Below are 60,948 nucleotides of genomic sequence, written 5' to 3' on the forward strand. Positions count from 1 at the left end.
TTAGGTGTCTCAGGTAATAGCTCTCTTCCTGGTACAGGCCCCCTTTCCAATGTAAATTTAAGCAGTTAAGGGAGAGGTAAAGAGCTTTCCTGTTAGATTTGATTACCTTTACCTTGAAATAACCCTCAGGCCGAAGAGGCATATTTTGAGGTGAGAAATTCTGTTCCCCTTCAATACAAAATAATTTACATGGCCCCTCAAAAGACACTGAAAAGGGCTAAATCCTTGATCTCACTTAGTAACTTTTCACAGAAAAGACCCTGGAAAAGACCTGATGCTGGGAAAGGTAGAAAGCAAGAAGAGAAGGGGACAACAGAGGACAAGACCGTTAGATGGCATCATCAACTCAATGGACATGAGTTTGAGCAAGCTCTGGGAGATTGTGAAGGACAAGGAAGCCTGGCGTGCAGCAGCCCATGGGGTTGCAAAGAGTTGGACATGACTGAGCAACTGAACAACAACAACTCTTTTCGCAATTCCCTTTCTCCCATTCCACTCACAACCGACAGAATACTGCTTTGCACCCATAGTTCCCAGGTCTGCTTAGGGACCCTGACTCTTTGTAATGCAAATTTAGTAAACTCTGCCGTTAAAGCCTTATCCTTGCCTCTCCCTGACATTCCAGCTCAACCCCGTCACAAAAGTTCAAAACCAGTCTGACTGGGATTTGCTCTCCACAAATGGGAGGTGGGGCTGAGGGTGGGGTCAAGTGTCAAACACTGGAGGAAATCAAGTTACATCTTGTTGGAAAGCTAGATGACTGGTTTTGTTGTTTAGTCTCTAAGTCCTGTCCCACTCTTTTGCAACTCCTTGGAGGTTACTGGTGGAGTGAGTAACAGTCATGCGCTTGCACTCAGCCCCCACCTGTATCTTTTCTGGGAGCCCCATAGAGATGCTGGATGCCCCAGTGTGTGGCCCACTGCCCCTGCAGCCCCTTCCTACAGCCAGTGCACAGGTCCTGTCCTCATTTGAAAACACCTGGGGGCCAGATTTCTCTATTCCCTCAAAGTCAGGAACTTACCTAGGATCCACACGACCTGCTCAATAGTTTCCTCCAAGATGACTGTCATTGGCACCCCAAGAATAACAAAACAAAGGGATAGGCAGCCACTAGATGGCCCCCTCTGCCTTATCCACAGCAATGCAGGGCTCAACTACCTCCCAAAGTTTGACATTCATTTGTCTCCACCTGGGGATTAGGTGACTGGCTTCCTCTTTGGAAGCAAGTGTTAACTACAAATCGGCACCTGCCATCTCCCTCTACAAGGATTAAATCATGTGCTGCTGCAGCTGCTGACTTTCAGTGGCCACTGAAAGGAGTTTAAGGCAGAGAGCAGAAATGAGCCCTTTTTGCTGGGGGGAGGGGGGGAGTGGGGGAACTGGCAGGAGAGGTCTTCATATATCTAGATATTTTTAGGATCTGGTTTTATGTGCCCAATTCTTGTATCTCCTCATATCTAGAAAATCACTAAAGTTCTTTATGGTGATGACTGTTCCTCATGACTAGCAAACGCTTCAGGAGACCAGCAGAAACCTTCTGGAGAAGGTGTGCTTGATTGCATGTATTCCCCCTTCACCAAAATTACATATATAATGACCTTCCCCCCTGCTTCTTTGAACCAGTTTCTCAGAGCTATCTGAAGTGAAGTGCTGACTCCTGGGCTGCAGTCCTCGTTTTGCCCCAAATAAAACTTAACTCACAGTGCTCAAGTTGTGCATTTTTTTAAGCTGACACAAGTTAAGGGACAAGTTGTGAGCCCTCGACTGGCTCCACAAGAGGTGGCCCTGGAGGAGTCTGAAGAATTCCCTGAATCCACCCTCAGGGACTCCACATGCAGATACTTATCTTTGGGGGATCAACTTAGGCCTGCATCACTCCCAGGTCCCCGTAGCAGGGAGTGGGCATCAAACTAAAAGACTTTGTGTTGTCTGCATCTTTCCAGGTTATCAGATCCTAGTGAAGGGAACAGAATCCCAGGGGGCTCTTCTGAGTACATATCCTTTCTGTGTCTCCCATTTCATGTTTGTAGGAACCAGGCTTCATTCAGCCTCCTAGACCTTCCCTGAGTCCCAAAGGGCTGATTCAAATGGTTGGTAATCAGGAAAGAGAGAGAATACAGAAACAAAAAAGGAATGTTACCAAAACTCGACTTCTCTATACTCCAGTGCTGAATCATATCCTGAGACAGAAGTAGAAATGAACAGCTTTCTTGCTTTGCCAGGCAAAGGGAGACACACCAGGCTTCTGCCTTGAAAACCTATGTGTCTCAACTCCAGAGAACTTGAGTGTTTGTACACCAGGCAGGGTCAAAGGTAGGCTCCGTCAAGATTAGGGTGGGTGCAGGGTTTGCCCTCCTTTAATCCTTTAGTCTCAGGTGGTCAGGTGGTGACCTTCTCTGGTTCCTTTTGTTGTAGGAAGGGCGGGGTTGGGGGGGGGGACCCTTACAGGGCCCCAAGAGCGGGCTCTTGTCTAACACTCAGAAAAGAATTGTCTGAGGAGACACGTGCTGACCAAGCAAGAGATTTTATTGGAAGGGCACCCGGGTGGAGAGCAGTAGGGTAAGGGAATCCAGGAGAACTGTTCTGGCTCACAATGTCGGGTTTTATGGTGATGGGATTAGTTTCCGGGTGGTCTTTGGCCAATCATTCTAACTCAGAGTCTTTCCTGATGGCACACGCATCGCTCGGCCAAGATGGATGCTAGCGAGAGGGATTCCGGGAAGTGAACGGACACACGGTGTCTCCTTTCGACCTTTCCCGAACTCTTCCAGTTGGTGGTGGCTTATTAGTTCCATATTCCTTATCAGGATCTCCTGTCATAAAACAACTCATGCAAATGGTTACTATGGTGCCTGGGCAGGGTGGGCGGTCTCAATCAGTGTGCTTCCCCTAACACTTTCATCTTTGCCTCAAGTGGTTTCTTTGCTGATCCTCCCTTGATTAGAAACCATTCCAAGCCACCATTTGGAACTCAGGGAAGGTCACAGAGGCTGGAGTCTTGCCTACAAGAAATGGGGGATAGAAAGTCTCCATCCTTGGGAGCCCCATAGGACTGGGTTTCAGGAACAGTCAAGGAATAATCATGTAGCCCTGGGGCAAAGTTCCAGGTCCTCCTCAGGGGACAAGCAGAGCAATGTCTTTAAGTTCTTCTGCAGAAAGTAAGGGCCCCACTCAAGTAGAGGATGGTAATCTCATTGCTGAAGCACAAGATTCCTGGAGTACCACCTTGTTACCCCACCACCAACCAATCAGAAGAAAGCCACACACCCTGCAGCTCTCACCCCAAATTTTGCCTATAAAAACTTTTCCCTGGAAATCCTAAAGGAGTTTGGGGTTTTTGAGCACGAGCCACCATTCTCCTTGCATGGCCCCACAATGAACCTTCCTCTGCTGCTAACTCCAACCTTTTGGTTTGTTTGATCTCACTGTGCATCAGACACATGAACTTGTGTTCAGTAATGGTACCCTCTGTACACTTTTTAAGGTACAGAGGGTACCTTAAAGGAATTTTAAGCTGGAGGTAATTAATATGTTCAGTCGTGTCTGACTCTTTGACACTGTTATAGTTCATGGAATTCTCTAGGCCAGAATACTGGAATGAGTAGTCTTTCCTTTCTCCAGGGGATCTTCCCAAGCCAGGGATCAAACCCAGGTCTCCCACATTGCAGGTGGATTCTTTACCAGCTGAACCACCAGGGAAGCCCAATTAATATGGTGATTTCCTTGATTCTGGCAGAATGGTGATTTCCTTGATTCTTGCCCTCTCAAGGGAAAGAATTTAGTCGAGCATCATAGAGAAGTTTTAAGTAGCAAGAGTTTTACCAAACACAGCAAAAATACACTCCCAAGAAAGGATGAGAGTGGGCTATAAGGAAGCCAGTAGCAGCCCTGCAAGGAGGTAGTGTTAGGTTTTTTAGAGTTGTTGCTGTTCCCTGTGTCCTGCATCATTTTGAAACCATTCACCCAGATTGAGACTTGAACCCATGTGCCAGGACTCAGCCAAAACCCAGGTTGGGATTCAAACTAACATGGCTGGGACTCAAACCAACATGTCCAGGACTCAAACCTGGCCAAAATTGGGCTTGGACTCAAACCCACACGGCCAGGACTCGATCCCAGCCGAAACCCACTCTCTTCCAAATGAGACCACAAACCTGGTTTCAGGACCTAAAGAAGCTCTTGTTCTTGATGTCTCATTGCAGGAAGAATTCAGTGAGAGACAAAGTGATAGGTAAGAAGTTAATTTACTTAGAAACATGCTCCACAGACAAGAATGTGGGCTGTCCCAGAGAGTGAGTGTGGCCTCAAAATGTGGAGTGGTTAAATTTATGGGCTGGGTAATTTCATAGGCTAATGAGTGGAATGATTATTTCAGCCATTTTGGAAAAGGGGTGGAGATTTTTAGGAACTGGGCCACCACCCACTGTCTGGTCTTTGATGGTGGACCTTGGAACTGTCATGGTGCCTCTGGATGTGTCATTTAGCTTGTTGATGTGTTACAATGAACATACACTGAGGATCAAGGTCTAGTTGAAGTTGACTTCTCTGCCATCTTGGACCCATTTGATTCTAACCAGTTTATGTTGTATCCTCAGGCTATGTCATTCTTTCTAAGATTGTGTCCCGCCCCCTTCTCTCCTGTTTCAGCATCATGTGGCCAAAGTGTCGGAGCTTTAGCTTCAGCAAGAGTCCTTTCAATGAATGAAATTACCCAGCCTATAAAAGCTAACCACACATTTTGAGGCTGCATTCACCTTCTGTGATGGCTCACACACTTGTCTATGGAGTGTGTATCTCCCAAGGCTGCCCTTGCCTTCTGAGATGGCCCACACTCTGTAGAGTGTGTTTCTCTCTTAAAAAAAAAAAAAAGATAGAAACAAAACACTTCTTACCTATCACTTTGTTTCTCACTCAATTCTTTCTGCAATGAGACATCAAGAACCTGAGTCACACTAGGTCCTAAAACCAGGTGTGTGATCTCAGTTGGAAGATTATGGATTTGAGCCAGGTTTGAGGCCCAACCACATAGGTTCAAGTCCCAAGCAGGTTTTTGCCTGGGTTCAAGTCCTGACACATGGATTCAAGTCTCAATCTGAGGTGAATGGTTTCAATGTGAAGAGCCAGCTCATTGGAAAAGACCTTAATGTTGGGAAAGATTGACGGCAAAAGGAAAAGGGGAAGGCAGAGAATGAGATGGTTAGATAGCAACACCATCTCACTGGACATGAATCTGGGCAAACTCTGGGGGATGGTGGAGAACAGAGGAACCTGTGTGCTACAGTCCATGGGGTAACAAGGAGTCAGACACAGCTTAGTGACTGAACAGCAACAAAAATCCCACAGGCTAATGAGTGGGAGGATTATTTCAACTATTTTGGGGACACGGTGCAATCTCCAGGAATTGGGTCACCACCCACTCTTTGGTCTGTGATAGTTGACCTTGGAACTATCATGGTTCCTCTGGGTGTGTCATTTAGCTTGCTGACATGTTATAATGAAGGCTTCCCAGGTGGTTCAATAGTAAAGAATGTGTCTCCCAATGCAGGAGATGTAGGAGACAGGGGTTTGATCCCTGGGTCGGGAAGATTTATCCATTTATGTTGTGTCTTCAGGTGAAGCCATTCTTTCAAATGTAGTACCTGTGTCCCTCCCTCCTTGCATCATTTCTTGCTCAGATTTTTGTCCCATATTCTTATGGGAAGGAAAAAGGCAGTGGTCCATCTTCTGTAACTGCTTCGAGGCTGAGTAGGGGCATTGACCCTGCCTGTCAGGTAGTAAATATCTCTGGATGCCTGATCTCACAGCCTCAGGGACAAGACAGCTTGTTGTTTTAAGTCAGTATGAGCTGGAACACTCCCCATAACCATCATCTTGATAGGGAACTGTTGTAAATGCTTCACAGCTTTCTTTATGAATCTCCTTGATAATGAAGCACTTTTTCTAAGCACCAGAGTATAAGAATAACTATAAATGACAAAAGACTTAAAACACAGAGTTAAACATCTGATTACAGTATAATTGATAAACAATCCTCATTGCTGTTGTTGTTAGGGGAAGCACACTGATTGAAACCGCCCACCCTGGCCAGGCACCATAGTAACCATTTGCCTGAGTTGTTTTATAACAGGAGATCCTGATAAGGATCTCATTTCTGAGTGTTAGACAAGAGCCCAGTTTCGGGCCCTGAAAGGGGTCCCCCTCCCTGCAACATTGTGACACACAATATTTTAAGATAACTAGAACTATCACGTTATACCAGGACATATTCCAATTTTAGAATCTTTATATAATCTTTAGAATGTCTATATTAATCAAACCAACAAGCTTAAGCCACCTTCAATACCAGATATCAGTTTTCTTCTGAATATTTTCCAGCTAACATGAACCTGAAATTCATTCTGGCCAGATTATTTTGTATTTCTGAGTATCATGTAAGTGCTTAATTTCCTTTAAGTCAGTTAAATATGGCTTTTTTATGAAGTAATTTTTGGCAATACCATCATCTATAACACTTATAGACACACATGAACACACATTTGGACACACAGAAGCCTGTCCAAAATTTCAGCCATCATCTTAGACCCAAACCATTTTCCCAAAATACTTTCCAAACCTAGGAGAGGGTCATTTAGAGCTTCTATCTGTTTGTGCATGTGACTCAGTAATTGAGATACACCAACAGAATTATCTGGAATAAAAACATAATATTCTGTCTTAATGATAGCACAGATTACCTGCCCCACTCCCCCACCCCGCCATGAAGCTGTGATAATGTCCAAGGCCATTCTATTTTGTAGGATAGCTTTCCCCATTAGAGGTCCAAATTCTTAAATAGATGTGCAACAGGCTGGTATGTAGGTCCTAAACATTGAGTTAACACACCAAGGGCCATACCTCCTCCTTCAGTACCAAAGAGAAAAAATGTTTTTTCTAAATTAGGTGACCTCAGAGCAAGGGGGTCTAATAATTTTCTTTTTAGAATTTGGGAGACCTGTTCTGTATCCCCCCAATTTAATGGTCCAGTTTCTGCATTTTGTTTTAGGAGCTCATATAATGGTTTTGCATCTAGCCCATAACCAGGAATCCAACCCAGCAATATTCAATTACTCCCAAGAAGGTCCTAAACTGTTTTACTGTTTTTGGAGACTTTAATCTTTGAATTAACACTATTCTATCAGCAGATATAGACCTCTTCCCTGGGGTAAGCATGCATCCTAGATAACAAAACTTGTTTAGAAATTTGCACCTTAACTTTGGACACCCTATTACCGTTTTTTCATAAATGAGTTAGGATCTTAACAGTATTCTCATCTGATGCCTTCTTAGGGAAAACTTCCTATTAAAATATCATCTACATATTGCAGAATAACTCCATTTCTTCCCTTTAATCCTCAGTCATGGGTCAAGAATTCCCAGTTCTTATGCCAAGGCAGTCCCCCAAATATGTGGGCTATCCCTAAATCCTTGGGAAAGTCAAGTCTAACTATATTGTCCAGTTTCTTTTGTATCTGAATCTGTCCACTTGAGGGCATAAGAAACTGAGATTCTTTGGCCCATGGAATGTAGAAAAAGGTATCCTTTGAGTCTGATACAGTAAGCCAGTTGGCTTCCTCTGGGATCTGAGTCAGAATAGTATAAGGCTTAGGCACAATAGGCTAGATGGTTTCCCTGCTTCATTAATAGCCTTTAGATCTTATGTAAATCGATATCCTCCAGTGGGTGTAAGAATGGGTAATATCAGCATATTGTGCAGAGACTGAGGTACCAATAAACCATGCAAAAGGTATTTTTTCACTGAGGGAGAGATTCCTCTCTGTGCCTCTGATTTTAGAGGGTTCTGCTTTTTGCAGAGAAATTCCCACCCAGGTCTTTACTTAATAACCACTGTTTGGATATCTTTGGCCAAGCCTGGACCCTCTATATTCTACACACCAGAGTCTATAAAGGCTTCTATCTCAGCTTCAATCTGTTCCTTCCTACTTTCTGTTAGAACCATTTGGCAATAAGCGTGGTTCCTTTGTCCCTCAAGAAACAGAGAAACCCCTAACTTTAGTTAATAAATCACTCCCTGTTAAAGGGATAAGACAACCAGGCACAAACAGAAAGGAGTGTAAAAACAGCTGACCATTGATGTTGCACGAAAGGGTCTCCAAGAAACTGTGCCCCTGTTTCTTCCCTGACAACCCCATTACATATCCCTCATGATTGCTAAGGTCTCCAATTCTTTGGGTTTCGACGGAGAAGTTTGCATCAGTGTCTATAAGAAATTCTATCAAGTGGCCCACTGCATCAAATGACCACCCAAGGCTCAGCATTAGTTATATAGATGGTATCTCTGGGTAGTCACTTTCAGTCTCAGGCTTCATAGGTCTTCTGATTGCAAAACCATCAGTGGCTGAGGGACCTCCATTGCTCTCTGGCATCTGGAGCATTCCTTATGCCAATGCCCTGGCTATTTGCAAAGGCCACATCAACTGTAATCCTTCCCCCAGTGCCCTTTGTCCACACAAGGTACACTGAGGTTGTATGGATACCCACGGACCTTGTGGTCTGCCAGAGTCAGATTGCCCCAGAAAAACCAGACTCTCAGTTAGCGGTCTCTAAGCAGACAAAGCCATTGCAATCATTTGGGCCTTTTGCATATTTCTCAGGGTACATTCAGCCTTTTTGGCCATATCCCTATTATTGAAAACCAAATAAGTCAGTTGGAGCAAATTGCTCATTGGAATCTGAGGACCAGCAGTTGCTTTCTGAATTTTGTGCCTGATATCTGGGGCAGACTGAGCTGTCCCTCAGGGCAGAAGGGATCTCTGTTTGTATATTTCCTAAAAGCCTCCACTAATCTCTTTTAGAACACTATAGGATTTTCATCCTGTTTCTGTTCAACCTCTTTCACCTTATCATAATTAACAGATTTTACTGTAAGTTTCTTCATACCCTCTATTAAACAGTTAATCATAAGGTCTCATCTGTCTCCATCAATTGAATTAAGCTGGTAATTCCACTGCAGGTTTGCCTCAAGGACATCATTCCCCACTCAGAGCACGGCATAGTCCTGTTGGGCTTGGGCTGCCAGTTAGTCCACATGGGCTCTGGCCGCCAGTATTATACACTGCTTTTCTTCAGGGGTGCAGCAGTGGGATAGTAATCAATAAGATCTATAAGTCCCCTCAGATGAGATTAAAAGATCTCACTAGTTGGGTAAATCCCTTTGTAAAAAAGCAGGATCCTCAGAAAAACTTCCCAACTTGTCCTCTGCCATACTTAGATCAGGCATTGAAAAAGGTACATGGACTGTTATTGTCCTTTGATTTTCATCCAGGCAAAACTGTAAGGGCAGTTTGTTGGTAACTTACACCAACTGCGAGGGCTAGATGGGCTAAGGATGGGCCCCTTGGGTAACCCAGGGTACAAAGAGGTTCCTGAATATGGGTGGGCCTTTTTCTTCATCCCTAGCTGTGTTTCCCCTCAGGCAATAGCCAGAGAAGGAGCTCCTGCCTGTGGGTATCCCTCTGAGCTACATACACCTTAAATCCCTTTGGGGTCTCATTTAAATTTAAATACAAGGCCATGAAAATTTGAAGTGCGGAAGCTCACTCCATTCAAATTTCTCTCTACAATATAAATTTAACTGCAATATAGTATCATAACTAAGGGAAACATATGTGGCCACTTTTTTTGGGGGGGGAAGGGGCTTCCTCCTTTAGTAGCCACTTTCCTTGGCTTCCCAATTTGTATCATGGCCAAACATGATTACATAACCTAATAATTTTTTTTTTCTTTTTAATCCCTGTAGTCTTAATCTTTCCCAATCCCTGAGGATATGGCCCAGAAGGGTATTGGTTGAGACTGATGCAACTTGACCCATTTCAGACCCAAACCTGAGATGATGTCTCTAACTCCCATTCTATCCAATTAAATCAATATCCACTGTGCAATTTGGTCAAGATTTGCACTTATGATATTAGATGCTATCTTTTCCGAAATAGTCTCCCAACCAGGTTTTCAGTTCAGTTCAGTCGCTCAGTCGTGTCCAACTCTTTGCGACCCCATGAATCGCAGCACGCCAGGCCTCCCTGTCCATCACCAACTCCCGGAGTTCACTCAGACTCATGTCCATCAAGTCAGTGATGCCATCCAGCCATCTCATCCTCTGTCGTCCCCTTCTCCTCCTGCCCCCAATCCCTCCCAACATCAGAGTCTTTCCCAATGAGTCAACTCTTCGCATGAGGTGGCCAAAGCACTGAAGTTTCAGCTTTAGCATCATTCCTTCCAAAGAAATCCCAGGGCTGATCTCCTTCAGAATGGACTGGTTGGATCTCCTTGCAGTCCAAGGGACTCTCAAGAGTCTTCTCCAACACCACAGTTCAAAAGCATCAATTCTTTGGCGCTCAGCTTTCTTCACAGTCCAACTCTCACATCCATACATGACCACTGTGTAAGTGCCCAAAAAGTTGTTGCGGAGAAGTAACACAGCAGACATCCCAGTGGTATTGATGAGCTGGAGTTGGTCTAGCTATAAATTGGGAATAAAGGATCAGCACTTGTAAGAGTCAGAGAGAGGTATAGTAAAAGCAATAAAAAGTACAATTTGGTGGTCACATAAGTCTTCTAGGGTTATCAGAAGAAAGAAAGAAAGAAAGAGGGAATGAACAAGAATGCAAGAATATAGGAGAAAAACCTCAAAGACTATAGAGATTAACGATTCTGTCCTGGACCCACTGTTGGATGCACATAAGCGTACAGACTTGAACCCACCAATGACATCAGCAGAGCTTCGTCCCTCTGTGGGGTTGTGGAATCCTACATGCCTCTTAAGGACCAAGACTTAATTTTAAACCTTTCTGCCTTATCACTGTCCCTTTGTAGTCACTAACTGAAACCATTCACCTCAGACTGGGACTTGAACCCATGTGCTGGACTCAGCCAATACCCAGATCGGTATTTGAACACAGCCAAAACCCATGGTCTTTCAACTGAGGTCACACACCTAGTTTCAGGACCTAACGAGGCTCAGGTTCTTGATGTCTCACCGCAGAAAGAATTTACTGAGAGACAAAGTGATAGGTAAGAAGTGGATTTATTTAGGGAGAAGCACACTCCACAGACAAGAGTATGGGCTGTTCTAGAGGGTGAGTGCAGCCTCAAAATGTGGTGTGGTTACCTTTTATGGCTTGGCTCAGCTGGTAAAGAGTCCACCTGCAATGTGGGAGACCTGGGTTCGATCCCTGGGTTGGGAAGATTCCCTGGAGAAGGCAAAGGCTACCCACTCCAGTATTCTGGCCTGGAGAATTCCATGGACTGTATAGTGCATGGGGTCACAAAGAGTCGGACGCAACTGAGCGACTTTCACTCTTAGCTTTTATGAACTCAGTAATTGTATAGGCTAATGAATGGGAGGGTTTTTTCAACTATTTTGGGAAAGGGGTGGAGATTTCCAGGAACTGGGCCACCACCCACTTTTTGATCTTTGACGGTGGGTCTTGGAACTGTCATGGTGCCTCTGAGTGTGTCATTTAGCGTGCTGATGTGTTATAATGAGTGTATACTGAGCATCAAGGTCAAGCTGACATGTCTGCCATCTTGGACCCGTTGATTCTAATCAGTTTGTGTTGTGTCCTCAGGTTATGCCATTCTTGCAAAGGTTGTGCCCTGTCCCCCTTCCTCCTGTTTCAATTTGCCTGACAAGCTGATTGACAGCCTTAGGTTATATAACTTTTGTCCTAGTGCACAGGCACTTACCCATGAGCCCCTGAGTGAAACCCATGGAAAGGGGGAACCAAAATCCTAATTTATTGCAAATATGGCATAATGAACCCAAGGTCACTGTGAGTCACCTTTTAGGTCTTGGTGCCCCTATGCCAACCTGTGCTGGAGTTTTATCTTGTTTGAAACTTAGAGCAAGGATCTCTGAGTGTGCTCTGATTACCAGGGTCCACATAGGGGAGAGAAATATGACCCTTCTAGAATGAGGTGGGACCCACTCATGTCTGACTAGCTACCTAACAAGTAGAAGTGTAAATTCTGTAATTTATGTGAATTTTATAATTTTCCTTCCTCTCCCAAAAAATCAACTTTGTCTCCACTTGCAGTTTATTTCAGCATTTGTGTTTTTTCTATTCTCGTTTGAATTGGTTATAATATTTGCCTAATTCTACCATACGAGTAAAATAAATCTTTTACCTAACAGCATTATTATATCTGTATGAGATTCATGGTTTTACCTCCTTGCAAAAATTATCTTTTAACAACGGTTAGAGGTATATTCACTGTAATGTTAAAGAAATAAAGAAATCTGAGCTTCAGGTCTTCTTCCAATGTATTATTTTCTTAAAGAGACCTCCAGATTGCATAAACTTCAGTCCCACCAAACTTATATCCACTACCATAAACTGCCAGCTCCCATTAAGCGGTTGAAATTTTATTAAGGTAAAGTCATAGCTCCCATAGGAAATTCAAAATGAACACATGTTAACAATTAATTAGCTCATTAATTAATTCTGTGAAGCAAAAAATGCAATTTCTGGAATCATCTGCTTACTTTCTAGAGTGGAAATCAGTCCCTACCAAACAAAATCCATTTGCATTTCTCTGAACAGGGATTATTTGCATCACCATCAGGCTTCCATGAATTAACTTTTCCCGGTGTGCTTAGTCACTCAGTTGTGTCTGACTCTTTGTGACCGCATGGACTGTAGCCTGTCAGGCTCCTCTGCATGGGGATTCTCCAGGCAAGAATACTGGAGTGGGTTGCCATGCCCTCCTCCAGGAGATCTTCCCAACCCAGGGATCAAACCCAGGTCTCCCACATTGCAGGTGGATATTCTTTACCATCTCAGTCACCAGGGAAGCCCAACTTTTCCCTCCATAGTTGCAAAATAGTCAAAGATGATAAAGGGTGCAAACCCCTATAGAACCAGAAAATCCCAAGGAGGGTCCTCTGGTTTAGACAAATCTTGGTACTCCACTGAAGGGAGGCTCTGTGTTTGTCCATTTCAAAGTCTTTCACAATTTCTCCTTAATTAGCAGCAGGGATTCAGGCAGCATTAAGGTGTTGTTTGTAACAAACGTGCTGTTTGTTTCCTCGTAAGAGTGTTGTTTCCTTGAGCCTCCCCCTAAGCCTGTCACCCTGCATCAAGGTGACTGACAATTTGTGGAAATTTCCCCCAAGGTATCTAGAACAGTGTTTGATTTTGGCTGATTGCTGATGCAAGTTATGAATTGGGACCATGAGTCACTATCACTGTCCACCCACCACATACTTGTTCTAGAAGATTGAGACAGCACTGCCCGGAAGTGCCAGGTAACAAAGACTCTCTCCTTGGCCAGAGCCTAGTGTGAAGCACTGTACTCCCCCTATCCATGAATCAGTTTCCCTTGAATAAAGCACTGCAAATTTATTATGATATTGTACTGTTTTTTCGGTTGATATTCCTTACTTTCTAGTTCTCTGTGTTCAGATATTACCAAATTGAGACCCCTTGCCAAAACCTATTGTCTCAGCCAGAGAGGTCCTTGCTCCTGCTTGGATTCTCTAAGCCAATAAGGGAACAAAAACCCATGCTGAGACCGGAACTGCACAGTCTGTATTCAATGGCCAAAGAATGGAAAAGCAGGAACTTAGCTCATAAATCAACTTCTCAACCCTGTTAGAGCAGAGATCTCATATTTAAGAGAGGGTCTAGCTAAAAGGGAGGCAATTGGAAAAAGTGAGAGAAATATTCACGACTCATCCAAGAACAGGAGTGTGGTTTGGAACGGGAATTGATGCAGCTCTCCTTTTTGTTCTTGTCTGGTCTTGCTCAGTTGTTGTCATTGCAAACTGTCAACTATCATGGCACTGGTGGGTGTGTCTTTTAGCAAAGACTAATGTATTACAGTGAGCATATGATGAAGCTCAAGATCTATGAAGTCAAATCTTCTGCCATTTTGGGCCTAGTTGGCTCGAAACAGTCTTTGCTTTTTACTCTTTGAAGCTTCCTCCTGAAACTTAGACAAGAGTAATTGGTCTCCATTGGCAGGAGAGGCAGGGATATGATTCTGGAGCACAGTCTTGGTAAGGCTTTTTCTTTTAGTCAATCACCTCAGTTCAGTTCAGTCACTCAGTCACGTCCAACTCTTTGCAACCCCATGGACTGCAGCACATCAGGCTTCCCTGTCCATCACCAACCCTCAGACCTTACTCAAACTCATGTCCATCAAGTCAGTGATGCCATCCAACCATCTCATCCTCTGTCGTCCCCTTCTCCTCATGCCTTCAATCTTTCCCAGCATCAGGGTCTTTTCCAATGAGTCAGTTCTTCACATCAGGTGGCCAAAGTATTGGAGTTTCAGCTTCAGCATCAGTCCTTCCAATGAATATTCAGGACTGATTTCCTTTAGGATGGACTGGTTGGATCTCCTTGCAGTCCAAGGGACTCTCAAGAGTCTTCAACACCACAGTTCAAAAGCATCAATTCTTCCGTGCTCAGCTTTCCTTATAGTCCAACTCTCACATCCATACATGACTACTGGAAAGACCATAGCTTTGATTAGATGGACCTTTGTTGGCAAAGTAATGTCTCTGCTTTTTAATACGCTGTCTAAGTTGGTCATAACTTTTCTTCCAAGAAGAGAGTGTCTTTTAATTTCATGGCTGCAGTCATCATCTGTGGTGATTTTGGAGCCCAAAAAATTAAAGTCTCTCACTGTTTCCTTTGTTTCCCCATTTATTTGCCATGAGATGATGGGACCAGATGCCATGATCTCAGTTTTCTGAATGTTGAGTTTTAAGCCAACTTTTTCACTCTCCTCTTTTACTTTCATCAAGAGGCTCTTTAGTTCTTCTTTGCTGTCATAAGGGTGGTGTCATCTGCATATCTGAGATAATTGATATTTCTCCCAGTAATCTTGATTTCAGCTTGTGCTTCATCCAGCCCGGCATTTCTCATGATGTACTCTGCATATAAGTTAAATAAGCAGGGTGACAGTATACAGCCTTGACGTTCTCCTTTCACGATTTGGAACCAGTCTGTTGTTCCTTGCCCAGTTTTAACTGCTGCCTCTTGACCTGCATACAGACTTCTCAGGAGGCAGGTCAGGTGGTCTGGTATTCCCATCTCTTGAAGAATTTTCCACAGTTTGTTGATCCACACAGTCAAAGGCTTTGGCATAGTTGATAAAGCAAAAGTAGATGATTTTCTGGAACTCTCTTGCTTTTTCCATGATCCAGCAGATGTTGGCAATTTGATCTCTGGTTCCTCTGCCTTTTCTAAATCCAGCTTGAACATCTGGAATTTCTCAGTTCACGTACTGTTGAAGCCTGACTTGGAGAATTTTGAGCATTACTTTACTAGCGTGTGAGATGAGTGCAGTTGTGCGGTAGTTTGAACATTCTTTGGCATTGCCCTTCTTTGCGATTGGGATGAAAACTGACCCTTTCCAGTCCTGTGGCCACTGCTGAGTTTTCCAAATTTGCTGGCATACTGAGTGCAGCAGTTTCACAGAATCATCTTTCAGGATTTGAAATAGCTCGACTGGAATTCCACCACATCCACTAGCTTTGTTCATAGTGATGCTTCCTAAGGCCCACCTGAAGAAGCTGAAGTTGAATGGTTCTATGAAGACCTACAAGACCTTCTAGAACTAACACCCAAAAAAGATGTCCTTTTCATTATAGGGGACTGGAATGCAAAAGTAGGAAGTCAAGAAACACCTGGAGTAACAGACAAATTTGGCCTTGGAGTACAAAATGAAACAGGACAAAGGCTAACAGAGTTTTGCCAAGAGAACACACTGGTGGTAGCAAACACCTTCTTCCAACAACACAAGAGAAGACTCTACACATGGACATCAGCAGATGGCCAATACTAAAATCAGACTGATTATATTCTTTGCAACCAAAGATGGAGAAGCTCTTTACAGTCAGCAAAAACAAGGCTGGGAGCTGACTGTGGCTCAGATCATGAGCTTGTTATTGCAAAATTCAGACTTAAATTGAAGAAAGTAGGGAAAACCACTAGACCATTCAGGTGTGACCTAAATCAAATCCCTTATGATTATACAGTAGAAGTGACAAACAGATTCAAGGGATTAGATCTGATAGACAGAGTGCCTGAAGAACTATGGATGGAGGTTCATGACATTGTATAGGAAGCGGTGATCAAGACCATCCCCAAGAAAAAGAAATGCAAAAAGGCAAAATGGTTGACTGAGAAGGCCTTACAAAAGCTGAGAAAAGAAGAGAAGCAAAAGGGAAAGGAGAAAAGGAAAGATATACCCATCTGAATGCAGAGTTCCAAAGAATAGCAAGAAGAGGTAAGAAAGCCTTCCTCAGTGATCAATGCAAAGAAATAGAGGAAAACAATAGAATGGGAAAGACTAGAGATCTCTTCAAGAAAAGTAGAGATACCAAGGGAACATGTCATGCATAGATGGGCTCGATAAAGGACAGAAATGGTATGGACCTAACAGAAGCAGAAGATATTAAGAAGGGGTGGCAAGAATACACAGAACTGTACAAAAAAGACCTTCATGACCCAGATAACCACGATCACTCACCTAGAGCCAGACATCATGGAATCAAGCACCTAGTGGTTTTTAAGTTTGCTTCTCACCCAGCACATTCGACAGGCCATGTAAGCATCTTCTCCAACCCTGACATGCTGTCTTTTCTATGTGTCTGTTTAGCACTTTCAATACTGTCATAGCTCAAGCATAATCAACTCCCAATTCCTTTGTAGTGTTATGGCAGTCTCTTTGGCAAGTTCTCCCATGAAATTCAAGCTTTTTTCTTGTTGACTTTTTTTAAATATGCAAAACATAATTATAATTTCAAAATTCAAAACAATAGAAAGTGGTATGCTCAGAGCCACACTCCATCATCTTTCTCTTTCACCTTTATCTTATCCACCAATTGTTTTAATGATAAACAATTTCATTAACTATTTTTCTTTCTGTGTTTGTTTCTGCAAAAATAAATATAATATGCTGTCTTATTTCTCATCACTTTTTACCAAATAGGAATTTTGCTTTTTCTTCATTTAAAAAACATATCCCGGGGACTTCCCTGGTGGTTCAGGGGTTAAGAATGCACCTTCCAATGCAGGGGCCACTGCTGCTGCTAAGTCGCTTCAGTCGTGTCCGACTCTGTGCGACCCCATAGAGGGCAGCCCAACAGGCTCCCCCGTCCCTGGGATTCTCCAGGCAAGAACACTGGAGTGGGTTGCCATTTCCTTCTCCAATGCATGAAAGTGAAAAGTGAAAGGGAAGTCACTCAGTCGTGTCCAACTCTTAGCGACCCCATGGACTGCAGCCTTCCAGGCTCCTCCGTTCATGGGATTTTCCAGGCAAGAGTACTGGAGTGCGGTGCCATCGCCTTCTCCATCCAATGCAGGGGACATGGATTCAGTCTTTGGGCAGGGAACTAAGAACCCACAAGTCATGGGGCAACTGGGCCTGTGAACCCCAACTGGAGAGCCTACACACCACAGCAAAGTCCTAGTGTGGCCAAAGTAAAAAAATAACAACTTTCAAATTTTTAAAAATTCAGTCTTTGAAGAATTTTATTAAAATGTATAGATATTTTAGATATATCATATATGTTAAATATATAAAACTATGTATTCAAACTGATTTATAGAAATCTTTCTCTTTTTTTAATGATTGTGTAAAGAAAAAAATGTTGCCTGCCATTCCAGTTCCACAAGGATCAAGCCATTAGCCACTGCCGTCTTCCACTGAAAGGATGTTCAGATATTAAGGGTGGAAAAAAAGCAGGAAACGGTCTGCACTTTGGCACTAGATAGCTAGGACCCATATCAAAGGAAAATTTTCAAAGGACTCCAGATTCTTGCATCTTCTCATCAACACAAAAGCACTAAAACCTTTAACTTGAGATGTCTGTTCTTTGCGATTAGCAGTAATATTTTGATGTTTGACTACATGTTCTTCCTAGAAAAAGAAAAAGTTCAAATGTATCCCAGCTCCTCCCTTACCTCTTTAGAGAAGTTCTTCAGCGCTATCTGAGATGTTCTCTTGTGCTATAAAAGGTTCCCAAATAAAACTTAACTCCCAATTTCTTTTTTTAATTACTTATTTATGTATGCATTTATTTTCTGCACCAGGTCTTCATTGCTCCATGCGAGCTTTCTCTTCGTTGCGGTGTGCAGGCTTCTTACTGCAGTGGTTTCTCTAGTTGCAGAGCCCAGACTCTGGGCACACAGGTTTGTGTAGTTGCAGCACTCGGGCTCGAGGGTTCTAGAGCACGTGGGCTCCAGCAACTGTGGCGCAGGGACTTAGCTGCCCCAAAGCATGTGGAACCTTCCTGGAGCAGGGATCCAACCCGTGTCCCCTGCAATCGGCAGGCAGATTCCCAGCTACTGTACCACCAGGAAAGCCCAACTCACAACTTCTACATTGTGTGTTTTTCAGTTGACATTTGCATAGCGTTTCATTGTGTGAATATACCATAGCTTATTGAACCTTTTTTTCCCCAGACTTTTTGGTTGTGATGAGCAGCAAGCATGATCTTACTTCCTCTACCAGGGGTCCAACTGTCACCCCTGTCACCTTCACTTTCTTGTCCCATCTTTGTTCTGTCAGAATTGAGAACTATCAAAGAAAAGGGGAGAGGGATTAAAAATGAGCAGGAACCTGCAAGGACTTCCCTGGTACAAAAGCTGCTCCATGTCCCGTGCTTCTTATTTGGAGAAAAAAGTTTTAGTCTCCTAAGCCTTCTCTGAGTTCCAAAGAGCAGACTCAAGCAGTTACTAATTAGGGAACTGAGGGCATGCACAAAAACAGGAAAAGCAGTCAAGCAAGGAAAGTAATGATGGCTTAACAGTATTTCAGCCATAAAACAGAGTTCTAGTTTCTCCTCGTGGAACACAGGTAATAAATAATCTGATGCATATATTTGAGTTGTTTTGCAGAAACTAAGACCCCTACCCAGGTGGAGAGCTATGACTTCATGCTGACCACAAGTCCATAGACCCCAGACTGGTTGGAACCGGAAGGCTGATGATTAAGATTCCTGAAACGTCAGGAATTTTCTAGCGGTTCAGCGGTTAGGGCTCTGCACTTCCACTGCACAGGGCACAAGTTAGATTCCTTGGTTGGGGAATTAGAATCCTGCAAGCCACTTGATATGGCCCCCCAAAAAAGATTCCTGAAACATCAATAAATGCTGTCCTTTCCTTCTCCACACTGTGTTATCAGTAGACTGGCTTTGCTGCATGGCACGTGAGCAGACAAGTTTTGTTTGGTAACATGTTGGCCAGGTCATATTTTAAATGTATATATAGTTTTATTATGATACTGACAATGTCAACTAAAAAAACATGCACAACATGAGAGTTACAAGTTGATTTTGATTTGGGATAAAATAAGGACTGCAACTCAGGAGACAGCACTTCGGATAGCTGAGAACCGGCTCCAAAGAGATAGTGAAGGAAAGTCAATATATATATGATTTAGGGGAAGGGGGCATTCAAAGCAATCAAGCACTTATCTTACAAAAGGTTTTCTACTAGTCACAAGGAGCTGATGTCATCATGAAGGGATTTAGTGCTTTTCTAGAAATGAGATGCAAGGACTGAGATCATGAAATCATTTCCTGAAAACGTCTATCTAAAGACCTGTTCCACCAGTTTCCCTGGAGCGCAAAGTGCCTCTTATTCTCCACCCTGAACTCCCTCAGGGAGTGTTGAAGGTCAACAGCGGCAGCAGCACAGGATTCTATCTTCACAGAAGCAGATGGCAAATGCCCTCCTTGTGGCTGTTGTTGTTCAGTCGCTGGCAAATGTCCTTGGCAAGTGCCAATTTGTAGTCGACAACAAATTGCCCCCCTTTTATATTCACATCAGCAAAATATGTGTTTGCTTCCCCCAGCCTTGATGACCAAGTGTATTATCAAGTGAAGGGAAACAGAATATGCCACCCCAACATATGCCCTTTTGGTATTGAGGAGGAAGAAATTTTCCTCTCCCCTTTTAGCTTTTTCTGGCTAGTTTAAGAAATAAATTGACATGAACCAGATTAACAAAAGAAAAGCAAAATTTAATTAATAACATGTATCCAGGGGATGGCACCCCACTCCAGTACTCTTGCCTGGAAAATCCCATGGCCCGCGGAGCCTGGTAGGCTGCAGTCCATGGGGTCGCTAAGAGTCGGACACGACTGAGCGACTTCACTTTCACTTTTCACTTTCACGCATTGGAGAAGGAAATGGCAACCCACTCCAGTGTTCTTGCCTGGAGAATCCCAGGGACGGGGAAGCCTAGTGGGCTTCCGTCTATGGGGTCGCACAGAGTCGGACACGACTGAAGCGACTTAGCAGCAGTAGCAGCATCCAGGGGAGAGACCCAGGAAACTGAGTAACTCAACAAAATGGCCAAACTCTTCACCTTAAATATCATCCTCAGCTAAAGACAAAAGAGAATGTTGAGAATGGGGGCAGTGCATTATGCGAAGTCACCAGGAAAAGCACAGTAAAGAAGGGTAATTGTGATGCAGATTTAGGTCATTGCCTTCTCTGCTGATAAGTTTCCAGAGATTTGGTCATCTTCCTCTTACAGGAACAGAGAAAGCACACCATTACAAACGGAGATTTCCCTCACAAATGTAATCATTTCTTACAAAAGGGCAACTCCTACTTGGTTTATAGAGCCCCGGCTGGAGAAGGGATAGGCTACCCACTCCAGTATTCTTGGGCTTTTTTTCCTCTGGTAAAGAATCTGCCTGCAATACCGGAGACTTGGATTTGATCCCTGGGTTGGGACGATTTCCTGGAGAAGGGAAAGGCTACCCACTCGAGTATTCTGGCCTGAAGAATTCCATGGACTGTATAGTCCACGGAGTTACAAAGAGTCGAACCCGACTGAGCAACTTTCACTTTCACTTCACCATGTCTGCTGTTTCTCAGAGAATAACCAGCTTAAAACAATGAATATGCCAATGAGAGGGGCTTCCCTGGTAGCTCAGCTGGTAAAGAGTCAGCCTGCAATGTAGAAGACCCCAGTTCGATTCCTGGGTCTGGAAGATCCCCTGGAGAAGAGACAGGCTACTCACTCCAGCCTTCTTGCCTGGAGAATCCCCATGGACAGAGGAGCCTGGTGGGCTACAGTCCATGGGGTCGCAAAGAGTCGGACACAACTGAGCGACTAAGCACAGCACGGCATGCCAAAGACATATTTTACAGTGGCAAATTCTGCTCCCCTACGTTGACATAGGATTATCTTGAGTTGATTACTTTTTAAAAGGAGCAAACAAAGATAAATAAATAAAAACAACAAACATAGGAAATGCTCTGAAAACTAAGTAGAAGTCAACCTTTCTAAGAGAAACTACAGGGTCGGCGGGGGCGTGGCGGGGGGGTGGGTTGGGGGCGGATAGAGAAAAAGGGGCAGTTCCTCAACCAAGAACTTAGAAGGGTGGACGCAAAATTCTTTTTCCTCCCCTGTACAAGATTTTAAAATTTTGCCAATCTGATAAGGGAAGTTAACTATTTTTAATTCCTCATACTTAACTCTATGTCCAGGAAATCATGCCTTTAACATCGCATCACGTTAGGAAGAATAGCCATGACAGAAGGGTCTAGCTCCACCTGGTGGTAGCATGTCTGGCTGCAGGAAAGCTGCACCTTTTCTTCAGGACTACTTGTGCCTTTGTACATTTCCCTACCTCTGTCAACTACAAATTGGCACTTGCCATGGGTGCTTGCCATCTACCTCTACAAGGCTTAAATCATGTGCTGCTGCAACTGCTGACTTGCAACACCCCCTGAAAGGAGTTCAGGGTGGATAGCAGAGATGAGACTCTGGGAAAAAACTGGCAGGACAGGTGTTCAGATAGCTAGCTATTTCACGAGCTGATTTAATGAGCGCAATTCTTGTATCTCTTCATATCTAGAAAAGAAATAAAATCCTTCAGGGTGATGACTGTTCCTCATGACTAGCAAAAGCTTCACAATACTAGAAGAAATGTTATGGGAAAAAAATATGTGCTTGATTGCAAATATTTCCCCTTCACCAAAATCACATATATCACCTTCCTCTTTGTAACAGTTTCTCAGAGCTATCTGAGTTGCTGTCTCCTGGGCTGCAGTCCTCATTTTGCCCCAAATAAAATTTAACAGATGTGGGACTAGCCAATTAAAAAGATGCACAAAGTAAGAGTTGCAAGTTAAGTATTATTTGGGGCAGCCTGGGAGACAGCACCTCAAATAGCTCTGAAAGACTGCTCCAAAGAAGTAGTGGGGGAAGGTCAATATGTAAGATTTTGGAGAAGGGGGATTTTAATGCAGTCAAGAGCTTTCTTTACAGGATTTTCTGCTAGTCAGGAGGAGCTGATGTTGCCATGAAGGGATTGAGTGCTTTTCTAGATATGAAGAGATGCAAGGATTGGAATCATGAAATCAGTTCCTGAAAATATCTATCTAAAGACCTGCTCCACCATTTTCCCTGGAACACAGAGAGACTCACTGTCCTAAAGACCTGCTCCACCATTTTCCCTGGAACACAGAGAGACTCACTGTCCACCCTGAGTTCCCTTCAGGGAGTGTTGAAGGTCAGCAGCTGTGATAGCATGGCTAGAAGGCAAAAGCCCTTCTTGTTGGTGTTCAATTGCTGGCAAATGCCCTTGGCAAGTGCCAATTTGTAGTTGACAGGCTTAACCCTTTTACCGGCTTTATTTCACAAGTAGACCTGCTGTCTTGTCCTTTCATCCACTGACACCCTTTAAAATATTAGAGGATCCCTTGGTTCATTTAGGCCACTATAACAAAATACTGTTGACTGGGTAGCTTATGAACAATGCTAATTTATTTCTTCAGGTTTAGAGGCTGGAAGTCTGAGATTAGGATGCCAGTATGGTTGGATGAGGGCTCTCTTCCAAATTGCAGACTTCTCCTGGTATCCTCCCTGGTGGAAGGAGCCAGGGAGTGTTGTGGAGCTTCTTTTATAAGGGCACCAATCCCATTAATGAAGGCCCCACCCTCATGACTTAAACTTCTGCTAAAGACTCCACCTCCTAATACCATCACCTTTCATTTCAGCATATGAATTTGGGTGGAACTCATTCAGACAGTAGCAAAGGGCAACCTTTAGACCACCTGGACCTTAGGCTCTGTTCTAACATTGAAGGCTAGAGGTTGTCATCACCTGCTTCCCACACTAGCCAACTTCTTTCCCCTCATTCTATTTTCTTTATATTTCTTCTTTTCTCCTTTCCCTTCTCTCTTCTACATGATCAAGGCCTAGGACTAAAAAAATTTTCAGTGTATAGGGAAATTTGACCTGCATCCATAAGAAATGCTTTCTTGAAATAGACCTCAGATCCAGGCCTGGATTCTGCAGGCACCACAGGGAGCTACAGGTAAGAGCCCCAGGTTGCATCCTCCTGGCATTGCTTACATTGAATTCCACGAGTGGCACCTCTGGCCTGCAATGCCTCCCAACAAGGCATCTCATATTCTTGAATTTTCCAAAAAGCCTCTGGAGTTGTGTACAGAGTGACAGTGCTGGTGTGGTTTAGGGAAGCTTTCCAATAGCTCTTTTTCATACAGATAATTACATTTCTATAACCTTGGTATAGGCAGAACAGTGAGTCTTTAGAATTTGGGTTCTGGAGTCTGTCTGAGTCTGCATTCTGGCTCTACTGCTTACCCCTGTATGACGCTGGGCAAGGGACTTAACTGCTTCCTGCCTCAATTCCTCATCTGCAAGTGTGAATGATAGAGTACCTTCCTTTTAGGTGTGAGGATTAAATGAGGTAGTGCATTTATTGGTTTTAGAACAATGCTTGGCACTAATGAGGATTCCAGGCCAACTATCACTATGTAAAGCACTAGGCAACTACAGCTTCAGGTCCTGCCCTCCAACCAGATTGCTGCTCCCTAGGGAACAACTTCCTGGAGAAGGCAATGGCAACCCACTCCAGTACTATTGCCTGGAAAATCCCATGGACGGGGGAGCCTGGTGGGCTGTAGTCCATGGGATCGCTAAGAGTCCGACACGACTGAGCGACTTCACTTTCATTTTTCACTTCATGCATTGGAGAAGGAAATGGCAACCCACTCCAGTGTTCTTGCCTGGAGAATCCTAGGGATGGCGGAGCCTGGTGGGCTGCCCTCTATGGGGTCCCACAGAGTCGGACACGACTGAAGTGACTCAGCAGCAGCAGTAGCAGCAGGGAACAACTTCAGCCGCATCAGCTCTCCTATGATTCCTAAATGTGTAAAAGCTCCATGAGGGAAAACATAAGACTGTTTTTCACCTAAATCTGCTTATCTCAAACTCTAAAGAATGGTCATCTTTCTCACACCTTTGTAAAAAATCTGTGATGTTTCTGCCAACAGTGACATCCCTTTTCAGCATGGACATCTTTAAAAATTTCAACCTGTGTTTCTTGGAGATGCAGATAACACCACCCTAATGGCAGAAAGTGAAGAGGAAGTGAAGAGCCTCTTGATGAAGGTGAAAGAGGAGAGTAAAAAAGCTGGCTTAAAACTCAACATTCAAAAAAACTAAGATCATGGTATCCAGTTCCATCAGTTCATGGCAAATAGATGGGGAAAAAATGGAAACAGTGACAGACTTTCTTGGGCTTCAAAATCACTCCAGATGGTGACTGCAACCATGAACTTTGCTGACAAAGGTTCATATAATCAAAGCTATGGTTTTTCCAGTAGTCATGTATGGACGTGAGAGTTGGACCATAAAGAAAGCTGAGCCCTGAAGAATTGATGCTTTTGAATTGTGGTATTCTAGAAGACTCTTTAGAATCCCTTGGACAACAGGGAGACCAAACCAGTTAATCCTAAAGAAAATCAACCTTGAATATTCGTTGGAAGGATTGATGCTGAAGCTAACACACCAATACTTTGTCCATCAATGCAGAGTTGATTCATTGGGAAAGACCCTGATGATGGGAAAGATTGAAGGCTGGAGGAGAAAGGGCAGAGGATGAGATGGTTGGATGGCATTATCGCCTTAATGGACATAAGTTTGAGCAAACTCCAGGAGATAGTGAAGGACAGGGAGGCCTGACATGCTGCAATCAATGGCCTTGCAAAGAGTGAGACATGACTGAGCAACTGAACATCAACTCCCCTCCAAAAATAGATATTGATGGGTAGCAGAATATGCCACCCCAAAATATGCCACTTTGGCATACTGATTATTTCAAGCTGAAGAGAATGAGTAGTGGATACAAGAAAAGCCCTCTGCCCTTTCCCTATTTGCCTAAAAGCAGGACATAAATTCATTAAGGTGCCTCTCTACCTTTACCAGAAAGGACAGAAGTTAATCACCAGAGACAACTCTAGCCTTTAGCCCAGAGACGGCCCAAGAAAAAAATCTATACAACAAACCTAACATTCATGTCCCATTAGTTTCTCCCACATACTTGCTGTCACTAAGTCGCTTCAGTCATGTCGGACTCTGTTCAAACCCATAGACGGCAGCCCACCAGGCTCCCCCGTCCCTGGGATTCTCCAGGCAAGAACACTGGAGTGGGTTGCCATTTCCTTCTCCAATGCATGAAAGTGAAAAGTGAAAGTGAAGACGCTCAGTCATGTCCAACTCTTCACAATCCCATGGACTGCAGCCCACCAGGCTCCTCCGTCCATGGGATTTTCCAGGCAAGAGTACTGGAGTGGGGTGCCGTCGCCTTCTCCGCTCCCATATGTTTTACCATCTGAGCCACTAGAGAAGCCCCCCATATACTTACTTCCCTACAATTTGCCAATCCTGGAAAGTCTTTTTCCTTTTGTCTGGTCATTTCACTAAAACTTTATTCTTTTGTTATGCTGTATACGCCCAAATTGTCTTTTGTCGGTCTAATGACAGGTCCCCAACTGAAGAACCTAGGAGGGTAGTGGGGAAATGATTTTTCTTCCCCTACAAGGTAGACTTCAAGTGTTCTGTGTGTAAACAGAATTAGATCACAAGTCTCTTAGGAGTGTTGTCAAAATATTTGTGGGAAAAGGTGAGAGAGAGAGATGCCTGGAGCCTTAGGGGTTGTCCCTGCTCCTTGCTTATCCCTCTGGCCACACTGCTGTTGCCAGGCTCCTTCCAGACCAGGATAAATGGACCTCATTCTCAGCATTCAGCCTTTCCTGTATAGCTTGATGCCTCCCCAAGGAAGGTTTCAATGTGCTCCTTCCTGGCCACCTCAACAGTTAAACTGTGAGCTGGGCTCAGAGACAGGAAGAGGGCTGAAAACCCAGGAGCCCAGCCCCCTGGGAAAGACTCCACACCAGGAAGTGAATGAGGCTGCTCATTGTCTTCTCAGCCCTGTACCCCGTTCCACTGCCTCTACAGCCCACACACCAAGAACAAAATGCAGGCTTCAAGGCCCGGGACCCTCTGTCCCCCATCTCTCTTCTGCTTGTTTTCATTTGGCTAGCACTTAAAAATCAAGAGGTGAGAATGTTAGTTTGAGAGGATATATGTAAACCTATGGCTGATTCATGCTGAGGTTTGACGGAAAACAACAAAATTCTGTAAAACAATTATTCTTCAATAAAAAATAAATTAATTAAAAAAAATGTTGGTGAAAAATCTGGCTTAAAATTCAACATTGAAAAAATCTGGCTTTCCATTCACTCCTTTCCTGCAGGCTCCAGGGATTTAGCCCTTATTCTAATTCAGATGTTCCCACTTACTCTGTTGTCTGAGTTTCTTTCTCCACAGGGATGTCACAGACCTGGACCAAAGCAATGTTAAAGTCTATGTTCAAAATCAAATGAGGTTAGGTTCTTTAGCTTCTTGAGAGCTCAGTTGGTAAAGAATCTACCTGCAATGCAGAAGATCCCGGTTTGATTCCTAGATCAGGAAGATCCATTGGAGAAGGGATAGGCTACCCACTCCAGTATTCTGGCCTGGAGAATTCCAGGGTCTGTATAGTCCATGGGGTCACAAAGAGGGACACAACTGAGTGACTTTCACTTTCACGAATAAAATAGGGTTTCTCTGGTGGCTCAGATGGTAAAGAATCTGGCTGCAATGCAAGGAGTTCGATCCCTGTGTCAAGAAGATCCCCTTTAGAAGGAAATGGCAACCCACTACCACATCCTTGCCTGGAGAATCCCATGGACAGAGGAGCCTATAGTCCATGGGGTCACAAAACTATAAATTTTATTCTCTGGAGGTATCTTTGAGCTCACCGAGTAGACTCTATGAGCCAAATTCACCTTTCTGATTTGTAAAAAAAAAACAAACAAAATTTATGGAAGAAAGTTATCATTGAAATTAAACCATGGCAGACATGTCCAAAAAACATTGCAGAGATTTGATCCCTTTGATTCTTGAGGTAGATGAACGTGTGGAGATGGCAACCAGTGGGCAACAGAACAGTATCAGAATGGGGTAATATGAATAGCATCATCACATTAGAGGACTTCCAGTGTTTATGCTGCTGTGTTCACCAGAGAAACTGATTGTGTCTTCACATCCCCTCTCCAGCATGTCTTACCATGATATAAAAATCGGATTGTATATATTTTCTTCCCACTCCAGTATTCTCACCTGGAAAATCCCATAGGCAAAGGAACCTGGCGGGCTACAGTCCATGGGGTCAGTCAGACACGACTGAGCAGGTCACATGCACACATTCTTTCCACCATACAACACCCCTTCCTTAAAGCTCTGAAGGGCACATTCTTAATTACAACCAGTCTTCTTTCTTCGACATCATCCATTGATTCTAATTTTCTCCCTTGGGGACATCCATCCAGTAATCTTCAAATATCTAACTTTGTCTTGCTTGAGTCCTTGATTCTTTGGGTTTTACATGGTTTCAGAAGTTTCTAGAACGCAGTTTTAAGTCCCTTCACCATCCATATCACTTTCTATGAAGATATTGTCTGTAATCGTCTTAAAAGTTAACCCTAACCCTAACACAGAACTTCATATAGGGTTTTAGCACTATCAGCAAGGAGTATCTCTCTGCTTCTAGACATCCTACATTTTCCCAACTTTATACATGGAGAATTGGTTTTGCCAGTCCAAAGATACAATCTTACACTTACTACTATTGAACTTCTAAGATGCAGTTTATCACTCCTGCCTGTTGAGATCTTTTTGTATTCTCATTTTGCCAACTACTGAAGCTGCTGTTTTCGCTCCTTGTTGCCCACAAATACGATATGCCTTGTTTGCCACCTGGGCCACAGGCAGTGACATTATCTCTCATTCCAGAAGGTGGCACTCACAAGCCCTTCATTTTACCAAGAGCTTCATAAATGCTAGTCACAATCTGTACCGTAGGTACTGTTGGGGTGTCACAATTCAGAGAAAACCCCAAGTGTCATTGCTCTCTCCTAATCCTCACATACACACCTCCCCAGAGAAAGCTAAACTCTGTCTCCAGCTCCTCCCGCCCTTTCTCATGCAGGGTCACTGTGAGCAGAACATAAGCTACCCAGCCTCTTCTGAAGCTGTCCTGAATCCTAGATCTACACTTGGCTAGGTTCCTTAGCATTTCTGTGCCTCTTTTTCCCAATCTGTGAAATGGGGATAGTGGTAATATACAGTAACTTTATGAATGACAGTAATTATCCAACAAGCAACTGGGGGATTCCCTGGTGGTCCAGTGGTTAGGGCTCAGGCTTTCACTGCCATGGGCCAAGGGTTCAATCCCTGGTTGGAGAACTAAGATTCCACAAGCCCCAGTGTGGCCAAAAAAATTACAAATTCCTCTTCTTAGAAAAGTTCCATTTCATACTAGATTTTTACAGCTAGTACCAAGGAACGGACAATAAATTGCAAGAGCTACAAAATTAGAGATTTTTTAAAGTGCAAGTGGCTCAGACGATAAAGCGTCTGTCTGCGATGCGGGAGACCCAGGTTCGAGCCCTGGGTTGGGAAGATCCCCTGGAGAAGGAAATGGCAATCCACTCCAGGACTATTGCCTGGAGAACCCCATGGACAGAGGAGCCTAGTAGGCTACAGTCCATGGGGTCGCCAAGAGTCGGACATGACTGAGCGACTTCACTTACTTACTTCACTTCAAGTGCAAGTTGTCCTTTCCTCATTTATCTCCTTTACTGATCTGTCCCTGCCCCAGCATGCAGAAATGGACCAATCTATTGACCACTTTCCCCTACCTCGATCTGCAAATCCTATTAACACAGGAACAACAAACATATCCTTAATGTTCAATCATTTTATCTCTAATCAGGTTGGGTCCATGTCTAAAACACGAATCTCTACAGAATCACCCTGTTCTCCAACACCAAGTCTTTTAATATAGATTATATTCATTTGAAACATTACCATTCAAGTACAGTCTAATGCTAAGTGAAAATGAAGTGGCTCAGTCATGTCTGACTCTTTGCAACCCCATGGACTATAGCCTGCCAGGCTCCTGCATCTGTGGGATTTTCCAAGCAAGAATACTGGAGTGGGTTGCCATTTCCTTTTCCAATGGTAAGTTAAACTGAAATCTAACCACCAGATACTGTAGAAGGATATCCCTGATCTCTTAAAGACTACAGGGAAGATAAGTGAATGTCAAAGTCACTCTGGGAGTTCCAATTCTTTAAAGCTAGAACTTCAGAATTTAAACAAACTCAATGTGAAAAATAAACATTTATTACAAAAATTAGTTTTAACATTCTAAAATGAAAGCAGATGAGGTGTTTTCCAACTCAAAGGGGCTGTTGTTAGCTGGAGAAGTAAATTCCAAGGCTGGTAATTACTGACTCATACTCCTCAAGTGACCTAGGGAGTGAGGAACCATTTGCTCCAGACTTGCAAGAGCGATGATTCACCTCTGCCTCCCTGTGCCCTTTGCTCCCTTTACTCCTTCCCACCCTGTCTCCCAACCAGGAAGCTGAAACATACTTTGATATTTTCATTCTTACTGAACCGTTTCACAGTCTCTACTTTCATTGCCTAATTAGATTTTATTTCCATCTGGAAAGCTTATTTTTTATTGGTGCATGACAATATGATTTGTTTTTTCTTTTTCCTCCTGGACCCTGGATGAAAAGAAAACTCAGTTCTGGGAGGGGCTGTTAGTCAGATAAGGGTGCAGAATATGGTGAAATGGTGCTCAGTATCCTCCACAAAATTAGCAAAATCAATCCTAGAAGATCCCTTATTTGCCCTCTTGCTAGTTAATAAATAGACTACTGGGTAAAGGGGAGAAATAGATTCAAGGGCAAAGAAGGGTCCAGATGGGATGAGGGAAGCAGGGCCCGGCGTGCCTAGCCCACTCACTCCTGCTCTCACTTACGCCTATCCTCTAAATAAAGTAGTAGTACTACTTTAAACTACTAGGAAAGAAGTGGTTCTCCAAAGGATTTGAGAAATCCTGCCTCAGGCCCTGGAGCAGCTTTTCCTGTAGCCTCTGGGAAGTGTACTAGCGCATCTGGGTTGGCAGAGGTGGGAGGGTGGTCTTCTTTCACTGGGTGAGTCAGATCAAGTAGAACCTGGAGCACAGCATCACTTCAGCCAGGTGCTCGCCTCCTACCGCAAGAGGACTCTGGAACACTAGATTTCAACATAGGGCCAAGACCACACACTCACACGCACACACACACTCACACGCTCAGCAGAACTGACTGCTACACAAATTTCCATAACCCTGCAGACATATCTTAAAAGGGCAGGTCGAGTTGTTTCAACCAAGAGAAGGGTGATAGCTTGAGCTACCCACTCCAGCTTTCTTATCTGCAGATCAGCGTCTTGTTTTCCCTACAGACACAGTTGTCAGTCTGCTTGTGTTCGGGAAGAGGATGATGCAGGAGGATCCCAGTGGCTTCCCATGGAAGACAGAAGAAAGTGGCCTGCAGAGGTGGCAGAGACTCGACACCGTTTCCAAACAACCATTCCAGCTGCTCCAGTCTCCAGCCCCCAACTCTAGAACAGCTGCACCAGGCCTCAGCACGGCAGGAAGGAGTCAAGAAGCCAGACTCCAGATTCCTATCTGAAAACCACTACATGCAGGGGGCAGTGAGTACCCCACTGCTCTTGTGGTCTACTTGTGGTCAGCAGGCATCAGTCAGGACTTCTCTCTGATCCCTTGTAGGGCTGGGACAAGAAGGTTTGAAACAAGTCCCAGGCCACTCAGCAGTGGTGGGAAAGGAAGGGAGGCAGGAAGGTGCACATTGCTGAAATTATTATAAAACACAACCTAAGATAAAAGTGGGGGCCCCTGAGGGGGCTCGAAGACACATAAGGCATCCTGTGAAACTACAGGCATCAGGGGCCAGAGTCTGGTAGCACCTGAGTAAGGCAAGCACTGAGGACAGGAGAGAAGCTGGATCAGGGTCACACCAAGAATGACGAGGTCTGTCTGAACTCCCCCTGGAGAAATAAAACATCCAAGTCAGCTCTCGTCAGTCTTCTCTAGCTGCTAGATAATCCCCAGAATACATGTGAACATGGGCTGGAAACCCCCAACTCCAGCCAGGGGGCCCTCCCCATCCCAGGGCAGGCATACTCACGTCACTTCGAGCATTGGGCTGGCTGTAAATTACCTTCTTATTGGAGGTCCTAAAGACAAGCCAGAAGATGGAGACACTCAGCATCCCCCCTCGCCTCCGCCGTCCCTCTCCTTAACCTCCGCTCATTAACGTTAGAGGTCAGGACTGAGAACTTCACGGGCGCATGGAGCTCTCGGTAGGCAGGTTTGGGTGGAGGGAGAAAGGACAAACACAGGACCGCAGTGGACCATGGTAGGAATCCAGATGTTCTCCCTACCAGGCTGGTCGCCTCCCCTCCAACCTCTTCCCCTGGGCACATTTCAGCTTCAAACCATTCACAAACACGTTCTCAACCTCAGAGAGCCCCTGGACAGCAGCTCACTCACCCTTTCTTTGCTCCTGAAAGACAAGAAATGGGACCATGAGTGTCAGCAGAGTAGAAGACAGCATGGCACCGGAAGATGGGGAACCCAGTGTGTGGCCCTGAAACACGGGTGAGCCATGCTTCCCGGGAGGTAACCCAGCACACAAAGGCTCAGTACCAGGTCGGCACTCAGGTGGCACTCAAGAATCAGGCCCCGAAGCAGGGAGGATCCACCGTTGAGGGCAAATACTCACTGTCAAAGTAGCCTCGGCTATAGGCGAACCAGATGCCAAAAATCAAGGCTCCCAGGAGAATGAGTGTTACAAAGACAGCTGCCACGATGCCCCCAACATTGAGCTCCACTGTGGGATACAAGGGAGAGGTCAGGCGCCTGAATACGCCTTCACGGCACTGACAGCACCACCAAAGCCAGGACGGAAAGCAGACCCCAATCCGCACCCCAGGTCTGAGAGCAAGCCCCAGCCACACCCTCACTCACCAGCATCCATGTGCACGGTGTCTGACTTCACGGGGGACGCATAGCCATTCTGTGCCTGACAGGTGAAATCTCCAGTGTCAGAGGCCGACACGGGATCAAAGATCTAGCGGGCAGAAAACGAATTGGCTTCCTGCTTGAAGAAGCCACTTACCTCTCTTTTATGTCTCCTGACCCTCATGCCAAAGTTACCTTGCCGCTTGCTTTTTCCCCACCTTCAGAGCTTGTATAACCCCGCACCCCATCACATACACCTTTTATCCCAACCCCACCTGCACTGCCTGCAGTGCAGGAGACCAAGGTTTGATCCCTGGGTCGGGAAGATCCCCTGGAGAGGGAAATGGCAATCCACTCCACTATTCTTGCCTGGAGAATTCCATGGACAAAGGAGCCTGGCAGGCTACAGTCCATGGGGTGACGAAGAGTCCGTCATGACTGAACAACTAACACACACACACATCCCTACCAACTCCCCTGTCTTCTGGTTCAGGGTGTAGGAAGAGTTGCTGAAGGCACGGTTGCTCTTGGGTTCCAGAGGCATCTCTACTCCATCCTTGAACCACTTGTATTCAGATGGCGGGGAGCCATCTCTCTCTGAGCAGGTCAGCACAGCTCGGGTTCCAATGGTAACAGAGGAGGGGACGTTGATTGTAGGCTTGGATGGAGGCACTGGAGAGGGAGAGAAGGTACTGGTCACAGGGGTGGGAGGGCTGCCTGCAGGCACAGTAGCAGGCACCCCCCATCTATCAGCTCTAGCCCTCTGTCCTTACTGTGCCCTTAGTTTCCCCCTAACCAGGCGCTTGTCACTCTCTGGCAGCACCAGGACTCTGAATACTCTCCTCCCTGCCCCACCTGCAACCTGCCATGAGCATGCTCACTATCAGTGAGCTCTGAAGCTTAGCAGAGTCTGCTAAGGGTTTAGGGAAGCAACCGACTGCAAACCCACACAGAAGACCTGCGGCACGTACCGAGCACGATGAGCTGGACGGTGACCTCCCCGTAGGTATTGCCGCCCTCATCAGAGACCATACAAGTATACATCCCCGTGTCTTTCCGGGTCACAGAATGGAAGGTGATGCCAGTATCCGAGAAGGTCACTCGGTTCTCATAGGAAGCTGCCAGGGGAGAGGAAGCAGGGGCAGAGTGAGCTGGAGGGCTGAGAGAAGCTGATGACGGCAGCACCCAAGGCACAGGGGCTCTCTTCCTCCCACCAGCAAGGGCGATGGGAAGGCCCTGGAGACTTGAGCCCCAAGGTGCCCCCCTCCCCTGGAATCCAAGCACAACCAATCCCTCTACAAATAGGCAGTCAGCAAGGAGATGGAGCGACTCACCAGTGATTTTGTTGTTATAGCAAACGAGACCTCTGATATCACCATGGGTAAACTTCCACTCCACACGTGGCGAGGAGAAGCCCGAGTAGGAGCAGGACAGCTTGGCAGCTGCAGGCAGAACCCAGGTGAGTTGGAAGAAGCAGCAGCAGTAAATGGACCCAAAGCACCACCTGGGTTGGATATTCCCCAAAGATCTGCCCCTGCTCGCCTCCCTCTCACCCCAGCCCCCACCATCCCCCACAGCGCCTCCCAACTCACGGTTATTCTCAGGAACTCTGACTACCGGTTCATAGGTTTGCACCGCACCCCTGCCCAATGCCAGGGAGCCTGAGAAGAAGAGAGGTAGGTCCATCAGGAGTGGACAGAGAAATGCCATGGAGAGGGAAGAGCAGTCCCAGCTGATGGAGCATCTGGAGCCGGGACCCTCTGTGCTGAGATCTCAAGGTCAAGGGATTCAAGAGATCCAAACTCCTCTCAGATTTCACACCCTCTCACCATCTTCTTCAAATGTTTTTTGCTAAACTGCAGGCCAATACTTGTTTAATCAATGGAAATAAAACATTTATTTCTAAGGCAATGTCCTTCATTAAAAAAAAAAAAATTTCCCTCTGTGACTATCAATAATCTAATTAGTTCCTACCAGTCCAAGAACAGCTTCCCAAATGACATTTCATGGTTCAGAGAAAGCGTCTCAGTAAATAATTGTTGTCACTAGTCAGACAATCCTGGCAGGAAGCCAGAAAGCTGGAGGCAAAGACGGGAAAGAAAGGAAGAGGCAGTAATAGGGTAATAATACTCGCCATTTTGAGGGCATTTTGTGCTTTTTAAGGTGTTTTCACATACATTACTTCGTTTGATCCTTGAAACAAGAAAGACAGATCAGCAGGACAAGTATCATCCCAGTTTTACACAAGGAATTAAAGTAAAGAAACGTTTCTATGATCACACAGCTGGTTCTGGACCAGAACTGGGCTCAGATCACCTCAATAGAATCTCAATCACTGGGTTGGGAAGATCCCCTGGAGAAGGAAATGGCAACCCACTCCAGTATTATTCCTTGGAAAATCCCACAGTCAGAGGACCCTGGTGGGCTACAGTCTATAGGGTTGCAAAGTCGGACACGACTGAGCAACTTCACCTTCACTTCTGCCCAAAGGAAAAGGGAAAGAAAAGGTGGTGTGTGTGATGGGGTTGAGAGGAGGTGAGAGACAGGCTAATTAAATAACATGGTGGGAGAGAGGCAGCAGGTTCACAGGAGGGGCTGACACTCCAAAACAAGCGCCAGCACAGGACTCTGGGATGGTGATACAGTCAGCAGCCTGCACTTGCAGAGTTACTCGCAATTACGCTTTCCAAGCCCAAACTGACGAAAGATGCTTTAGTCAAAATCCTGTCTTTCTTAGATAAATGCAAGCACATCTGTTCAATGCAAGTATATTTTTCCTTTATTAAATTACTCATATAACTGAGCATGCAAAAGTAAGAAATCAAGAGATACCTGGAGTAACAGGCAAGTTTGCCTTGGAGTACAAAATGAAGCAGGGCAAGGGCTAATAGAGTTTTGCCAAGAGAACACACTGGTTTTAAGCAAACACCCTCTTCCAATAACACAAGAGAGGAGTCTACACATGGATATCACCAGATGGTCAATATCGAAATCAGATTGATTATATTATTTGCAGCCAAGGATGGAGAAGCTCTATACAGTCAGCAAAAACAAGACCGGGAGCTGACTGTGGCTCAGATCATGAACTCCTTATTGCCAAATTCAGACTTAAATTGAAGAAAGTAGGGAAAACCACTAGACCATTCAGGTATGACCTAAATCAAATCCCTTATGATTATACAGTGGAAGTGAGAAATAGATTTAAGGGACTAGATCTGATAGATAGAGTGCCTGAAGAAGTATGGATGGAGGTTCACAACATTGTACAGGAGGCAGGGATCAAGACCATCCCCAAGAAAAAGAAATGCAAGAAAGCAAAATGGTTGTCTGAGGAGGCCTTACAAATAGCTGAGAAAAGAAGAGAAGCTAAAGGCAAAGGAGAAAAGGAAAGATATACCCATTTGAATGCAGAGTTCCAAAGAATAGCAAGAAGAGATAAGAAAGCCTTCCTCAGTGATCAATGCAAAGATATAGAGGAAAACAATAGAATGGGAAAGACTAGAGATCTCTTCAAGAAAATTAGAGATACCAAGGGAACATGTCATACAAAGATGGGCACAATAAAGGACAGAAATGGTATGGACCTAACAGAAGCAGGAGATATTAAGAAGAGGTGGCAAGAATACACAGAAGAACTATGCAAAAAAGATCTTCCTGACTCAGATAACCACAATGGTGTTATCACACCACAATGGTGTGATCACTCACCTAGAGCCAGACATCCTGGAATGTGAAGTCAAGTGGGCCTTAGGAAACATCACTAGGAACAAAGCTAGTGGAGGTGATGGAATTCCAGTTGAGCTATTTCAAATCCTAAAAGATGATGCTGTGAAAGTGTTGCACTCAACATGCCAGCAAGTTTGGAAAACTCAGCAGCAGCCACAGGACTGGAAAAGGTCAGTTTTCATCCCAATCCCAAAGAAAGGCAATGCCAAAGAATGCTCAAACTACTGCACAATTGCACTCATCTCACACACTAGTGAAGTAATGCTCAAAATTCTCCAAGCCAGGCTTCAACAGTACATGAACCGTGAACTTCCAGATGTTCAAGCTGAATTTAGAAAAGGTAGAGGAACCAGAGATAAAATTGCCAACATCCGTTGAATCATCGAAAAAGCAAGAGAGTTCCAGAAAAACATCTACTTCTGCTTTATCGACTATGCCAAAGCCTTTGACTCTGGATCACAATAAACTGGAAAATTCTTAAAGAGATGGGACTACCAGACCACCTGACCTACCTCCTAAGAAATCTGTATGCAGGTCAGGAAGCAACAGTTAGATCCAGACATGGAATAACAGACTGGTTCCAAATTGGGAAAGGAGTACTTCAAGGCTCTATATTGTCACCCTGCTTATTTAGCTTATATGCAGAGTATATCACAAGAAATGCCGGGCTGGTTGAAGCATAAGCTGAAACCAAGATTGCTGGGAGAAATATCAATAACCTCAGATATGCAGATGACACCACCTTTATGGCAGAAAGCAAAGAAGAAGGCTTAAAATTCAACATTCAGAAAATTTAGATCATGGCATCTGGTCTCATCACCTCATGGCAAATAGATGGGGAAACAGTGGAAACAGTGTCAGACTTTATTTTGGGGGGCTCCAAAGTCACTGCAGATGGTGACTGCAGCCATGGAATTAAAAGACACTTGCTCCTTGGAAGAAAAGCTAGGACCAACCTAGATAGCTTATTAAGAAACAGAGACATTACTTTGCCAACAAAGTCCGTCTAGTCAAACCTATGGTTTTTCCAGTAGTCATATATGGATGTGAGAGTTGGATCTTAAAAGAAAGCTGAGTGCTTGAAGAATTGATTCTTTTGAACTGTGGTGTTGGAGAAGACTCTTGAGAATCCCTTGGACTGCAAGGAGATCCAACCAGTCAATCCTAAAGGAATCAGTCCTGAATATTCATTGGAAGGATTGATGCTGAAGCTGAAACTCCAATACTTTGGCCACCTGATGTGAAGAACAGACTCATTGGAAAAGACCCTGATGCTGAGAAAGATTGAAGGCAAGGGGAGAAGGGGATGACAGAGGATGAGATGGTTGGATGGCATCACTGACTCAATGGACATGAGTTTGAGGAAGCTCCAGGAGTTGGTGACGGACAGGGAGGCTAGCATGCCTCAGTCCATGGACCTGCAGAGAGTCGGACACAACTGAGCAACTGAACTGAACTGATTACTGAATATAGTCTCTTGACCCCTGAGGCTCCCTTTTCTCATCTGAAACATGAAGGGTTTGAACTAGATATTCTGTGAAATCCTCTAGGTTCTTTTTCTTGTTTCTTTCTTTTTTATAATAAATTTATTTATATTTGGTTGTGCTGGGTCTTTGTTGCTGCATGCGGATTTCTCTAATTGCTATGGTTTGGGGCCATCCTTCATTGTGCAGTGCACAGGTTCTGGTTACAGTGGCTTCTCTTGACGTGCAGCACAGACTCTAGAGCACAGGCTCAGTAGCTGGGGCACACGGGCTCAGTTGCTCCACCACATTTGGAATCTTTCCAGATCAGGGATCAAATCCATGCCCCCTCTCTTGGCAGGAAGATTCTTATCCATTGTACCACCAAGAAAGTCCCTCTTTCTTTCTTCCTTTCTTTTCTGGCTTAAACATTTAGAGAGGATTTTTATGTAATTTATTTCAATTTGATACAACCACACTGAATTAGCCAGGCTAAGTATTCTCTCTCCCATTTTATACATGAAAAAATTGAATGTCTAAAAGGGTAAGTGGAAGATCCCAGTTTTTATAGCTAGGAAATGACAGAACTCTGATTAGCATACAGGTTACTCCTATCCCTGCTTTCCTCCCTTATTATACCATATTTTATACATCATGCTGCTTTTCAGAAAAGCCACTGGTTTAACGGAGGCAGTGCTTCCCAGGTAGCTCAGTGGTAAAGAATCTGCCTGCCAATGCAGAAGACACGGGTTCGATCCCAGGGTTAAGAAGAGCCCCTCAAGGAGGCAAATACTGGAGTGGCAACCCACTCCAGTATTCTAGCCTAGGAAATCGCATGGACAGAGGAGCCTGGAGGGCTACAGTCCGTGGGGTCTCAAAGAGTCAGACACAACTGAGCACACATGCCGTAATGGAAGGAAACTATGTACTAAAATATGATTCTTTTAAAAGTCAGGTCCATTTTATCTCTAAATCACTTCTAATCATATTATTTTGTGTCTGTATATTTGGCACTACATTTCAAAGTCAAATCTATAATCAACTGTAACAACAGACACAGAAATTAAAGCAAATAACCTTTACTAAATTGAAATCTGAGGACATGGAAGTTCTCTGACTCAGCTCTCATCAAGGTTGCTGATCATGAAATGTTTTGATTTTTTGCCCAAGTCAACTTTCTCTGCTTTGATGATGGGAATGTGGGTTTTTTTTTTTAAGATTCTCAAATTTTACAATTTGCTACCTGTGATGTGCACTGAGATACTCAAAACCAGATGTCTCTTCAGGAATGAAAGACTCGTCCTGGTTGCTGGACTACTCCCAGAAGAAAGCCTGCTGCTGTCATCCCTCTCTTAGGGCAACCAGAACACTCGCCCAGGGGCATGCCTCCTACCAGGCAGAACAGGGTCAGGGTACCAGCATCCGATGCCTGATCGAGAGGAGGTAGGGAGTTAGGATTCTGGACTTTCACTGCTGTAGCCTGGATTCAATACATGAGTGGGGAACTGAGATCCAGCCAGTCCTGTGGCCAAAAATAGAGAGGGAGAACCAGCAAGAACTGACTTTGGGGGACCTCCCTGGTGGTCCAGTGGTTAAGACACTGTGCTTCCAATGCAGGGGAAGCGGGTTCAATCCCTGGTCAGCGAACTAAGATGGCACATGCCATGTGATAAAAAAAACAAGTGGGGTGTGGGGAGGACACATAAAGCCCCAGCTCTGTGTCCTACCTCCCCAACTTGGGACAACAATGAAGGGCTCTTCCTGCTTCAACATTCCCGGTGCAGAAGGCTGAGGCCTTGTTGGGACTACAGTGCAGCTCAACTTCTCCCTCTGCCCAATCCGGCTTCCTTTCCATAGGTGTGCATGTCAGGAGCACTCCCTCATAAATGTCCTAGGACAGTAATTGACATCTCAGAGTTGGCTTCCCAAGAAGCCAAACCTATGACACCACCCAAATAAAGAACAGCTTCTAATTAAGCTAAAAACTAGCCCTTGAAATAAAAGGCCACCTAAAAGAAGACAGATAAATAAACCACAGCATATGAATTTGATGATTATTTCTGCCTTACTTCTAACTTTAACCAAAGTTCTTTTTTGAGTCCTCTCAGGTCATCAGATCTAGAGCGTGCTCAGGAATGACACCACCACATAGATTCACAAACACACTGGACAACAGGCATCTTCCCCTTCTCATGAAATCTGACCGCTACTACCTAGTCCAGGCTTCTCTTCTCTTATTTAAAATACAGGGCCCTTTACCTCATGGCCTTCCCACCCTCCTCTGATGCAGGCACTGCTGACTTCCCCATGACCTGACTGCAATGCTCAGAGTTCTACTGTGACTGCGTATTGCACCATGAGTCAAGTCCTTCCTTCCTAGTGACTGCAGGACACCCCAGTCATCCTGATTCATGGTCCCCTTCTCATTCCAGAACAAGCCTCTGGAACCAGCCTGCCTGCATTCAAATCCCAGCTCTGTTACTTATAATTTGTGTGACCTGGGCAAGCCACTTTGAACCTCAGTTTGCCCATTTGTAAAATAGGGATAATAACAGTTTCAATATCAAAGGGCTGTTGTTAAGAGTTAAACAAGTTACTACAAATAAAGGGCTTATAAGAGTGTCTGACCAACAGGAAGCACCCAGTAGGTATGATGCCTTATTATCATTATCATCTGCCCGTAGGTCCTTCTGTACACACTTCTTTTTCTGACTTCAAAGTAAGGCATATAAGTAAATGTAAACACTTCTGAAAAAATGCTTACATTCCAGCCCACCAAACCATCTCCTCTATCACTGTGACGTAGCCTTAGAAAGACTGACTCTTTTCTAGAACCACCATGTATAGACCAGCAGAGTTGAGGGCTTTCCCTCATCACATCCCAGCTACGTCACAACATCCACGATTTCCACACCCATTCTCCTCATCTATTTTATATTTTCCCTTACCGCATCACGACCTCCCTTTTGCATTTAACCTTGGATCTATATTTGGCATACTGTATGTGTGTTAGTCGCTCAGTCATGCCAACTCTTTGTGACCCCATGGACTATGGCCTGCCAGGCTTCTCTGACCGTGGAATTTTCCAGGCAAGAATATTGGAGTTAGTAGCCATTCCCTTCTCCAGGGGATCTTCCCAACCCAGGGATCAAATCTGGGTCTCCCACATTGCAGGCAGATTCGTTACCATCTGAGTATACTTGGCATAACGTACATACATACAAATATCCTACTATTGATAATTAACATGGTAAACCAAAACAGAAGAAAATTTCATCTTTTCCATTGTGATGTTTAATTTACCCTTAAGTTCACAACAAGAAAAGTTACAGAGTCAAAGGTATCAATAGATTTTTGGTGCCTTCCTGTACAGAAAACCCTCACTTAATCTTGCACCCTTCTCTGGTTACAATTTTTTCCTCCCTTCTTCTCTAAACTTCTTAAAGAAGTAGTCTACACATACTGTTTGCAACCCAACATACGTGTTCACTGCTCAGCCTACTTCAGTACATCTTTGGCTCTCAACCTGAAATTAAAATTGCTTTTACTAAGGGCACCAATCATTGTATTCCTCAATTTTAAGATACCCTGATTATAAGATAAAACACTGATTTAGTAAAAACTTCTTGGGGGGAAATTAAATATATACAATAGACTTATATTGGCTGTAAGTCACATCCCAATTTCTAAAACATTAAGATAGCCTTAGAATTAAAATATCCAGTATTTGCTTTTTCAGTTACCATCTGTGCTCTTGGTAAGATGTTTGATCTTGCTGACTACTCCACTTTTAAGTCATCACCATCTTTCCTTCATTCTAGTCAATCAAGCACTAAGCACTACAATGTCATCTCCCAAATCTACCCAAATTTTTTAGCACCATCACCATCTGTTGTTCGTTGTTCAGCCACTAAGTTGTGTTCTGACTCTGCAATTCCACTGACGGCAGTACGCCAGGCTTCCCTGTCCTTCACTATCTCTTGGAGTTTGCTCAAACTCATGTCCATTGAGTTGATAATGCCATCAAATCATCTTTCGCTCTGTAGCCCCCTTCTCCTTTTGCCCTCAATCTTTCGCAGCATCAGGGTCTTTTCCAATGAGTCTGCTCTTCATATCAGGTGGCAAAGTATTGGAGCTTCAGCTTCAGCCCCAGTCCTTCCAATGAATATTCAGGACTGATTTCCTTTAGGATTGACTGGTTTGATCTTGCAATCCAAGGGACGCTCAAGAATTTTCTCCAGCACCAAAACTCAAAATCATCACCTGGAGAATTGCATTTAGTCTTTCAGTTGTTTTCTCTGCCTTGTTTAATCTTGGCCCACTCGCATCCATCCTCCACCCCACTGATGGAGAAAGAGTTAACATTTATTGAGCACACACTATATGCCAGGCACTGCTATGAGCACATTACAGGGACTACCATTTAATCCCTACAACAACCTTAGGAGTTGGATGATACTGTTATTATCATCTCTTTTCTACACGGGGAAACTGAGGCCCAGAGCTACAGATTCAAACCAGAGCAGTCCAGTTCCAGAGACTGGGCTACACTATACAGCCTTCTGGAAAGTCCAGATCTCACACTTGCTTCAAGCTTCCAGTGATTCCACATTGCCTGTAAGATAAAATCCAAATTTTTCAGCCAGGCAATAGTTCTAGCAAAACCCAACCTGGTGATAAGTTTATCATCTTCATCACCCTCTCTACTCTTGCAATTTACCCCCCAGCAATACAAAACTACTTAAAATTCCCAGCAAAGAGTCTCACAACCTCTGCTTTTGCTCATGCTATTCCGGCCATGCGGAATACCCTTTCCCCTCTTTCTTCATCTGGCCAGCAGATATTCATCCACATTATTTTCTGGAAAATGACTTGGCCCACTCCCAATCCTTCCTCCATCTCCTTCCTAGGCTTGCACTACACCACGCAAAACACTGTCAAAGCACTTCCCATATTATAATGACATCATCTATGTGCCTGCAGGTCTCCCCTATCAAGCAGTAAACTCCCAAAGGAGCAGGAACTATGTTAATCTATCATTCTTTCTCATCACTTAGCATAAGTACAAATTAGTACAAATTGACACTGAACAACACAGAACCTTAACAAATCAGGTCAGAGCAAATCATTCACTATAACGTCTACTTGTTAAGATAAGACCATTTTTCAAATTGACAGATGAGGCACACCCCCACCCCCCAAAAAAAACTTGATTCAAAACATTAGCTTTAAAGCTGTAGGTATCTGCCTGCACAATGGTAGACGCTGGTTTCCCGCATGCAGAAGTGTGCAGGGCCAAACGTGGAAGAAGTGTCAGAAGGTTTTCTAATGCAAGGTCTAAAATGTGGGCAAATGGACAAAAGATGTGAATCCATTTAAAACACCCCCAGCTCTTTGAGGAAAACTCAGCTGCTGCTGCAGCAGAGCCTGGAGTTACCTGCTCCAGCTCCCTGACTCACTGCTTGCTCTCGCCAAGGAACTAGCCTGCAGGAAGCCCCACAGCCACAGTCATGGCTTTTGAAGATACAGAAAGACTCCTGTGGAGCCAGAGCTGACAATTCATAGGATTAGAATCACCCTCACCAGCTGCAACGTGAAGTCTTTGGAGAAGGTATGTACTGACCTGATCAGAGGCCCAAAGGGAAAGAATCTCAAAGTGTAAGGACGGGTTCGGATGCCTACCAAAACCCTGAGAATAACTACAAGGAAAACTCCTTGTGGTGAAAGTTCTAATATTTGAGACTGATTCCAGATGAGGATCCATACACAACTCAATGACCTGCACAGTCCTGAGATTGCCAAGCAGATCTCTTCCATGAATACGGAGCTAAGAGTCAAGGCTGAAATCACCATTGCAGAAGCTTAAATTAACATTTTTCTAAATACTGACAACCAGTTGTTAAACAAACAAAAAAACCTATTTCTTTCATGATCACAAGAGCAACCCAAGTAAGCCCAAGCCCAAGTCATCTGAGGAGACACCTGGCTAGATCATTGCTCTTTCTGCCAAATCTTCAAAATGGTTTCTGGGGTTTAAGGATTGAATTGTATTCCCTCAAAATTCATATATGAAAGCCCTAACTTCAGAAAGTAACTGTATTTGGAGACAAGCCCTTTAAGGATGATATAATTGTTAAAATGAGGCCCTTAGGACATGCCCTAATCCAATCTGATTGGTGGTGTTCTACAAAGAGACACTAAGCAAGCTCATGCCATAGAGGGAATGACCAGGTGAAGAGACAGCAAGAGCATGGCCACTGTAAGCCAAAGAGAGGTTTCAGAGGGAGCCATCCCTACCAGCACCGTGATCTTGGACTTCTGGGCTCCAGAACTGTGAGAAAATAAATTAGTGTTGTTCAAGCTACCTAGTCTTTGGTATTTTGTTATGGCGTCCCAAGCAGACCAATACAAAGGTTCAAATTGGACATCAGCAATGGCATTCTGGTTGAACCCCCAGTCACTATAGCCTTGACTCAAGTATGCATGATGACATGAACAGTGAAAGAATCAACATGCTGCACAGCAAAGGAAACCACCAACAAAAGGAAAAGGTGGGTCTTGCCTACAGTGTAAGACTCACGCTTCTAAGACAGGAGGTAAGGGTTTGATCCCTGGTCCAGGAACTAAGATCCCACATACCACACAGCATGCCCAAGTAAACAAATAAAATTTAAATTTGTTTAAAAAAAAAAAAAAAAAGCTAAAAACGCAACCTAGAGAATGGGATAAAATACTTGCAACTCACTTAACTGATAAAGGATTAATACCTAAAATGTATAAAGAATGCATACAAATCATAGTTAAAAAAAACAAACAAACCACACCTAACCAATCTATTTTAAAAACTGTCAGAGGATCTGCATAGACATTTTTCCAAGGAAGACTGACATACAGATGGCCAACAGGTACATGAAAAGATGCTCAACATCATTAATTATCAGGGAATGTAAATCAAAACCATAATGAGATAACACCTCACACTTGTTAGAATGGCTATTATCAAAAAAGACAAGAAACAGATATTCTGGTGGTCCAGTAGTCAGAGATCTTTGCTTCCACTGCAGGGGGCATGGGTTTGATTCCTGATCAAAGAACTAAGATTCCACAAGCTCCCCAAACCCAGAAAAGACAAGAGACAACGAATGCTGGTGAAGACACGGAGAAAAGAGAACCCTTGTGCAAACCTCATGTTGGTGGGACTGTAAATTGATACAGCCACGATAGAAAACAGTATGGGGTTCTTCAAAACGTAAAATGTGGAAGTATCATATGATCTGGGGCTCTCTCTACCCAGGTGGCAAAGAAGAGTCCGCCTGCAGGAGATGCAGGAGAAGCAAGAGATGCAGCTTTGATCCCTCAGTTGGGAAGATCCCCTGGAGTAGGAAACGGCAACCCACTCCAGTTGTTCTTGCTTGAGAATCCATGGACAGAAGAGCCTGATGGGCTACAGTCCACAGGGTCGCAAGAATCAGACATGACTTAGCGACTAACAACAAATCTAAGGAGAAAACAAGATGCAAGTTACCTTCCTGACAGTTGTTTTCCTCTCAGTCTCTGCCCCCAATTCCTGCCCGGTCCTGCAAAGACTCAAAGGCTAAGGATCCCTTACCCTCTACACAACTCTGAGCTGGAATCCAGGCTCCCGCACTCACAGACCTCGTGTGAGTCTCAACGGCACTTGCTTCCAGTACAGACATCCCCTTTTTCCCTTCACACTGGGGCCAGCAGAGTTAGCCGAGGCTTCAGCGCACACAGAATACACGATGGAATATCACTGAGTCATTACAAAGAACGAAATCTTGCCATTTGTGACAACAGGGATGGACTTTAAGGGCATTATGTGAAGTGAATTAAGTCAATCAGAGAAAGTCCAAATACCATATGATGTTACTTATATATGGGATCAGAAACAAACAAAAAAACTCCAAGCTCACAGACACAGAAAACAGATTGGGTGCTTGCCAGAGGCAAGGAGAGAGTGGGGGGCAAAAATGAGTGAAGAGGATCAAAAGGTACTAACTTTCAGTTAGAAAATAACTAAGTCATGGGGATATGATGCGCAACACGGTAACTATAGTGAATAATGCTGTACTGCATATTTAGAAGTTGCTAAGATATACAGATGACACCACCCTTATGGCAGAAAGTGAAGAGGAACTAAAAAGCCTCTTGATGAAAGTGAAAGTGGAGAGTGAAAAAGTTGGCTTAAAGCTCAACATTCAGAAAACTAAGATCATGGCATCTGGTCCCATCACTTCATAGGAAATAGATGGGGAAACAGTGGAAACAGTGTCAGACTTTATTTTTGGGGGCTCCAAAATCACTGCAGATGGGGACTGCAGCCAGGAAATTAAAAGACGCTTACTCCTTGGAAGAAAAGTTATGACCAACTGAGATAGCATATTCAAAAGCAGAGACATTACTTTGCCAACAAAGGTTTGTCTAGTCAAGGCTATGGTTTTTCCAGTGGTCATGTATGGATGCGAGAGTTAAACTGTGAAGAAAGCTGAATGCAGAATTGATGCTTTTGAACTGTGGTGTTGGAGAAGACTCTTGAGAGTCCCTTGGACTGCAAGGAGATCCAACCAGTCCATTCTGAAGGAGACCAGCCCTGGGATTTCATTGGAAGGAATGATGCTAAAGCTGAAACTCCAGTACTTTGGTCACCTCATGTGAAGAGTTGACTCACTGGAAAAAGACTCTGATTCTGGGAGGGATTGGGGGCAGGAGGAGAAGGGGACGGCAGAAGATGAGATGGCTGGATGGCATCGCTGACTCGATGGATGTGAGTCTCAGTGAACTCCTGGAGTTGGTGATGGACAGGGAGGCCTGGCGTGCTGCGATTCATGGGGTCGCAAAGAGTCGGACATGACTGAGCGACTGAACTGAACTGAATAGAGTAAATCTTAAAAATTCTATCACAAGGAAAAAAAATCCCATAACTATATATGATGACAGATGTACATTTATTGTGGTGATCATTCTTCAATAAATATAATTGCTATATTATTATTTTGTACATCTGAAACTAAAATGTTGTATGCCAAATATACCTCCATAAAATAATTTTTTAAAAAAACCAACAGAAAATTTTTTTGGAAGAGACCCTAGGGACCCTCTATCCCATCCTTTTCTAAATATATAATTTTGTTGACTTTTGACTGTGCTGGGCCTTCATTGCTGCACAAGGTGTTTTCTAGTCTCGGTGGGCAGGGGCCACTTTGCGGAGCACAGGCTAGAGGGCTCAGGCTCAGCAGCTGTGGCCCCTGGGCTTAGCTGCCCCACAGCATGTAGGATCTTCCCAGACCAGGGGTCAAAGCTGGGTCTCCTGAACTGCCAGGTGGATTCTTTACTACTGAGTCACCAGGGAAGCCCAACAAAGCTAAACAAGACCTCTGCAAGGTTTGTCCTCTGAAAGGTTTAATTCATTATATCCAAATTCTAGACACATGTTACTGAGCATGACCAAATAAATTTAAAAAAGCATGAATAATAAGATAATAGCAGCTAATATTTCTTGAATACTATGTACCAGATACTCTTCTGAGCCCTTTACAGGTTCCATTTAATCCTTGTAACAATTCTATGAAATAAATTTTATTATTGCTCCCACCTTACATATGCATTAATTGGAGCACAGAAATAAGTAATTTGCTCAAGGTCTCAAAGCTAGTAGGAGGTAGAGCTAGGATTCTAACCAGGTAACCTGGCTCCAGGGTACAATAAATAATACAACTAAGTAAAAATAAAAACAAACAAAACTAACCATATTGCCATGCCAAAAGTTAAGGTAGATCAATTTATTCAGAAAAATAATCCTAGGATATACGTAAAGGTATCTCTAAGAATAGATTCCAAACCCTTGACAGTGCATATTATCTGAGAGGTGAGAATACAGGCAACTTTTCTATGTTTCTATGTTTTCTACATTTGTGTAATGGCCAAGTATGTATTAAATATTTTTAGTTAAAGAAAAAAGAGTGGGAAATGGGAGTTAAAAAGGAAAGAAAAAAAAAATCAGAGCACAAGAAGCAAAGAAAAATAAAACATAGCCAGAAAGGGGAAACAAAAGCAAAGGCAAAAACAAAGGAAGAATGATCAAGAGTAACAAGAACACACCAGGAAGCACAGGACAATGAAATAAAACTTTGAAGGTGAAATGAAGTAACAGATGAGTAAGAAACAGGAGATTACAATCAAGATCCTGTATATGAGTCTGATAAATTTCAAGGAGAGAAAAAAGGCAGGAAGAAATGTGAACATATGCATTGGATTGTCTCATGAAAAATGTTTCGAGGAGAAAGAAAACAACCCTGGAAGGCAAGTATTATTGTTACCATCCCACTTTATAGATGAGAATACCGAGGCTTTTTCCTAGTTGCCCCAAATCACTCAGCTGCAAAGGAGGTGGGAATCTTAACCCAAGTCTGCCTGATTCTGAGTCTTCAAAACTACTGTACACAGCGTCTCCAGCAGAGAAGCCGGGAAACACCATTCACCCTTCAAGATTCTGGGCCAGTGTCCCTCAATCCATTATACCTTTCCCCAGTCAAAATTAATCTCTCTCCAGCTTCTAGGAATATAACCTAAGAAAATAATCAAAGGTAAGCTTAAAGATCTATATTCAAGGACAATTTAATGTTATACAGCAAAGAAAAAAAAAATGCTCAGCAAAAAGTGAACAATTAAGTAAATTACAGGATAGTCATACATTATAATACTATAGAATGGATTTTATTTAAAGCATTGTTTGCTCAAAAAAAAAAAAAAAGAAAGAAAGAAAAAAATACATATATGGCCATGATTTGCAATAATACCCTACCATCATAGAACATTTATGTTCCTGTCCTCTCTGTCATGGAGGTAGTCACCCATTTCATTTAAAACTGATATTCAGTCATTAATAATCTAAATGAGAAGGGCTCTATAACAGAGTTTTGTTTTTTGCCACTGGAATTCCTACCTAATTTGACAAACTGGCCATAGCTCAAAGTAGTTTAGTACACAACTTGGCTTAAACACTGGTATGTATGGATTTCTGTTGAGCTGGTATGACCTAAATGAATATATGCCCACAGGGCCAAGGCTTAAGGAAAACTCAATGGCATCAAACAGCCATTTCATTGTTTTCCAATATATTTTTGCAAAGGTCATATTAATATTATATTAATTTATATAATATTAATATTAATATTAATAACACCACATATTAATCATAGAGGAAAGATTAGAATAAAGCCAGCAATCAGTGTTATCTCTAGAGAACAGGATGTGATTTTATTTTCTCTATATCCCTCTGTTTTCCGATTTTCTGCGTTGAATATCTATGATTTCTTAATAAAGAATTTATCATTTTGAAAAGTAACTGTTTCTCTATGTTCCCCAAAGATTCTGTACTTCGATGACTGCCCCTGACGCATGGTGCTCTGTATTCTACTTAGTAAATACATGTCTATAGTTCCTTAGAAACAGAGAAAACGAGATACATTTGTATCTTCCCCTGTTCTTAGAGCTGTGCTTTGCCACCAAAGCAGTGCTGTGTTAATGAGGTAGTCAGAGGGTGGAGGCATCCAGATATCTGACAGAACCCAACCCGCCAACCTGTCCCTGTAAACACAGGTCAAACCCACAACAGAAAAGCTACTTCCTTCTACTGCTTTATTAAGAAAACTTTGGTCTCAGTATGCAATCCTGTTAATAATTAGAATTTTCCTTAAGGTGTTTTCATGCAATGAGTTTGTTTGGATCCATGTAAAAACAAACAAACAAAGGAAGGAAGGAAAAGGAGGGAAGCCAGGAAGCCAGCCAGCCAGTCTCTGGTTTTCTCTAAGAATTCATCCAAACTTCCCCTCTAGGCAGATGAGCCTCACAGGACCCACCAGCCTCAGAATAAGCCAAAGCCTCGGAAAGCCCCCAGATACAGCATGCTCACAGTTTTCAGCTGTTGGCTAATGGTTACAAATACCTAACTGCCCTCAGAGTTTCTTAATAGCAGAGGTTATTCATTTTTTAATTCCTAATCTCAGCACAGTGCTCAGAACATAGTAAACACCAATGCTTGTTGGATTAACAATTGAATCTGACATTACAGTGCAATTAGAACCTGGACCCAGGGCTTCCACCCCCGGTTTGCTCTTTCCTTCCCACCACTCACCCTGTAGAGACTGAACTCACTCCTGGGGGTTGAGGTGGGACAGATAAGGAATGCGTGGGCAAGAGGAAAGCTGTGTGAGCCAAAGACTGGCTGGGCTAAGTCTAAACAGTCAGGCTTGGCTGTACTTTAGATGACGTGGGTCAACTGACACAGCCCTCTGAGTACAGCGGAGAGTGGCGATGGCTCTGTAGGACAGGAAAGCTTTCACTCCATTGCTCCCTCCAACTCTCTCTCAGCAGAATTTCCAGTTCTACCAGCTCGGCTCTCCTCCCCCACCCACCTACTCATTACAGAGCAGGCTGTGCCTGCCTACCCAGGGCTCACTCCAAGGGCCTGGCATCAGACTTCTGGCCAGCCAGCTGCTTCCTCCCATCTGACCCCCACACTGTAAAACGAATGACACCAGGCGGACTTTGGACAGAAACCCTGCTTATCAGGGAGTCCCAGGCAGATGAACTCTGAGTTTTCAATGCCTGGAAAACCCCAGTGTGTTGTATCCACTCACTTTACTTCTCACAACCCTCTGACAACACTGAAACCTCTTCCACAGTTACATTTGACAAGTGGCCATCCAGCTCTTTCCTGAGCCTCTAGAGAGGAAGCTGGGCTGAGTTTAGAGATCCCCAAGGTCTCCCCTCAATGCTAACAGAAAACAAGCCCAATTTTTTTCCTAATCTCTCACATAAAATGTACGTAGCTTTTAAATCTGTCCTTGAGCAGGAGTGTCAGCTCTTCTGAATCCAAAGAATAGATACCTCTTAAACCAGAGGACTTGGGGAGGAGGTGGGGAGAGGGGTGGAATATTCTAACAGCCAAGGCCACACCAACAATATGAAAAGAACTCCAGGGTATATCAAATGAAATAAACAAGATACAGGATGGAATACAATGTATAGAGGGTGCCTCCTTTTGTGTCAGGAAAGGGAAAAGAAAGCAATATATATTTATATATACTGATATTTGTATAACAAACCACTGGAAAAATACACAGGAAACTAGGGGAGGTGTGAACCAGGTGGGAGTGATAACCCCACTCGTTTAATATTATTTTGATTCTCGAACCACGTTAATCTATTAATCTCTTCTAAACAGACAAACATTGTTGTTTGGTTTTTTAATTACAGCAGCTCCATCCCGAGCTAAAACTAGACTGGAGATACCAGGCAAGCCCAGATCACAGGAAACTGAAGAGAAATGTCATAAGGGGAAAGCGTTCTGGAGCAAGGAGAGAAAAACTAATAAGACACTGGACTTCCACTACCACTCACTTCCTTGTTTCACCGTGTGGCATCACTAGTTTCTAGGTTCTGGTTTCGAGGGAACAATTCTTTCATGGGAGAACCCCCCGAAGAGGGAGGGGAAAGGAGTGACTCACCAATCTACAGTTTGAGGTGAGTCTAACCCTGAACAGGAGAGCTAGAAAGGCTTGAGTCCAAAATATCGATATGAAACAGCCAGACTCCCAGGCTGACCCAGACAGGCTCAGGGCAGCAGTTTCTCCCTGCTGGAATGCCTCAGTGCAGACACTTCATGAACGGGTGTGTGTGCAAACCCCAGGCTTCCAACCAGGTTTCCACTTCCCCAGCGGTCACAGCTGACACATACCATCTTGCTAAACAGAAATGCCTCTTCCTGCCTAGGAGATAGCTGGAAACTTTTTTTAAGCACAGGCTCTCTAGGGGGAGGGAGGCTAGTATTCCTGGTCACCAGTTTTTCTTCTCCCAGGCCCAGTTCTCCCAGTGTTTATTCTCCAACCCTGTCCCAGCAGGTTCAGGCCTTCTTCTCCACTAGATTCCCCAGGCAGGGGTAGGGCCACTACTTGATCTTTTCTTCTTCCTCCCTGATGACAGAGTCCAGGTGAGGAGCAAGGACATGCAGGCATCCTATACAAGCTTCCAATTTCCCAAGGGCAGAGGACAGACCTGATAGGCAAGAAAGCCTCTACTTTTTCACTCTAGCCATTTGGAATCTAGCAGGGTCCCTCCCTGCTTTCTCTGACCTGCTCTACTATGGGCAGCATTCTTTCACCCTCACAAAATCCAAAGTGGGGTAAGAGCTGCCCACTAATAATCGCTTTCATGGATGTCATGAAGCTATTATCCCAGTTGATCCACAGGATGAGGTTAGGACAAGTATTATTACTCCTGTAATACTCTTGTATTACAGATGAAAGACTGAGTTACTAGACTATGATCACAAATAAGCCGGAAAGTCAAGCCAGAACCCAGGTGGGGGGTGGCCTGGTTGTTATTTCCATTCTCACAGTGCTAACCAAATAGCATCTCCCAGGTCTAGCCCTATTTACATGTGACAAGGTCAGTTCCTCCATCTTCTGGACACGTTACTTCCCAGGATCCATCGCCCTGTCAAGCTAATACAATATCATCTCACGTTCCCTCTAAACCACTGTTTATTGATTCCCTGAGCAGACTAGAGGGGATCCCCAAGCTCAGAAGGGTGATATCACAAGGCTTTCAGTGTCAATCTGTGACAATATATTGTGGGGTTATTCTAGAAAATGAGGGGGAAAGAGGAAAAGGGAGAAGGATGCAGTTCTAGGAGTCTTATAAGCCTGACAAATACTGTCACAAATACAGTTACTCAGAAATTTCTAGGTTGGGAGGTGGGGGGATGAGTACGAGGGTTGACGGGGTTGGCAAAGTGTTTAGTACTGAGCACCACAACCAACAAGAAAATGACTATGGGTGTCACTAGCAGTTCTAAGATACAGACAAGTAAATGGAGAAGAATGGGAGGGAAAGAATGGAAATTGAAGAAAGGGGGGAAATGGAGGAGTAGAACGAAAGGGAGAAGTGAAAAAAGAAAGAATCTAGTGAGAAAGAAAAATTGAAAAAGGTAGGTGAGACCGTGGACTCTGGAGCAGTATCCCAAACTGATATTTTGATATGCTGGTTCCTGTGTCACAGGGTGCCTGAGGTGGGCCCCAGGGTAGAAAAAGGAGAAGTGAGTCAGGAGACTTTGGTTCCAGTCCCAGGTCCTTTGGTCAGTCTTACCAAGTCATTTCCCCTCTTTGTACCTGTTTCCTGATCTGTACAATAGGGGGAGGGAGGATCTGATTTGTTACTGGTCCAGTCCATCCCAAGGGTTAATGCTTTTGTGATGAGAAAGAAGTCAATGCATCTGTCTAAGGGCACCCTTCACACTAAGCAAAGTGAATTATCTTGTAACCACCTATATTGGTCTTAATTGTTCATCTCTTCTACATTTCCTAAAATAGGGATCTCGAGGAGGAAATGGAGATTCTTACAGACCCCCTGCCGACACAACTATTCACAGTAGCACACACAGACGCTCAAGAATCAGGTAAGGGTACAGGTGCTGACACGGGTAGTCTAAGGCACAAACCATAAACTCAGGCAGGCACGAGCACAACTATAGACAGAGGCCTGCCCCAGCGAGGGAGCCTCATTGTTCCACAGGAAAGGGAGTGTACAAAGGCAACAAAATCTCTCAAACATGGCCAGGGGGGAGGGCAGAGTTCTGGCTCTGAGAAGGAACCAGCCAACCAAAAAACAGGACCTTCCCCTGGGAATGGTCTCTCAGTCAACAACATTTATCAAGGACTCCTGAAGTAAGTTACGCTAGAAAGGAACTTTGAATGCTGTGCTAAGAAATTTTAGATTTCAATTTTATATATTTCCTTCAAAAAAAAAGGTTTTGCAACTGGACACTTTTCCTGGAGCAACCATGCAACCCAGAGGTTCGGGAAAAGCTAAAAAGACCCTTCAGCAACAACCAGGCAAAGGGACTTCCACTCCAGTCGACCTCCATTAGATTTTCTCTGAGGACCCTTCAGGAGCAAAACATCCCGAGAGAGTCAGGGGACGTGAGGCTCCCGACTGATCTCGGATGGTTTGCGAATGTTGGAGGGGCAGGATGGCCCTTCCCTGATGCTTGATCCCGGCTAGGCAGCGCCCCCGAACCCACCAGCACTCACCAGTAAGTGAGAATGGAGGAAAGGGGAACCAACCTTTCCCCATTATTTTTGGTAAAAGTGCGGAAGAGGCAACTCCCTCCAGGTGGATGTAAGAGGTGATCCTTATTCATAAATGTGGGGGAGGGGAGCCAGCCACTCACCAGAGGAAGGGGGAAGGGAAAAAAGAAGGACGAGTCTAGGGTGGAAAAGAGGACTAGGAAGGTGAGGCAGACAGATTTCAGAACCCCTCCCCTTTCGGGAGCCAGAGGTGTGGGGAGCGCCTCCCTCCAACCTCCGATCAGACGCACAGATTACTCCGAAAACTCCGGGAACTTACACAGGATCATCGACGTGAAGAGAAGCAACTCTGTACTGCCGACTTTCGCCTTTGTACCCATCACGATCAAGATCCCGATGCGACAGCAGTCACTGCGACCCTAGAAGCAGACACCAGCTTCGCCCACAGCAGCGCGGGGACTAAACTCCAGACGCCAGGTTGAGCCCAGCCCGGCCCTTCCCTTCACGCCCGATTGGTCGGCGCCGCTCCTCTGCACTTTCCGATTGGTGGAGGGAGCCGCCGCTCCTCTGAGTGATTCACCGTCGCCAGGTGCAGTCCCGCCCACTACTCCTCGTAAGGCGGATTGGAGCCTTTCCAAGCCCGATCCGCCCCTGATTGGGCCACGAGACTGTCGCGTACGGAGACCCAGGCCTCACCTTCTGCAGGTGAGGACTCTCTGATTGGGCGGCGTTCCTGAAGTAGGGACTTTACGACTGGCTAGGCTCTGAACTGGAGCCGGAAGATTATTAGAAGAACACCTTAAAGGAGGTGGTCGGGAAGGTAGTTGGTCTGTGGGACGCGAGAGGGAGAGGCCTGCTTTTGTTTGTTCGTTGTAATTGTCTGTTTGTTTATTCGGAATTTAAGTTGCAGCTGCAGAAACCTTGGTCCAGTCCTTTGTCAAGTGAAAACCACGTGTATTAATATGTGAGGGTCGGGAGAGAAGACCCTCAAAGTGTGTTCCTCTGCCCACTCCACTCGCAGGATTCAAGGCCGCGCTAGAGGAGGAAAGGGAAGAGGGGAATGAAGCGCTCAGTTCGGTAGTGGGAAGGGCAGAATCGAATCACCAAACACACCCAGATAATAGAAACTGACCTACAGACACTATAAACATCACTGTGACTGTGGGTATGTCCTTTACACATGTTTAATCAGCAGAGGTCTGCATGCATTTCAGTATTACTTATCTTCTCACTGCGGATAACTGCGTGCCTGCTGAACCCTTTTCTATAGGCTATGTTGATACTGTTAATATTTATATTGTTACTTCGTTTTTATTTGAAACCCATTCTCAACACCTTTACTATTTCTAGTTTCTAATATTTTACAGTGATTTTACATTGTGATCGTAATACTTTTTTTTTTTTTTTTCAACTTTTTGGCTGCGCAAGGCTGCGTTCGGGATCTTACTTCCAGATCAGCAATTAAACCCACGCCCCCTGCAAGAAAAAAAATAGGGAAGTCCCTATTTTTTTCTTAGTATATCCAGGTTGCCCGTGGGAAAACTTCCTGAACTTTATCTCACTGCAAGTAAGAAGTCCATAGTGAAGTGAAGTCGTTCAGTCGTGTCCGACTCTTTGTGACCCCATGGACTGTGGCCTACCAGTCTTCTCCGTCCATGTGATTTTCCAGGCAAGAGTCCTGGAGTGGGTTGCCATTTCCTTCTCCAGGGGATCTTCCCCACCCAGGGATCAAGACCAGGTCTCCCGCATTGTAGGCAGATGCTTTTACCATCTGAGCCCCCAGGGAAGTCCATACTTGTATCCAAAACAGTGGTATTTTTTTGACCTTTTGCTCTTTCATCTTTGTCCCATTCCTTTGGGCCAAAAGTTCTCTTCACGTTTCACCCAACTTAAAGCAATGTTTATCAAGCTCCTATTGGGTGCTGTGAGGGAATACAAATAAATATAAACCATAATCTGTGACTTCAAATGACTTACAGTTTACTTCCAATACAATACAGGAAACAGGACAATATGTATCCAAAAAAGAAACTTAAGTTTCAAAAGAGAAACACTTGCAACACTCTGGTCTTTAGCCTCAAGGGAATTTAAAGTATGTGTATGTCTTGGAGAGACATACACATCAAGTTAAATATGACAGTAAAGACAAGAGAGAAGAGCTTAGAGAGGGGACCAGGAACTCTGGACTGTGATTGTCAGAGAAAATTTTAAGATGGGCTAACTTAAGCAGGGATTTTATCTATTTATATGTACACACTGTTGTTGTTTAAACCCTGAGTTGTGTCCAGCTCTTTTGTGACCCCACGGACTATATATAGCCCATCAGGCTCCTCTGTCCATGGGATTTCCCAAGCAAGAATACTGGAGTGGGTTACCATTTCCTTTTCCAGGGGGTTGTCCTGACCGGGGGATCGAAGCCGTGTCTCCTGTATTTGCATGCAGATTCTTTACCACAGAGCCACCAGGGAAGCCCTAACAGTGCTTTGTTTGTTTATTTTTGGCTGTGCTGAGTCCTTGTTGCGGCACACAGGCTTTCTCTAGTTGCAAAGAGCAGGGGCTACTCTCTAGTTGCAGCCCATGGGCTTCTCTTTGCAGCAGCCTCTCCTGTCTTGGAGCACAGGCTCTAGGCACACAAGCTTCAGTTGTTGCCGCATGAGGGCTCTAGAGCGTGGGTTCCGTATTGTAGTTCACCAGCGTAGTTGCTCTGCGGCATGTGGAATCCTCGGTCACCAGGGATTGAACCTGTGTCCCCTGCATTGGCAAGCAGATTCATAGCCACTGCGCAGAGGAGTCCCTCAAGCAGGGATTTAGAGGAACTCTGAGACTGATCAGTCTTAGAGGTCATTTAGGTCACTTTCTCAGCCTTCTCAGAAAGGAATTCAGTGACAAAGTGATAGGTAGTGGATCTATTTAGGGAGAAACATACTCCACAGCATCAGGACCATCTGCCATCTCAGAAGAGGCCCAGAAATAAAATATGGTTAGTTTCTATGGGCTGGGTAATTTCATAGGCTAATGACTGGGAGGATTATTTCAACTGTTTCAGGGAAGGGGCAGGGATTTCCAAAAATTAGGCCACTGCCCTCTTTTTGACCTTTGATGGTTAGCCTCAGAACTCTCATGGTGGGTGTGTCATTTAAATGCTCATATATTACAAAGGCTTCCCTGGTGGCTCAGATAGTAGAGTCTGCCCGCACTGTGGGAGACCAGGGTTCAATCCCTGGGTCGGTAAGATTCCCCTGGTGAAGGAAACGGCAACCCACTCCAGTATTCTTACCTGGAAAGCCGCATGGATGGAGGAGCCTGGCAGGCTACAGTCCATAGTGTTGCAAAGAGTTGGACACAACTGAGCGACTTCATTTCATATTACAAAGACTGTATAATGGGGCTCAAGGGCTTCCCAGCTGGTGCTCAGTCAGTTCAGATGCTCAGTCATGGCCGACTCTTTTCGACACCATGGACTGCAGCATGCCAGGCTTCCATGTCCATCACCAACGCCCGGAGCTTGCTCAAACTCATGTCCATCGAGTCAGTGATGCCATCCTGGTGTAGCCACATGTTCTGGGAAACACTCACTCAGAAGGACGATGCAGATAGTGGAGTGCAGTTTATTACACCTGTGGGCCCAAGGAAGAGTCTTCTCATAGCCAAGGACCCCCACCAGGTTTTGTGAAAACCTCATATACCCTAAGCCTACGTGCCCAAACCCACCTCCCCAAATTCCCTGAAACTAGTCTGAACAAAGGAAAAAAAAAGATATAATCAAAGTTAATGGTGATTCATATGCCTTAAGCCTAGGTAGTTAAGAGTGGACAATTATCAATAGGCTTGTGGTCATACCCCAATAAGCATAATAGAATGCATGATTCTATTCAGTTACACAGATAATTAGGGTATTCTTTTAGGCATGGAGAGCCCTGGGGCTCTTCCTTCTGGGGGCTGGTTTTCCAGTTGGTATGTCATTTCCATCGATGTTGGGCATATAGCTCAAAGTCCACAGTCTGGTCAAGCTGGAGTCCTGCTTTCAAGGTAGTGCCTGTTCTGTTTCCTCTTTCAATCCAACCATCTCATCCTCTGTCATCCCCTTCTCCTGCCTTCAATCTTTCCCAGGTGGTGCTAGCAGTAAAGAATCCGCCTGCCAACGAGGAGACACAAGAGATGCAAGTTCCATCCCTTGCATCCCATTCCATCCCAGGGGGTCGGGAAGATGCCCTGGAGTAGGAAATGGCGCCCCACTCCAGAATTCTTGCCTGGGGAATTCCATGAACAGAGGAGCCTGGGGAACTACAGTCCATGAGGCCACAAAAAGTCAGAGATGACTGAATGACTGAGCACTGTCTGTCTGTAATGGTGCTCAAGGTCCACTGGAAGTTGAATTTTCCATCTAGACCTTGTGGGTTCTAATCAGTTTTTGTCAGGGCCGATGTTTATATCATTCTTTTAAAGGTTGTTCCCTGTCCCCTTCCCTCCTGTTTCATTTCAGATAGTCTTCATATTGTTACACTGAAACTGGTTTCACCTCTTGGTATCACACCAATAGACAGCAAAGCCAATGATCAGGAGAAAGAAGAGTTTATTATCACTAGCAGTAAGTAAGGAGAGCACCAGGGATTTTTCCCAAAGTAGCATCTCCCTGAAAAGCAAAATTGGGGAACTTTTAAGCTAAAAGTACACATATATTCAGGAAGGAGCTTGAGGAGAGAACTTAGCATAGAATTGGGGCAACGGTTGACAGAGTCCAAACTTTAGTTGATTGGAGTCAAAAGGGTCAGCAGCATCATTCCATCCTGCACCTATGTGGAGGTGTTAGTTCCATACAGAACCTATTATTCTGTATATCCCTTGAGGAGGAACTAGGACTCTGCTCTTTCATTGTACTATTATTTGCCTTTTCTCTGTTAGTGCATTCCTTTGTTCCTTAAGATGATTAATTACTGAGACCTGTTGAAGGGTAAGCATAGCTCCAGGCTTAGATCACAAAAAGTCTTAGGCCAAAATGACTTCTCTTATAACAAGAAAGCCATTAATTGTTCTCTTTCTCCAGAGATTCCCCTAACTTATCTGCTTACAAAATGGCACAGATTCACATGCCCCCCAATTAATCTCACTCCTCTGGATAACCCCTTGTTTATTATTTTACCAAGAACGGAACCAGGCACTAGAGAAACTGTCTCTCTAAGGGATAGACAGATCTCAGTTAAAACCCAGTTCCCCAATCTACCTATCTGTCCTTGGCCAGCTCACATTTCTCTGACATTTTCTCCATTCTGAAGGCAGTTATGATGATGGCAATATTGTCCTTTTTCTATTCTAACTACCTAACAATATGACTTACCTTAGGACAGGGAAGCTGGCTTGCTGCAGCCCATGGGGTGGCAAAGAATCAGACACAGCTGAGCAACTGAAAAACAACAATGGCAAAATAAGAATTACATAATATAAAAGATGTACTATGCTTCCTTAGCACAGGGCCTGGTACATTTTAAGAACTGCAATGGTAGTTATTTTCATCACTCTCATTTTCAGTCTAAGAATGCATTTGCAACCCCATACTTATATCAGTTAATCTACAACAAAGGAGGCAAGAATACATGATGGAGAAAAGACAATCTCTTCAATAAATAGTATAGAGAAAACTGGACAGCTATACATAAAAGGATGAGATTAGAACATTTCCTCACACCATATTCAAAAATAAACTGAAAATGGATTAAAGACCTAAACATTAGACCTAGAAGAGAACATAGGCAGAACACTTTTTGATGTAAATCACAGCAATATATTTTAGATCAGTCTCCTAAGGCAAAAGAAATAAAAACAAAAATAAACAAATGGGACCTAACTAAACTTAAAAGCCTTTGCACAGCAAAGTAAAAGACAATCTAGTGAATGAGAGAAAATACTTGCTGATGATATGATCAATAAGGGGTTAATATCCAAAATGTACAAACAGCTCATATAACTTAATATCAGTAAACAACCCAGTTTTGTTTATTTTTTGGCTGCACTGGGTAACATGTGGGCTTAGTTGCCCCCAGCACATTGGGTCTTAGCTGCTCTACCAGGGACTGAACCCATGTCCCCTGCTTTGGAAGGCTGATTCTTAACCCCTGGACCACCAAGAAAGTCCCTATTTTTTTTAATGTATTTTTAATTGGAGGATAATTGCTTTAAAATGTTTGTTAGTTTCTGCCATACAACAATGTGAATCAGCCATAGGTATATATATATCCCCTCCCTCTTAAACCTCCCTCCCTAATCCACCATCCCACCCCTCTAGGTTGAGGAGACCACCAGGTTGAGCTCCCTACCACTGGGTTTTAAAACAGCCCAGATAGACAACCTTCCAAAGAAGACATACACATGGCTAATAAGCACATGAGAAGATGCTCAACATCACTAAGTGTTCAGTTCAGTTCAGTTCACTAACTCCCAGAGTTCACTCAAACTCATGTACATCCAGTCGGTGATGCCATCCAGCCATCTCATCTTCTGTCGTCCCCTTCTCCTCCTGCCCTCAATCCCTCCCAACTTCACGGTCTTTTCCAATGAGTCAACTCTTCGCATGAGGTGGCCAAAGTACTGGAGTGTCAGCTTCAGAATCCGTCCTTCCAGTGAACACCCAGGACTGTTCTCCTTTAGGATGGACTGGTTGGATCTCCTTGCAGTCGATGGGACTCTCAAGAGTCTTCTCCAACACCACAGTTCAAAAGCATCAATTCTTCGGTGCTCAGCTTTCTTCACAGTCCAACTCTCACATCCATACACAACTACTGGAAAAACCATAGCCTTGACTAGACGGACCTTTCTTGGCAAAGTAATGTTTCTGCTTTTTAATATGCCATCTAGGTTGGTCATAACTTTCCTTCCAAGGAGTATGTGTCTTTTAATTTCATGGCTGAAATCACCATCTGCAGTGATTTTGGAGCCCAAAATAATAAAGTCTGACACTGTTTCCCCATCTATTTCTCATGAAGTGATGTGACCAGATGCAATGATGTTATTTTTCTGAATGTTGAGCTTTAAGCCAACTTTTTCACTCTCCTCTTTCACTTTCATCAAAAGGCTTTTTAGTTCTAATACTTCACTAAGTATTCAGTTCAGTTCAGTTCAGTCGCTCAGTCATGTCCGACTCTTTGCGACCCCATGAACTGCAGCATGCCAGGCCTCCCTGTCCATCACCATCTCCCGGAGTTCACTCAAACTCACGTCCATCGAGTCGGTGATGCACTAAGTATTAGAGAGATGCAAATCAAAATCACAATGAGATCACCTTACACCTGTCATAATGATTATTATCATAATGTCTATGAAAGTGAAAGAGGAGAGTGAAAAGTTTGGCTTAAAGCTCAACATTCAGAAAACTAAGATCATGGCATCTG

At 44.2% G+C, this 60,948-nt stretch overlaps 1 protein-coding gene and 1 pseudogene across 2 annotated transcripts; one reads left to right on the plus strand and one right to left on the minus strand.

Moving 5' to 3' along the window:
* Positions 1-29,551: 29,551 nt before the first annotated feature.
* F11R (F11 receptor) lies at positions 29,552-54,027 on the minus strand. Of its 2 annotated transcripts, none has more exons than XM_086393718.1 (10): positions 53,886-54,027; positions 33,861-33,929; positions 33,603-33,710; positions 33,240-33,386; positions 32,738-32,940; positions 32,275-32,377; positions 32,030-32,137; positions 31,798-31,810; positions 31,466-31,481; positions 29,552-31,292 (listed from the first exon to the last, which is right to left on the minus strand). In XM_086393718.1, the coding sequence occupies exons 1-10, from the start codon at positions 53,944-53,946 to the stop codon at positions 31,257-31,259; spliced, it is 864 nt and encodes a 287-aa protein (XP_086249844.1). In that variant the 5' UTR covers positions 53,947-54,027; the 3' UTR covers positions 29,552-31,256. The 2 variants fall into 2 exon arrangements, with proteins under 2 accessions (XP_086249844.1, XP_086249843.1); XM_086393717.1 differs by having other exon boundaries at positions 31,433-31,481.
* Positions 42,828-43,323, plus strand: LOC147376883 (small ribosomal subunit protein uS10 pseudogene; annotated as a pseudogene).
* Positions 54,028-60,948: the final 6,921 nt, after the last annotated feature.

Source organism: Bos grunniens, chromosome 3 (assembly GCF_055505025.1).
Source record: "Bos grunniens cultivar Pamir isolate PY7600 chromosome 3, Bosgru_T2T1.0, whole genome shotgun sequence".
In the NCBI taxonomy this organism is placed as follows: Eukaryota; Metazoa; Chordata; class Mammalia; order Artiodactyla; family Bovidae; genus Bos; species Bos grunniens.

What these genes read in the sequence shown, in the direction of transcription:
- F11R (XM_086393717.1), bottom strand. Translation starts at nt 53,946, where the DNA reads ATGGGTACAAAGGCGAAAGTCGGCAGTACAGAGTTGCTTCTCTTCACG. An exon ending in CAGAGTTCCTGAGAATAACC is followed by an intron (nt 33,711 to 33,860) that starts GTGAGTTGGGAG and finishes TTCTGCCTGCAG; the next exon opens with CTGCCAAGCTGTCCTGCTCC. An exon ending in AGCCCAATGCTCGAAGTGAC is followed by an intron (nt 31,293 to 31,432) that starts GTGAGTATGCCT and finishes TTATTTCTCCAG; the next exon opens with GGGGAGTTCAGACAGACCTC.